The 72,089-nt window shown below is 35.7% G+C and overlaps 1 protein-coding gene across 1 annotated transcript; it reads left to right on the top strand.

The window, feature by feature from the left end:
• The first annotated feature begins 40,530 nt into the window (after positions 1–40,530).
• On the top strand, positions 40,531–42,598 carry LOC131034177 (expansin-like B1). Its single transcript, XM_057965568.2, has 5 exons — positions 40,531–40,767; positions 40,902–41,008; positions 41,570–41,748; positions 41,834–41,966; positions 42,185–42,598. The coding sequence occupies exons 1-5, from the start codon at positions 40,635–40,637 to the stop codon at positions 42,380–42,382; spliced, it is 750 nt and encodes a 249-aa protein (XP_057821551.2). The 5' UTR covers positions 40,531–40,634; the 3' UTR covers positions 42,383–42,598.
• Positions 42,599–72,089: the final 29,491 nt, after the last annotated feature.

The raw sequence follows: 72,089 nt of genomic DNA, 5'->3' as shown, positions 1-72,089 counted from the left end.
TGACAGTGCGCATTGGATGGATAAAAGAATTATTTTATGAAGGACAATGATGAGCTGGAGATGTATAAATGATTGGTATGTCATGCATGAAGTTTGTTAAGGATCTATGGCAAAGGAAAATCAGCAGGAAGATCTACAGCGCAGACTAAACCGCAATAACCTTGTGCAAGTTCCAAGATAGGAATGCAAGTCCTGAGGCAAGGTAAAATGTTTTCAAATCGGAAGGATACATTGAACTTGGTCAAGTTTGAAGATCTAATGGCTAAGATTGATCATGGGAAATGTGATCAAGGAGATTAAGCAGTTAGCAATTGTTTATAAATAAGGAATTGTTAATAAATAATGTATGCGGGCAAGTGTAAGCATAGGAATGCTACATAGTGATTACCGAGTACAGAAGCTTGAAGACCTATTTGAATAATAGAGTAGAGAGCCCAGCAGAGGGACAAGAAAATTCCTATGACTAGATTGTGTTGAGCAAATAAGAATCTGCTTTAGCATTTTAGATGTGAAGTTGCAGATAGATTTTTATTACTGTTATTATGTAAGTAACAGAAAATCTCTTAACCGAGTGGGTTTAACAGTCTTATTTGTAAACCCTCTAGCAAGGTAACATTCTAAATGAGTATTTGAAATCCTTTAACAAGGTCACTTCTAACAAAGTGAAGATCCTAATAGATCTGAGGGAAATCCCTTAACCAAGTCACATCTAGCAATGTGTTTGTAATCTTTAATAGGATTTTCTTTTAACCGAGCATACTCTAGAAGAGTATATTTCTTAGTGGGTCCAAAATCCCACAGTGGTTTTTCCCTATTTGGGTTTCCATGTTAAATCTAGTGCTATGAGTGTTATGATGATTATGTGTTTATGAGTTAACGTGTTTAGCAGTTTTTGGTTAAGTTGCTGAAGTAGAAGTTACCGAGGTTGAATCTGTTGATTTTATGGAAGTTTAAGTTTGTATGATTCACCCCCCCTCTCATCTTGTTAGCTATTGGCATATGTACTTTACAATTAGTATCAGAACTAATAATCGGTATCAGAGCTTTGGACTCCGAAAGAAAAAGTTTAAAGGTACTTGAGGCAAAGATCCGAAGATGTATAAAAGGGATGCACCAAAGCTGAACAAGTCAAGTTTCTCCACATGGAAGAAAAGGATAAAGCTGCATTTATCAGGAATAGGAGAATATGCAACATATTATCTGGAGAATGATTACATTGCACCAAGCACCAATCATATGACCTTGGAAGAGATAAAGGCAAAGCAAGAACATATTCAAGCTATGATTGAAATAACATCAACATTGACCAACTCAGAGTTTAATGATTTAGAAGGCTGTAAAGATGCAAAAGCAATGTGGACTAAGCTCATATCTGTGTATGGAGGTGATGAACATGTTCAAAGAGCTAAAGTAGATAGTCTAAGAGGACAACTTGAATCCATGAGAATGAATGAAGGTGAGAACATAACCCAATACAGTACAAGACTAAAGGAGATTGTCAATCAAATTAAAGGAGCGGGTGGAACTATTGAAGAAAAGGATATAACAAGTAAGTTGTTGAGAACCCTTCTACCAGCTTATGTTATTCAAGTCTCTGCAATCAATGAATTGAGGTCTGTACCTAACATGCCAGTTTCTTTGGATGCTACTATTGGTAAGCTACATGCATTTGAGTTAAGTAATTTTGATAACAGTGGGTCTTCGGTAAATAAAGTAGAATTTGCATTCAGTTCTTTTCATATTGGTGAATCTGATGATTACAATGATAGAATGAGTAAGTACTTTGAAGGGGATCATAGTGAAGCAAGTGAAAGATTTCGCAAGAACATGGAAAAAGTGCACAAACTGTATGAGGAAATCAAGAAGCAAGAAGAATTTGAAGCATTATTAGCCAAAAGGTTATCGAGAGGCAAAGGTAAGTATAAAGGAAAGATACCTTTAAAATGTTTCAATTGTGATAAAATAGGACATATGGCTTCTAACTACCCTGACAAAGAATCTAGTGAAAAGAGAGAATACCGAGATAACAGGCAAAAAGATAACCAATACAAAGGACAACGAGACTTCAGAAGGATAGATAGAAAGACATGTCTAGTAGCAGATGAGGAACCAACAATGACAAATCTGATGAAATTGATACAGAGGAAGTTGTTTATGTGGCTATTAAATATGGATCTGATGAAGAAAGGTATGAAGAAAAAGCCCTAATATCTCACATAAATAAAAATGACTCTTGGATCATAGACAATGGATGCTCACATCATATGACAGGTGATAAACACAAGTTTGTTAAATTAGAAGACTATGATGGAGGCTATATAAGATTTGGTAATGATGCACCATGTCCGATGAAAGGTAAATGATCTATAACACTTCTTGACAATGCTAAATGTGATGATGTATACTGGGTTGAAGGTTTGAAATACAATTTGTTGAGTGTAGCACAGCTAAACAATACAAGATACCAAATAGAATTTCAGAAAGGAATTGTAAAAGTTCATGACAAGCATGGAAAGTTAGCTGCTATCGGGACACAAACAAAAGGTAATACATTTCATCTTGACTCAACTCGGAACAAGTGTCTTTATGAAAAGATAGATGATACCTGGTGATGGCATAAAAGGGTTTTTCATGTAAATTTTGATAATCTAATAAAAATAAGTAAGAAGCACCGAGTAAGAGGTCTATCGAGTCTTGAAAAACCTGAGAATGCTATGTGTCGAGGATGCTAGATGGGTAAGATGATAAGATCAAGCTTTACAAATAAGTCCTACACTTCTAAAGGAATTTTAGATCTAGTACACACTGATCTTTGTGGTCCTATGAAAGTTCAAAGTTATTATGGTGATAAATATTTCATATTATTTGTAGATGATTACTCAAGGATGATGTCAGTCATTTTTTTAAAAGAAAAATCACAAGCTTTTCAAATGTTTAAATGGTACAAGGTGAGAGTTGAAAATGAAACAGGAAGACAGTTGAAATGTCTTAGATCTGATAGAGGAGGAGAATTCACTTCTAATGAATCTAACTTATTCTGCAATGATCATGGTATAAAGAAGCAAGTATCTGCACTGAGAACACCTCAGCAAAATGGGATAGTCGAGAGAAGAAACAAATCAATTTTGGATTGTGCAAGAACCCTGATGATAGAAAAGAGGGTACCTCAAACGTTTTGGAGAGAGGCAATCAGCACTGCAGTTTACACCCTGAACCGAGTACAACTGAAGAAAGGAACTATGAAGACACCATATGAGATCTGGTATGACAAGAAACCTAATGTAAGTTATTTTAAAATCTTTGGAAGTAGATGCTATGTTCACAAAGATGATAGAAATGGAAAATTTGATCAGAAAAGTGAAGAAGGAACATTTCTTGGTTATTCTTCTAGAAGTAAAGCATTTAAATGTCTGATCAAATCATCTAACAAAATAGTGGAAAGTGCAAATGTGAAAATTGATGAATTTGCAGAAAGAAATGATGAAGGAAATTCAAAAGAACTAGAAGATTATGAAGAATTTGTTTATGTTCAACCGAGAAGTCCTACTGAGAAAGTTGCTAACGAAAATGAAGATAATGTCTAGTTACCAAGTGATGAAGAAGATCATACAGAACCTACTGAGCCTATATTAGCCAAATATGTTAGAAGACATCATGCATCAAGTCAGATTATAGGAGATGAGGATGATCCAGTGATGACAAGGAACAAACTGAGACAAAACACATGTCTGATTTTTGAATTTGAACCAAGAATAGTAAAAGAGGCATTTAACAGTGAAGATTGGGTAAATGCTATGATAGAAGAGATTGATCAAATCAAGAAGAATGACACATGGACACTAATCCCAAGACCAAAGGACAAAAATGTAATCGGTACTAAGTGGATTTTCAAAAACAAGTTAAATGAAAAAGGTGAGGTTATTCGCAACAAAGCAAGACTAGTTTGCAAAGGTTATGCTCAAGAAGAAGGAATAGATTATGGTGAGACATTTGCACCTGTGGCTAGACTTGAGGGAGTAAGAACATTGTTGGCATATGCTGCTTTCAAAAATTTCAAGGTATATCAAATGGATGTTAAATCTGCATTTTTGAATGGTATACTAGAAGAAGATGTTTACATTGAACAACCTGAAGGATTTGTTGAAGACATGAGTAAAGTTCAGGTATGCAAACTGAACAAATCCTTATATGGTCTGAAACAAGAACCTAGAGCATGGTATGAAAGATTGCACTCTTATTTAATCAAGATTGGTTTTATAAGGACAAGTGAAAACAACAATATGTACATGAAGAAAGATGAGGACAATGGAATATTGATCTCAGCCATATTTGTTGATGACTTTATATTTTGTGGTAATGACTCCTTATGCAAGAACTTTGGAAATGAAATGTGCAAAGAATTTGAGATGTCACTAATCAGTGAGATAAAGTACTTTATAGGTTTACAGATACTACAAATGAAAGATGAGATTTTCACTACTCAATCCAAGTACATAAAGGAAATCTTGAAGAAATTTGGAATGGAGGATTCTAAAACAGTAAGTAATCCTATGACTACTAATTGTAAATTATCAAAGAATGATGAATCTGCATCTGTTGATGAGACACTTTACCGATCTATGATTGGAAAGTTGCAATATGTTGTGCATAGTAGACTGGATATAGCACATGCAGAAGGTATTGTAGCAAGATTCTCTACAGATCCCAAGGAAACCCATATGACAGTAATCAAGAGAATTTTCAGATACCTAAGAGGCACTGAAGATTATGGCTTAGTATATGAAAAGAAGAAGAATTCTGATTTAAAAGTTTATACTGATGTTGATTGGGCAGGCAACATAGATGACAGGAAAAGCACAAGTGGTGGAGCTTTCTTTTTGGGAGAAAGACTAGTAAGTTGGCTTAGCAAGAAACAAGGATGTATTTCACAGTCAATAGTAGAAGCTGAATATGTTGCTACAACATTGAATTGTACCAATATAGCATGGATCAAACATCTATTGGAAGGTATAAATGAGAAAGTTACCGAGCTAGTAACTATATTTTGTGATAATACTAGTGCCATTAACATTTCAATGAATCTAGTAATGCACTCTAAGACAAAGCATATATCTATAAAGTATCACTATCTCAAAGAAGAAGTTAAGGAGAAGAAATTTGTGCTGGAATATATTAGTTCAAAGGAGCAATTAGTAGACATCTTCACAAAGCCATTGCCAAGGGACACTTTTGAGTATCTCAGAAGCAAGTTAAGGGTCCTACCCCTATCTTCTACTCACTGACCGAGTTCGGTGAAAGAATCAATTTGATGAATCTACAAAATATTATGTGTGGATTGATGTTGACTTATGCACTTTAGAAGGTTTTCTAAAGGTGTGCAGGAAATAGTGAATAGAAACAAGTTGCTCTGACCAAGACTGAGATGATACACAACAAGGCAAATCACTTCACAGAGGAAGAAATCATGATTTAGTTCTTTTGCTTTTTGGCATTGTTGTCAAAGGGGGAGAAGACTAAATGGTTGGAAGGATAAATGGTTGACTGAATGGTAAAGCCCTGAATGATGAAAATAATAGAAGACTAATGACAGGTTGAGATTACTGTAACAGGGAGAAGACTAAATGCAAGACAATAGATCAAGGATAACAAGAGAAGTCTAACAACAATCTGAATCCAAATCAATTTGAATATCTTGTTGGTATTACCATTTAATTGTTGGTTTTGCCATCAATGCCAAAGGGGGAGATTGTTGGCATTTCAACAGTAAGAAAGATTGTTGATATTCAATAAGGATATTGAGAAGGTTGTTGAAGATTATTGATATAACTGAAGAAGGATGATAACTATCTTTATAACATTATTTTGTCATTGATGTCAAGAAATTGATTATCTGATTTAGTATGATGTTGCCATATCTTGAGAAGATTGATTAGAAGAGAATTAAGATGTCGGTAAAAGACACAGAAAGAATGTGATGAATAAGAGGAGGAATAAGTTATTAAATGGGCAGCTATTACCGAGTTAGACAATAATGAGATCATGTTGTTTAGATTGTTTTGATATCCTACATATGTTGTTGATTGTAAGGTTAATACTATACTATTTCACCGAGCAAAGAACCTAGTCGGTAAACCCTAAGGTTATCGATATCAGTTAATGAAGGCGAAATGTCTACCGAGTAAAGTTTAGTATTTACCGAGTTGCAACTGAGTTGTGACAGTGCGCATTGGATGGATAAAAGAATTATTTTATGAAGGACAATGATGAGCTGGAGATGTATAAATGATTGGTATGTCATGCATGAAGTTTGTTAAGGATCTATGGCAAAGGAAAATCAGCAGGAAGATCTACAACGCAGACTAAACCGCAATAACCTTGTGCAAGTTCCAAGATAGGAATGCAAGTCCTGAGGCAAGGTAAAATGTTTTCAAATCGGAAGGATACATTGAACCTGGTCAAGTTTGAAGATCTGATGGCCAAGATTGATCATGGGAAATGTGATCAAGGAGATTAAGCGGTTAGCAATTGTTTATAAATAAGGAATTGTTAATAAACAATGTATGCGGGCAAGTGTAAGCACAGGAATGCTACATAGTGATTACCGAGTATAGAAGCTTGAAGACCTATTTGAATAATAGAGTAGAGAGCCCAGCAGAGGGACAAGAAAAGTCCTATGACTAGATTGTGTTGAGCAAATAAGAATCTACTTTAGCATTTTAGATGTGAAGTTGCAGATAGATTTTTATTACTGTTATTGTGTAAGTAACAGAAAATCTCTTAATCGAGTGGACTTAACAGTCTTATTTGTAAACCCTCTAGCAAGGTAACATTCTAAATGAGTGTTTGAAATCCTTTGACAAGGTCACTTCTAACAAAGTGAAGACCCTAACAGATCTAAGGGAAATCCCTTAGCCGTGTCACATCTAGCAATGTGTTTGTAATGTTTAACAAGATTTTCTTTTAATCGAGCATACTCTAGAAGAGTATATTCTTAATGGGTCCGAAATCCCACAGTGGTTTTTCCCAATTTGGGTTTCCACGTTAAATCTGGTGTTATGAGCGTTATGATGATTATGTGTTTATGAGTTAACATGTTTAGCAGTTTTTGGTTAAGTTGCTGAAGTAGAAGTTACCGAGGTTGAATTTGTTGATTTTATGGAAGTTTAAGTTTGTATGATTCACCCCCCCCTTTCATCTTGTTAGCTATTGGCATCTGTACTTTACAATTAGTATCAGAACTAACAGTTTTATCAAATAATTGCAATACCAGTAAAGATTAATGCATGAAACAAAAAGACAAAGTCATCCATAACACATAACACCAATATTTGTACATGGAAACCCTGTAAGGGGAAAAACCACGGTGGGAAACCTTACCCACAATTAGATGATACTACTGCAGATAGTAAGTGTATACAAATGGGGTCTGCACATGCAGAAAGGCCAAGCGCCTAGAGCTCACTGCTCAATCACAAATGGGAGTCACACTTACTACAATTGGATGGTTAAATCCAATAAGAATTTATTGCTCAAAATAGCATCTTCATATGCTAGATTCAGTAATGGTGTAGTTCTGATATGCTTTCACAAAACCTAGCTTCACCTTCAAATGATATCTACATGTATAGCTCTACTTATTCTTGCATATACCTTCACACAATTCTTTTTTTGTAGTCCACACTTGATCTTATAATTAAGATCTTACATTTATACCATACCCTAAGACCAATTTTAGTAGGTCAGCTCTAAAGGATAATACAATAAAATCAGTTTACAAATAAAACAATATCCGATGCAATAACCAATTCAACATGTCGGCTTGATGCATTTACAACAATAATAAATCATCTCCATAGCATGTCGTGCTGATCTGGAAAAGATAAACCTACTGGTGCATAACCTAGACCTATTTGTTGGTAACAGCAAATATGCAAATACAAATATACCAATAAACAATTCTCCAAGACAAGATGTCCAAAAAATGTCTTCGACATTACCAAGTGTTTTCCATGCCATTCCAAGTGCCGGTGGTCATTATATCCTACCAATGTACCATATATCGGTGACTGTGCATAAGTCACTAGCTTGCCGGTGAATGTTGCTGAATCTCCAAAGTGCTAGAGTTTTAGTAGGTGTTGACATCAATGACAAAACCATACCAAAATACCAACAATCTCCCCCTTTGGCATTGATGGCAACACAAGATGGAAAAACCATCAAAGTGCCAAAACAGAAATGCCAAATACCAAAGTACCAACAATTACCAAGGTATAAGTAAACTCAATCTCAAAGTAACAATCTCTCCCCCTGAGAGTAACATGTGTTTCCTTGTGTTCCATGTTTTTCCATACCAATCTCTCCCCCTTTGACATCAAATGCCAAAGTTATTACAAAACCAAGTTCATATACAAAATACCAACCAATTTAGTATTCCAACTACTCCCCCTGAGAAGTAGCTTCCTCATCAAAGCCGGAGTAAAATATTTCTCTGTTAATTCTATCAGTTGATGACAAATATCAACTCTCTAAGTATCTACTAGTGGGGGTATGACCCCAAGCTGATCTCTGAGATATTCAAAAGTCTCCTTAGGCAGAGGTTTAGTGAAAATATCTGCAATCTACTCTTTAGTATTCACATAAACCAATTTTATCTCTTTTGCTTCAACATGTTCCCTTAGAAAATTTAATTTGATAGAAACATGTTTGGTTTTAGAATGTAATACCAGATTCTTAGATATATCAATTGTTGCAGTGTTATCACAATAGATAGTAATAGGTTCCTTGCATTTTACCTTTATTACTTTCAACATTTGTTTAAGCCATAGTACCTGTGTACAGTTAGTTGTTGCTGCAACATATTTTGATTCTATTGTTGATAAAGATGTACAACTCTATTTCTTACTTAACCAAGAAACTAGTTTGCTTCCAAGAAAAAATGCTCCACCGGTGGTGCTTTATCTATCATCCACATCTCTTGCCCAATTTGCATCTGTGTATGCACATAGTTCAAAGTTTTCATCTCTAGGATACCATAATCCAAGATTTGTAGTGCCTTGTAAGTACCGAAAAATCCTTTTTACTGCTAATTCATGATTTTCTCTAGGATTACTCTGAAATCTTGAAACAATACATACTGCATTCATAATATCAAGTCTGGTTTGTGTTAAATACAGTAAACCTCCTATCATAGATTTGTACCTTGTTGGATTTACAGGTGTAGATTCATCCCTTAGTGATAGTTTGTCATTTGTAGTCATAGGTGTGTTTACCAGTTTAGATTTCTCCATCCCAAATTTCTTTAATAATTCCTTTAAGTATTTGGATTGACTTAAGAATATACCTTTGTTAGTCTAAGAAATCTGCAATCCTAAAAAGAATTTTATTTCTCCAATCATAGACATTTCAAATTCTTGCTGCATTTCAATAGAAAAGTCTTTACATAATCCATCTTCTCCTCCAAAGATTATATCATCAACAAAAACTTCTATAACCAAGATGTCATCATTAGTCACTTTATAATATAAATTACTGCCTGCATTACCTTTAGAAAAACCAATCTTCAAAAGATACTTATCCAATCTTGCATACCAAGCTCTTGGAGATTGCTTTAATCCATACAAATCTTTCCTTAACCTGCAAACCATATCTTTGTCATCTGTCAAAGAAAATCCATCAGGCTGTTCAATGTAAACTTCCTCTTCAAGATCTCCATTCAAAAATGCACATTTGATATCCATTTGATATACTTTGTAGTTCTTCTGTGCCGCAAAAGACAAAAATAATCTGACTACCTCAATTCTAGCTACCGGTGCAAAAGTCACATTATAATCAATTCCTTCTTTCTGAGAATATCCCTTACACACTAGTCTTGCTTTATTTCTGATAACCTTTCCATCTTCATTAAGTTTGATTTTGAATACCCATTTGGTTCTAATTACATTTTTATCTTTAGGCCAGGGAACTAATGTCCAATTGTTATTCTTCTCATTTGTTCTAATTATTCTTCCATAGCTTTAGTCCAATATTTATCTTCACATGCCTCATTTACTAATGATGGTTCAATTTGAGAAATAAGACATACCTCTTTGTTTGTCAATTTTCCTCTTGTCATAACTCCTTTGTACTTGTTTCCAATTATCTGATCTTCAGAATGATTCAATCTTACATACCGGGGTGTCTTTGATTGCTATTGATCATTAGTCATAGTGGAATTTTCAGATGGTAACGGTGTAACTGGATCTTCATTCTGTACCGGTGGGTTCAGTGTAGGTTCATTTGTTAGAATTTCTATTGCCGGTTCAGAGTATATATATCTTGAAGTTCCTCTGAATTGTTCATCAATCTTCACATTTGTACTCTCAACAATTTTTTGCAATCTTTTGTTAAAACATCTATATGCTTTACTCTTAGATGAATAACCGAGAAATATTCCTTCATCACTTCTAGGATCAAATTTCCCAATATACTCATCTCTTCTAATATAACATTTACTTCCAAATATTCTGAAATATTTAAGAGTAGGAGTAATATCAAACTATAGTTCATGAGGGGTCTTACCGGTTTCACCTTTGATGTGAACTTTGTTGAATGTATAGACCACTATACTTACTGCCTCTCTCCAATATACATGTGGTATATTTGCTTCTGATAACATACTTCTAGCTACATCCAAGATAGTTTTGTTTTACCTTTCAACAACTCCATTCTGCTGTGATGTCCGAGGTGCTGATAGTTGTCTTTTGATTCCATTCACTTCACAGAATGCATTAAATTCCTTAGATGTAAATTCTCCTCCTTGATCTGATCTTAAACATTTGATTTTCTTACCAGTTTCATTTTCAACCATTGCTTTGAACAATTTAAACTTTCCAAGTGCTTCTGATTTTTCTCTAAGAAAAGTAACCCAACACATTCTAGAATAGTCATCAATGATTAGCATGAAATATCTATCACCTTGCAAGCTTTTAGTTCTAGCTGGACCATATAAATTAGTGTGAATTAAATCAAGAGCATTATTGGATTTTTCTGGAATACTTTTGAAACTAGCTCTAACTTGTTTTCCAAATTGACATTCCTTGCATACTGTATTGTGAGATTTGACAATTTTAGGTAAATCTCTAATTGCCTTAGTAGTACTAATTTTTACTATGCAATCAAAGTTTACATGACAGAGTTTCTTATGCCATAGCCAACTTTCGTCAATATGTGCAATCAAGCATGTCTTTTCATTGTTATTCAAATGAAAGATATTACCTCTAGTCTGATTACTGATTGCAATTTCTAAACCAGTTCTATTCATGATTTTGCATTTACCATTTTTGAATTGTAACTGAAATCCTTTCTCAACTAATTGACCAACACTCAAAAGATTATGCTTTAAACCTTCAACATAGTAGACATTGTCAGTATTATTCTTACCATCAAGAGATATTGTACCCTTACCTTTGATCAAACTAGCTTTATCATCTCCAAATCTTACAAGACCTCCATTATACTCCTGAAAAGTTAGGAATTTACTTTATCACCAGTTATATGATATGAGAAACTTGAGTCAATGATCCATTCATCCTTAACTTCAACTTTAGTTGCCAAGGCCTGTTCTACCGGTTGAGCAGTAGGTGTCGGTTGATCTTTTGTTATAGCAACAAAAACCCACCCATTGTCTGCCAGATCCTCATCAGAATCATCAGTCACTCCTTCATCAGCAATGTAACAAGATTTGTCTTTATTCTTCTTAAATATGTATCTTTGATATTTAGAGTTAGGCTTGTATGTCCTTCTAGCTTCTTCTCTTAGTCTAGCATGTCTATCAGGCCATCTTGAAGCCATATGACCAATCTTATTATAGTTAAAACATTTAAATGGTGTTTTACCTTCATACTTACTTCCAACTGGACCTTTAGGCATTTTCCTTGCAAATAGTGCTTCAAGTTCTTCATTTTCTTTCCTGCTTTCTTCAAGTTCTCTTGCATAAAAGGCTTTCCAATCAGATTTGTCAAATGATGATGCAGATGATGTTGATGCTTTAAAGGCTAAATATGTCTTTATAGTACCAACAGGACCAAATTCCTCAATTTCAAAGGTTGAAAGTTTTCCAATCAATGTATCCCTGGTTACTGATGTATTAGGCATTGTTCTTAACTCATTTATAGCAGTAACCTTCATTTTATATGCTGGTGGCAATCCTCTTAAAAATTTCGAAATAATTTCATCCTCACTTAAAGTTCCTCCACAACATTTAATACCCAAAACAATTTCATTTACTCTTTCCATAAAAGCATAAATCCTTTCATCTTCTTCCATTTTTAGATGTTCATACTTGACCCAGAAGCTTTCAAGTTTTGCAATCTTGACTATGGAATCTCCTTCATTCAGTGTTTCCAAATGATCCCAAATAGCTTTAGTAGTAGACCTATCTGATAATCCCATGATTTGTTGATCTGTTAATGCGCTCAAAAGTGCTTCTCTTGCTTTGCAATCATTTTCCTCATCTTTAGTCAAGTTAGGTGGATTAGGCTGACTGGAAGTGGGAGCAGTATAATCATTCTTTGTAACATCCCAGATGTCCTTTCCAATGCAATTTAAATGTGTCTCCATTCTGATCTTCCATATGCCATAGTTGGTTCCATCAAGTTTAGGACTGTCCTTCCTAAAATAGTTAGTAGACATTGGATCTCCTCAAGCTGTTAAACTTCTGCAAAAAGAGGACTAGGCTCTGATACCAATTGTTAAGTCCCAGAGACAACTGAGAGGGGGGGGGTGAATCAGTTGTCAAATGAATTTAAACCAAAAAAAACTTAATCAACTTTTTGCTTAATACTGATGGAATAGTCTGTTATACCGGTGGACAGTTTTATCAGATAATTGCAATACCAATAAAGATTAATACATGAAACAAAAAGACAAAGTCATCCATAACACATAACACCAATATTTGTATGTGGAAACCCTATAAGGGGAAAAACCACGGTGGGAAACCTTACCCACAATTAGATGATACTACTGTAGATAGTAAGTGTATACAAATGGGGTCTGCACATGCAGAAAGGCCAAGCGCCTAGAGCTCACTACTCAATCACAAATGGGAGTCACACTGACTACAATTGGATGGATAAATCCAATAAGAATGTACTGCTCAAAATAGCATCTTCATATGCTCGATTCAGTATCGGTGTAGTTTTGATATGCTATCACAAAAACCTAGCTTCACCTTTGAATGATGTTTGCGTGTATAGCTCTGCTTATTCTTGCATATACCCTCACACAATTATTTTTTTGCATTCCACACTTGATCTTACAAATAAGATCTTACATATATACCATACCCTAAGACCAATTTTAGTAGGTCAGCTCTAAAGGATAATACAATAAAATCAATTTACAAATAAAACAAGATGCAATAACTGATTCAACATGTCAGCTTGACGCATTTACAACAATAATTAATCATCTCCATAGCATGCCATGCTAATCTGGAAAAGATAAACCTGCTGGTGCATAACCTGGACCTATTTGCCACTAACAACAAATATGTAAATACGAATATACCAATAAACAATTCTCCAAGACAAGATGTCCAAAAAATGTCTTCAACATTACCAAGTGTTTTCCATGCCATTCCAAGTGCTAGTGGTCATTATATCCTACTCGTGTAACATATACCGGTGACTGTGCATAAGTCACTAGCTTATCGGTGAATGTTGCTGAATCTCCAAAGTACTAGACTTTTAGTAGGTGTTGACATCAATGACAAAACCATACCAAAATACCAACAATATATGTATATACACAATGTGTATATATATGTATACGTATACATATACATATATATGTGTACATGCATACATACATACATATAACTATTGTCCAAGTATAAATCTAATGTTTAGTTGTGTATTTTATCTAATGATCAATTTAGTAATTTATAAATTGTTGAGTTCACTTTTATTTATTTAAAAAAAATCATACAAATTCCGACGAACGTTTCATTGGAAATATTCTTCGAAAACTTTCATCGGAAATATTCGTCAGAAGCTTTCGTCAGAAATTTTTGTCAAAATTTCGATGAACGTCAAGCATAAATTTTAATTATCTGACGAAACATCTAATTATGCATCTTTCATCAAAAAATTTCATGAAATTTTGCAGTCAAATGAGTTAGTGCCTATACCCTATTCCTGAACTCTAGGCCCTAAAGCCTATGTGATAAACCCTCAACCCTAAGCCCTAAGGCCTACATAATAAACCCTCAACCATATATACTCAACCCTAAACCCTATCCATCAGCCCTAAAGCCTATAGGATGGACCCTCAACCCTATACAATAAATACCAAATGTAAGGCCCTCAACTCTATACCCTATGAAATTTACCCTCAACTCTAATCCCTACACTCAACCCTAAGACCTAAATCCTATACACTCAACCCTAAGCCATATACCTTCAAACCTCAACCATATGTAATCAAACCTAAACCTTATCTCTCAATCCTATAATCTCAACCCTAAATCCTCAACCTTGTATCATCAACTATAAACCCTATACTCTATGACCTAAGCCTTAAGACATAAATCTTATACCCTAATGCTAAACCCTAAAACTCAACATTAACAATTTTACACTAAAACCTAAATAATTAAATTTTATCCCTAAACCCTACTGCCCTTCATGATATTAAGGGTACTAGCTTCAAAGTAAGGAGACCATTTCTATTTTAAGTAAGAATTAATTCAAGGCTACAATCAAGGTTGAGCATACCCTTGATAATAGTGTTGTCAAGGATAGATTATTAGGGTACTAGGTACTAAAATATCTACTCCAACTAATACTCAAGTTCCTAAATTGAATTTGGTGGATTTTAAGGATCATATTGAGTAGGAGGATCTTAGTAGTGATTATGTTAATAGTGGTAATGTTAGATAATAATAGTTTGGAATCTACTAATGTTGGAGATATTTTGGTTCTTCTCCCTCTTTCAATGACACTAATACTAGTTTGTTTGAAAAAGGGAATGAGACTTCTGATTCTATGGATGCAAAAGAGGTCAAAAACATATAAGAATAAATAAATTAAGGATAATAAAGAGAGTGGAACTATGTACTCTTTCTCTCATGTATCGAAAACAAAAAAAATTACCACCATGCAAAAAAAAAGATGAATACATTGGAAGTTGAGATAAAAAAATTTCTCAATTTTAATACCAGGGTCGTGCACAAATTAGTGTAAAATATCATCATGCTTCAACAATTATATAAGGAATTCAAAAAAGGAGGTGTGAGGATAATTTAGATAATTTTACTAAAAGATATTTACTAAGAATAAAGAATTAAAAGACCATTTTAAATTCCTTTTTAAAGACCATGGAAGTGTCTCTTTTTCCCAAGACATGACATAACTTTTTATGTTGTTCATTAGTTGTTTGTATGGTATTTATTGGTACTCTTTTGTTGCTCATATTTATTTATCTAGTCCTATTTAGAACTTTTGTTTTTCTTATCCCATGGCTCACTTTATAGAAGGGTCGAGACCATAGTTTTTCATTTTATCTTATCAAGAATACTCTATGCACATATCAAAATATAAATTTAAGAGATATTTATACTAAAAACTCAAATGGAAGTTTCGTATGAAAGCTTTTTTATTGATAATACTTTTTTTTGGTGAAGTTAGACTACATTATCTAGTAAGCATCTTATAAATTTGTCTATATGAATTTATTTATCTTTAATGTTAAAATTGTTCATTAAATTCCTTTACACTAATGAAAGTTTATATCATTGAGTTTTGGAAAAACCATAGGTAAGCTGAAAACATAATATTTTTTCCACCTAGTTGTGATTATCTCAAAAAAATTAAAAAATAGATGAGCTCTCCTTAAATAAATTAGAAAATCTCAATGTTGGCTTGTTGTCATTGATGACATTGATACGATTTAGTTCTACATGTATGTCTTTGATTTGGTCCTGCAGTTTGCTTCAATATACGTTATTTCTTTATTATGCAATGTATGTATGCTTACTTCATGCAGTTTTGTGGTTCGATATCTATCTTACCATAAGGTATTTTGGGTCTGGTCCCATCCAGATGTGATGAAGGCATAATCTACAAGGTGTTTTTGGATCTGGTCCTATTAGGACATATTGGAGGCGTGTCTTACAAATTACCTTTTGATCAAGATTGAATTTGACATCTTATGAAGACATTTTTTCTATTGCATGTGAATATTTTGGTATCACAATATTTTGGGCTCACCCCTTTCCAGTTGAGTTGATTGATCAAGATATTTGGTGTGGATATATATAACCATCAGTTTTGCAAGTTAGAGATATGGTTGTTGAAAAACAACTATTGTGTACATATTTTATATGTGAAAGTTTTGTGGATGTGAATATTGTTATGTTGTGTATGTGCAATGGATGTAAAAACAAGTTTATGCACTTCAACAAAACTGTAGTTCATGCATATGTTAGATGGAACTCTAACAGTTCAATTTTTTGTACTCCATCATCTGACAGTGAGCCTTTTTTGTATTTAGGTAGTAAGCCCTCTAGGCATTGAGTCCCCATCAGTAGTGAGCCACCACTTTTGTATTGTGTAACTAGTTATATTGCATCATACTTGAGAGATCACTCTCTCCATGGTTTTTCCCATATTAGGTTTTCCACGAACAAATCTGATGTTATGTGTTTAGTGTTAATTTCCTTTACTACATTTAAATTATGTTATGTGATTGGTTAGTTAGAAGCTTAAATAAGCTCAAGGGAATACTAATTCACCCCTCCCCTCTCAGTATTTCAGATATTCAACAATTGGTATCAGAGCTAAGTCTTTTGGAAGAGTTTAACCACCCGAAGGAGATCTAGAAAATTGAACTTATGGATTTTATCAAAGATCTTAGGAATGCTCTTGAAGATCTTGAGGAAGTAGAAAATGAAAAATAAAGATCCAAAAGAAACTATCTAGTTGGGAAATGAATGTATTGAGAAGTTGAGAGAGAAAATCTAGAAGTTTAAAATAAGACAAAAAGAAGTCAGTGAAGAACTCAAGTGAGTAAACAACATTATTACAGATTTGAAAGTTAAAAATGAAGATAATGAAAATACCAAGGAGTATTTGAACAAAATGATGAAATGCAAATCAAAAGAGTGTGAAAAGATAAAACAAGAAGTAACATCTCTGAAAAACAGATCTAGAGAAAGCAAAGAAACAAAAGAGAAAACCCAGATTCGGTAACTCTGATAAGACCAAAGATGCAAAGAAAATATTGGAAACCAATAAGGATGCAAAAAATGAATCCGGTGAATATTTGAAATCCAATACAAATCACAAAGAGGATTTACCTCTGACAAAAGCAGTTGGTTCCAATGAATCCACCAAGGAAGATAAAGGTAAGTCACCGGTTGAGCAATAGGTAAGTAAGAGGAACACTATCTTTAATGGTTCTTGTTATAAATGTAATAAAATAGGTCATAAGGTAGTAGAATGTAGAAGTATCTTCAATCAAAATTCTAACCTATTCTCCAGTACATGTTATGCATCCAATAAATATGGTCATAAAGCTAATCAATGTAGAAATCCAGTTATAAATCAAAATAGATATAATCACTCTAAAGATAGATGTTATACATGCAATATTTTTGGACACAAAGCTGACTAGTGTAGGTCAAGACATGATTCGGTAAATATCAGGTGCTACAACTACAAAAAATCCAAACACTTGGCAAGGCAATATAGGAGTGAAGTTCAAGCCCCAAATAAACTAGTGAATAAGATCAATGTAGAAGATGTGAAAGCAGAGATGAAGAAGATCTAGAGAAAGAAAGAGTCTATAGATGTGCCTAGCTTTGGTGTAGGAACTTCATCTGAGAAATGAAGGATATGAGGCTTTGGCCCAAGGGCAATAATCATAGAGAAATCTTGTTTTCTCTTTCCAAAGAAAGTGAGGCCACAATACCGACATAGGAGAGTGTATGAAGGTCTGGCTAAGCATATCAAAGTCATAACTCATCATGAAGTCTGACATGTTATTGTGCACTTTGAGGAAATAAATGATAGCTCATATGCATTTAATAAAAAGTGATGGTTGAAAGGTTAAAAGGACAACTCAACAAATCTCATTACATCACGAATTGAAGAAGCATTCTGAGAGATGAAAGCAATCAAGGCAATTAGGGTTTCTCCTATGAATTAATCAGAATTTGTTGAATCTGCGATCATGACAACTCTTATCATTGTTGACGTTGTAACCAAGCCTTGTCCAATATTCAAAAGGACTATATAGAGCGATGGAAGTTGATCCTGTCAGAGCATTCTCGAACATATTCATTGGGGTCATTTTGGTTGAAGACATCTAGTCTTTCATTTATGTCAAGCTTGAGGAATTTAGCCATCATGGGAAGATGCTAGAACTATTGAAAAACAAAATAATTGATGAGAATGGTCAGTTAAGACCTGAGTTTGAAACCCTGGCTAAGAAAAGACTACATACATGGAATGATTTTCCCGACTTTTGCCATGATGAAAAATGGGTTAGACTGGCAATGAGAAGATTTCACAATGAATTTTTTATGGTTGGATAAAAATTAGCATATCACTAAATATATAATGAAAGGAATTACTGGTTTGAACGATTCCAAAGAAATTCCCACTCTGAAATCGACAAAGAACAAGGATATGTAGGCAAGCTTCTGGAAATGATTGTGTGCGATTTTTTTATCAACATTTTAGATCACACTCTGTGATCCATCATCGGGATGAATGAGAGAACATGAAGCAAAAAAATGAGTTTTAGCAAACTAAGATGCTAACACTCATTTTTTTGTTTCATGTGCTCTCCTTCATCCCGATGATGGATCACCAAGTGTGATCTGAAACGTTGATAAAATACTCACACATAATCATTTCTAGAAGCTTGTCTACATATTATCTACGGATTATGGAAATCTCATCTCTTCAAAGAACAAGGATGTTATGTATTTAACAAGAGCAACTTTTTATAAGCGTTCTTTGGCTATTACCTCCTTCAAGAATCAAATGGTAAAGTACTTGGTGATGATGATTGAAAATAAAATTTACTTCACAAATAGGGATAATTCCATTTCAACTACAATAGTAAACATGGCATATGAGGAAACTGAACTTAACAAATATTTTGATTACTGTGAAATATTAATGCAACAATTTCTTGAAAACCTAGCACAATGTAGAAAGAAGAAGCATCCATTCAAGTATGGAACCCTAGCTCTATGTATTCTATTGGTGCAATCAAGGTTAAGAGGGACCTCAATGAGATCAATTTAGATTGTGCAACAAGAGTAAAACACAATAGAAACAAGGTAAGATGATGGAGGCAATGCAGAACTAATTAAATTATATCACGAAAACCAATTACAATCTATCAACAACATGCGGGCTACAAGATTTGGGTCATAGGCATAATACATACATGCTCAATTAAAATGGTGGTCAACTCCAAACATCTTAATCTCAAGATAGATCTTCTATGACCTCCTTCTATTGTTTCAAATGCTCAATTACATTGATTTATATGATCAAGAAGGATCCATGTCAGTCCAAGATGAATCAAATACCAATGAACAAGATGAAACGTGTAAAACCACCAGGTCGGCCTCCGCCAAAGAGAATCCTTCAAAAAATACAAAGGATGAAGTGTGGACCAAAGGGAAGGTCAGCCACATGCAAGGAATGTTGGAAACAATGAACTAAATCTTTGCAAGCTATGGAAAGGATCCACAAGATTTGCTAATAGAAAAACAGGTCCAAGCATTTTTGTTGTTCTAAGCTAGGAAATTATCTTAGATTCTCGAACTGATAACTTGTCGAAAAAATATCCAAATATCTTGCAGACTTAGGGTAAGGAAGATAATCATGTCCACAAGAAAAATCTAGCTCTGCAAGATCCGATGAGCAAATGCAAGAAAATTCAAAACAGGAAACAAATTGAAAATAAGTTTTTGGTTGATGCAAGATTGCCAAGAACCAAGGATGCTCCTACATCAGACATCCGGGGTTGACAAAAAAGTGAGTCTTTTACTTTGTTGGGATCAAAGGGAAACCAAGGCAGTTTGCCTCTTCTTAAGAAATCCAAGATGAATCTTCAACTGGTTTGTCCTTCAATTTCACAAGATACTCTCTATAATGGTTGTTCCGGGTGCTACACCCAATCCTATTGTCCAAAATGTCTTCAATTTGATCTAGTTCCTTCCGAGGCATATGCTTCTCCAAGTATATAATACTATCTTTACTGAATTATGATTCATGATATTGATGTAGATCTGCAATGTTGAATATAGGTGAAATACCCTAACTATCCAGTAACTCCACTTCACATGCATTTTCAAAACTGAATTTCCTCAAGATCTTACCAGGTTCAAACATTCTCATTTGCAACTTGTTATAGGTTCTAATTGGAAATCTTTCTTTTCTCAGATGCACCATCACTTCATCACCAACTTCAAATTCCTTATGTCTTCTCTTCTCATATGCTTTCTCATTATACTTGTTGTTCATATCCTCCAATTGTTGTTTAACTTGAACATGTAAGGCCTTCATATGATCTACAAATTCTTCTACTTCTACACTCCTCTTGTCTTCGTTACTGATATCTCTCAATTCTGATATACCTCTAGGGTGTACACTGATAACAATCTCAAAGGTGATCTTCTGGTACTCCTATTCACTTAATTATTGTAGGCAAACTTGGCTTGTGCAAGAATCAAATCCCAAATTATGGTATTCTCTCCAACTAAGAATCTCAACAAATTTACCAAACTCTTGTTTACTACCTTTGTATGTCCATCAGTTTGTGGGTGAAAAGTAGAACTGAATTTCAAATCTATCTTCATCTTCTTCCAAAGCGTCCTCCAAAAATAACCAACAAACTTGGTGTCTTTGTCTAAAACTATGCTCTTAGGTAATCCATGCAATCTCACTACCTCCTTGAAAGATAAGTTAGCTACATGCACTGCATCTGATGTCTTCTTACAAGGTATGAAATGTGTCATCTTCGAGAATCTATCCACCACCATAAATATAGAATCATTCCCTCTCTACGTCTTAGGCAATACAAGTATGAAATCCATGCTTATATCCTCCCAAGGTCTCTCTAGAATTGTCAAAGACTTATACAATCCCACATTCTGACTACTACCTTTTGCAATCTGTCAAACTCTATAGCTCTACACAAATTTCCTAACATCCTTATGAATCTGAGGCCAAAAGTAATGTTCATTCACCAATGCAACTATTTTTTCAACACCTAAGTGTCTGACTAATCCTCCACTATGCTTATCCTTTATCAAATTTTCCCTCATAGAACTCTTAGGTATACACAACTGAACTCCTCTTAATAACATCTCATCCTGAATGAAATAATCCAACCACTTACTTCTATCCACCATAACCGGTTCTCTACATGCTTTCCAAGGTTCTGCAAAATCCGGGTCATCATTATACAAGGTCTTCAACTCCTCAAATCATAACACTGTGAATCTCATCTTTGTCAGCAAATTTCTCCTTCTACTCAGTGTATCGACAACTTTTTTTGACTTCCCACTTCTATGCTTCGACACAAAGGTGTAACTCTGTAATAACTCTACCCATCTCATATGTCTATGATTCAACTTACTCTAATTGTTCAAATATTACAAAGCTTGATGATCGGTATACAACACAAATTCCTTAGGCAATAAGGAATGTCTCCACTTCTTCAAGGCTTGAACAAAGCATAAAATTCCTGATCATACACTAAATATATCCTTCTTGCATAATTCAACTTTTCACTAAAATAAGCTATTGCTCTTCCCTCCTGACTTAACACTACTCCAATTGCATTTCCACTTGCACAATAGTCCACTTGAAATACTTTTCTAAAATATGGTAAAACTAACATAGGCTGCTCAATTACCTTCTGCTTCAATAATTCAAAACTCTTATTTTCTCTAGTTGTCCATTTGAAATCCTTCCTATCTCCTCTCATTGTTTGTCATGGGGCTATAACTAAATTTTTTAATAAACTTCTGGTAGAAGCTAGCCAATCCATGAAATGATCTAACCTCTCCAATGCTTTCCGATGTAGGCTATTCAACAATTTCTTTTACCTTCTCAAGATCCATCTTCAATCCATCCGCGGATATCATAAATCCCAAATTTACCAATTCTTCCTTCATGAAACTACACTTCTTAAGATTTCTCAACAACTTCTCTTCTATCAATCTCTGCAAAACTTGTCTTCAATGCAACAAATGCTCCTTTTTTATCTTACTGAAAATGAGAATGTCATCCAAATACACAATAACAAACTTACCCAAGAACTTCATCAATACCTCATTCATCAATATCATGAAAGTACTCGGTGCATTAGTCAACCCAAAAGGCATCACCAACCATTCATAAAATCTTTCATTTGTCTTGAATGTTGTCTTCCACTCATCTCCTTCTCTGATTTCAATTTGATGATATCCACTCTTCAAGTCTATCTCTATGTAGTATTTGGCTCCACTCAAACAATCCATTATGTCATCTATCCTAGGCAAAGGAAACTGATACTTCATTGTGATCTTTTTTATTTCTCTAGAATTTGTACACATCCTCCATTCTCCATTCTTCTTAGGTGCTAACATGGTCGGTACTGCACAAGGAATCAAACTTTCTCTGATCAAACCTTTCTTCAACAATTCCTGCACTTGTTTATTCAACTCTTCATTTTCTACTGGTGTCATTCAATGTGTTTCTTTGTTAGGAAAAATAGCTTCAAGAATCAGGTCCATGCAATGACTGATACTCCTCAAAGGTGGTAATCCATCTGGCGTATTATCTAAAATGATGTCTTAATACTCTATCAACAACTCCTTTATCTCCTTCGGTTGTTATCCATGCTTTGGGTTCTCAGTCTTCTTAGGAATTAAGGCAAAACACACATTCTCATGTCTGATTCCATCCAGGAATTTCCTTCCATCAACCAAATAAATTATTGCATTCATGCAGACTTCACTTTTCAAGGGATCCTCCAAGGGTAACAAGGTTTTTTTCATCCCATTTGCAACAATAGTGTATATGTTCTTTCTCCCATCATGTATTACCTGTCTATAAAATTTCCAAGGCCTTCCCAACAAGATGTGACAAATATCTCGATATAGGAGCATCCTTTGTTCTTGGCAATCTTGCATCACCCAAAAATATTTCCTTTCAATTTCTTTGTTCTTTTCAGCAATTTTGTTTCTAAGAGTTACCAGATACCTTGGTGTTGATCATTTCTCTTATAGAGCTGGATTTGAACCTCATTCGTGTTCATTTTTATTTCTCTAGATCCACGTTTCATTTGGATCTCTTTTCGACAAGTTATCGCTTCCGAATTGGCTGACAATTTTTTTTTGTTTTTCCGAATGCTTGAGCTTAATGACTAATTGGTGTTCCCAGAACTTGCAGAGTGATTCCTTGATTTGTGGAGCTGACTTATCATATGTGGGATGATCTTCAATGCCTGTTTGACCCTATTGTTGGTTTGCGCTTCGTGGTGATTATTTTCTAGAGGATTTTCATCTCATCTTTGGGCCGACCTATCTACACATTTCATTTTCCTTTCTTTGGGAAAATGTGATTTTTCCTGGCCGACCCAAATATTTCAGGATGCTATATAATGGTGTATTTGGCTGTAGTAGATTTAGTATTTAGGATATAGAATAATAGATTGTAAGTTGAATCCAATATTTGCTTCCCGATTGATGCATATGGATGTATTTTTGTAATAAGGTAGTTGCCTACATGTATGCCGAATGTTACTGACAGTTGCATTTGAATTAATGAATTGATCCATGCCTAAACTAGCATTCTCTCTCTCTCTCTCTCTCTCTCTCTCTCTCTCTCTCTCTCTCTCTCTCTCTCTCTCTCTCTCTAGTGTTGTATTGTCTTGCTACACAAAATGAACTTCCTCTTTGGGGATCCTCCTATCCATTTCTCCTCTGCAAGGGTTCTTCACCTCTCCACTATGAAACAAAGCTCTCCTCATCATCAACGGTTATCCATCTTCTGATTTGTTAGCTGATCCGGTAGGGTCTTCTTCTACCAATGATGTTGTTCCAATGTTCTCTACTTTCTTACATTCAAAAACAAGATTTCCTTCTCCTCCACACTTAAAGCAAGTTCCTCTAAACACTCTCTTATCTTGTCTTCTGTCATCTTTTCCATAACCCTCATTTCAGTAGCCATTAGGTTCTCTTCTCTGATAGAATTTTTTGTCATCCTTCTATTACAAACTACCATCCTTTATTACTTCCTTGTCCTTGTTTTGATCTATGTGGGTTACTCTTCCTCCGAAATATCCTCTTCCTCTTTGAAATTTTCCTTCGAAAAACCTTCCACCTCTACCTCTTAGTTTCTGCTCATGTCTTTTGTTCAACTTTTCTTTGGCCTTTAGGGCATATTGATAGGCTTCCTCAACACTCTGCAACTTGACTAAACTGAGTTCATATTGTATAGACATCTACAACCCATTCAAATACCTATCAACTTGTTCAATCTCATCATTAGTATGTTTAAATATGATATTCAACTTGTAGAACACTTCAGTATACTCCTTCACACTAGATTCCTTTTGCTTCAGGTTCTGTAATTTTTGGAATAGTTTCACTTGATAATTAGCTGGCATAAACTTTGATCTTGACATGGTAACCATTTGCTCCCATGATTTGATCTTATCTTTACCTCTTCTTTGTCTATCAGCCAAAAATGCTCCCACCAAAGAGATGCATGATCTTTCAACTTAGTGCAAGCATATCTCACCTTCCTATCTTTTGTGGTGCCTTGAAAATCAAAATACTTTTTAATCTTCGTGATCCAATCTAGAAATTCATCTAAATCCAACTTGTTGTCATAATCTGGTGGGGTAAAATGCAGTCTGGTATTTGCTCTAGATAATGCCCCTATAAACCTTTCTCCATATGGATCATTTGCCAATGGATTTGCTACTTATTCTTTTGCTACTTCTTCTTCTTCATCTTTACTCACATCTTCAACATGTCGACCTCTTCTCTGGGCTATTTCAACAACTTCTAACTGGGCTGCAATTCCTCTCAACATTTCCATCATAGCAGGGTCTGCATTTCCATGCGCTCCACCATTCCTATTTCCTCTTTGCACCATCTTCATGTCAATCCTCTACAGTTGCAAGTCAGATCCTCAATCCACCACCCTACAAAAAAATATTTAGGACAATGCAATCTCCGAAATGAAATCTTGCTCTGATACCACTTGGTACATTCACGGTTAAGAGGGACCTCAAGGAGATTAATCTGGACCATGCAACGTGAGTAAAAAACAATGGAAACAAGACATGATTATGAAGGAAATGCAGAACTGATTGAATTATATCATGAAAACCAATTACAATCTATTGGCAATATGTGGGCTACAAGATTCGGCTCATAAGCCTAATACATACATGCTCAATTACAATGGCAGTCAACTTCGGACATCTTAATCTCAAGATAGATCTTCTATGCTCTCCTTCTATTATTTCTAATGCTCAATTACATTGATTTATATGATCAAGAAGGATCTGTGGTGATGTAATGGGCACCCCTTGTTCGGCACTAAATTTATGTCCCTTTTACTTAATGTAATTTTGCCAAACAGTTAGCTTGCAAGCTGACTATTGGATTTCTTTGGTTCTTGTTTTGCAATAGGATAAATTGGATAAACTGATATATTATTGTAAAGCTTTCAAAGTTTATTCAATATAAAAACAACCAGACATATCAAATACCAAAAACAAGAAGATTAATGCTGATGGTATTTATTTAATTCCAACTTCAAGCATACAAATCAGATCTGAAGAACATTACAGACCATATGATAATAAACAAATTCAAACCTGAACTCCACAAGAATAGAACCTACTGAAACACTGTTCACACACTGTAGCTGCACTATTCACGGCACTGTAGCATTTTTACTATTCACGCGGCACTATAGAAAAACACTATTCACGCGGTACTGTAGCAAAACATTATTCACACGGTACTGTAGCAAAATCACTATTCACGCGGTACTGTAGCAAAAACACTATTCACGCGGTACTGTAGCAAAATCACTATCTTCAAATCTGCACTTTCAAACCCCTATAAAAACTTCATGCGAGAGCACCAGATGAAGCCCAATGTGTTTCCTGAATGAAAACACCATTAATCCTCCTGACTGTGTCTTTCAACAGCGAAGAGAATGCTAGCAAAGAGGGATTCCGTCCTCCAAGCCCAATAATCAGATCTCTACGAAATCCAACAGCATAACATTAATCTCATCCCAGCATCCCCAAAAGAGAGCTCTCAACCTCCATTTATATCTTCTTCCCAGATGCAAAACACTTCATTTCCTCAATGTGGGATAATACATTTTAGAATAAAATATTATTTCCCACAATGTACACATTAAAGGGAACTTTTAATATTTTAAACATTACTTTATATTCCCAACCTTATAATATAACGATAAAGTTAAATATTTAATTTAACTTTACACTTTATCGTTAAATATTAAAACATTGTTGATAATCTCTTTAAATCATTGTCACCTTCAAACATTTTTACTGATAATTATGCCAACCAGGGAAACACTAAAAATTTCAAGTCACTGCTTGGGGACTAACTTACTATAAATAGTAAGTGTCTAGAAACCCTGTCAGAGCAGCACCGATTGGCCTGAAACTGAAAACACCTAGGCCAAAACACCTCAGGATCCCACCAATGTCCTTGTTAGCCTTCGGGACCATGTCAGAATAGGCTAACGACACCCCATATCATGTTGCGCTAAAAAGGGGACATTACAGTCCGCCCCCCTTGAAATTGCTTGTCCTCAAGCAAATTCGGTCCTGAATGTTGCAATACCTGCTCATTCTCCCATGTAGCATCCTCATCTGGCAGGTCTCTCCATTTCACCAAGTATTCCTTAACGATTCTGTTCCTGAGTGTCCTTTCCCTGACATCCAGAATAGCTTCGGGTACTAACACAAGCTTCCCCTCCTCATCTAAAGGGGGTAAATCTGCAGAAGGCACTACACTCTGACCAATGGCTTTCTTAAGCCTAGACACATGAAACACATTGTGCACCCGACTGCCCTCTGGAAGCTCAAGCTCATAGGCGACTTCACCCACTCTGCGAATCACCCTGTAGGGACCATAAAATCTAGGCTTCAACTTTTCAGCTCCGCTCTTCTTGAGTGATGACTGTCTATATGGTTGTAGTCTCAAATACACCATGTCACCAACCTCAAAACTACGCTCCACCCTATGTTGATCGGCATACAACTTTTGCTGATTCTGTGCCTGCTGTATATTCTCCTTGAGCGCCCTCAAGATGTCCTGACTATCCTACAATGAGTCTTGGGCTTTGGGTACTCTGCTATCCCCCAAGACTATGTCAACAAAGCTCGGCGCCTCATAGCCATAAAGTGCCATGAAGGGTGTCATCCTGATAGACATATGATATGTCGTGTTGTAACAATATTCCCCCATGTGTAACCATCTCACCCAGGCCCTCTGTTGTGCAGTCACATAATTTTGCAGATAACCCTCAACCCACTTATTCACAATCTCTGTCTGACCATCCGTCTATGGATGATAACTAGTGCTGGGTGTGAGTTCCGTACCACACAACCGAAAGAGCTCCTGCCAAAAAGCACTCAAAAATCTGCTATCCTGATCACTCACTATAAACCTGGGCAACCCATGCAATCTGAATATCTCCTTGTAAAAGAGGTCTGCCACCTGCGCTGCTGTGTAAGTAGATGGTATAGCGAAGAAATGGGCAAACTTTGTCAAGCGGTCTACCACAACATATATACAATCTCGCCCTTGCACTTTAGGTAGTCCGGTGATGAAGTCCATGGATATGCTTTCCCACTTCCTATCTGGAATGGGCAAAGGCTGAAGCAACCCTACAGGAAAAGTGTGTTCTCCCTTATTCTGCTGACATACTGCACACTCCTTCACATATCTCTGCACATCATCCTTAAGTCCCCTCCAAGTAAACCTTTCACGGATCTGCCTGTAAGTTTTGAAGATCCCAGGATGTCCAGCTGTAGGCGCATCATGGAATGCCCTTAAAATTTCCCCCTTGAACAGTGATGTAGGAATCAAATAAATCCTATCCTGAAATCTGATCAACCCATCCAACACCATATACCTATCATCATGTATGGTACCTGCAACTATCCTAGAAGCCCAAGTATCCCCTACATACTCTGCCATAATCCGATCTCTCCAATCCCCTGAAATCTCAACTAGAGTGCAAACATGTGGTCTCCTGGATAAAGCATTGGCCACCACATTCTTCTTCCCTTTGACAAACTCTATGTCAAAATCATAAGCCTGCAATTTAGTGATCCATTTTTGCTGCCTGTCATTAAGATCACGCTGGCTCATGAAATATTTTATGCTATTGTGATCAGTTTTGATCACAAACCGTCCACCTACTAAGTATGATCAGAATTTGGCCAATGCATGCATTATGGCCAACATCTCCCTGTCATAGATAGAATAGCTCCTCTCAACACCTCGGAGCTTCCTACTCTCGAATGCAATGGGATGTTTCTCCTACATCAATACTGCCCCTATCCCATCACCTGAAGCATCACACTGAAGTTCAAATGGCTTCATGAAATCTGGTAGAGCTAAAACCGGACAAGATGACATCACTTGTTTGAAGTGGTCAAAACATCGCTGCGCTGCTTCTGTCCATATGAAGGCTCCCTTTTTAGTGAGGTCTGTCAAAGGTGTTGCAGTCTGTGAAAACCCCTTAACAAACCTCCTGTAAAACCCGCATAAACCAAAGAACCCCTTAAGTTGTGTGAGGTTCGTGGGAGTAGGCCAATCTACTATAGCTCTAATCTTTTCAGGGTCTACTCGAACTCCATCTGCACTAATAATATGCCCAAGGTATAGTAATTCTGTCATACCAAACTCACACTTAGACTCCTTGGCATATAAAGACTCTCTCTCTAGGATAGATAATACCTCCTCCAAATGCTGTGAATGTTCCTCCCAGGTCTTACTAAAGACCAAGATGTCATCAAAGAAGATCAAGACAAATCTCCTCAACTGCTCCCTGAATACCTGGTTCATACAACTCTGAAATGTAGCGGGTGCATTGGTTAGTCCAAATGGCATAACCATAAACTCAAAGTGGCCATAGTGACATCGGAAGGCTGTTTTCTCAATGTCCTCTGCTCTCATCCTGATCTGATGGTATCCGGATCGCAAATCAATTTTGGTGAAGAAGCATGCCCCATGCAACTCATCAATCAGCTCATCAATCCTAGGAATGGGATACCTGTTTTTAATTGTTTTCTTATTCAGTGCCCTATAATCGATGCACATGCGCATTGTCCCATCCTTCTTCTTTACCAAAACTATAGCTGAAGCAAAGGGGATTTTGCTAGGCCTGATGTGCCCCATTTCCAACAACTCCTTAATTGCCTTCTCTATCTCATCTTTATGTTTCTTAGGATGACGATAGGGAGTGATCATCACTGGTTTGGCTCCCTCCTCGAGCTCAATAACATGCTCTGCACCCCTGTCAGGAGGAACCCCGTGAGGAATATCACTAAATACCTTGGCATGCCTGTCAAGAATCTCCTGTATATCTGGTGGATGACTCTTCACCCGAGGCTCCGGTGAAGTTGGCATAACTAAGCACTCTGTTGCCCACTCTATGTCATTATGTCGAAAAAGTCTCTCCATTCTCTTCAAAGAGACTACCCTGCAACTCCCATCTGAAAGTCCCCTGAGAACAACAGTCCTACCCTCATGCTGAAACCTCATTTCCAACTTCGCTAGGTTGAAAGTGAACTCAACCAGTGATGCCATCCATGTCATACCGAGGATGACGTCGTAATCTCCCATGTCCACAACGTAGAAATCATCCTCCAACTCATAGCCATCTCCAAATCTAATGTGAAGATTTGACACCTTCTGAGTACATAATAGCTTTTGGCCATTAGCCACCATGACCCTAAAACCATCATTCTCCTCTGTCTGTAAACCTCTCCTGGCTACCAACTGTGTATCTATAAAGTTATGTGTAGCCCCAGTGTCAATGAGAGATATCACTTTTTGCCCCTGGATAGTACCCCTGACCTTAAATGTGATTGCCTTTTGGGCCCCTGTCAAGCGTGCCAACGATCTATCATCCTTAGGAATGCTGCTCTCCATTATCGTGTTACCCTCATCTGAATCGGAGTGCTGATCCTCCCCCTCTGACTCTGACTCCTCTGCTGAAAAATACTCCATTTGATTTGCCTTAGCCTTGAGAGGGCATTTATGAGATAAGTCCCAAGACTCTCCACACTAGAAGCACAGTTTCTTCTTTCGAAGTTCATTCAAGGTTTCACTGTCTAGTCCTTTTGATCCTTCTTTGGGTTTGTTATACTCTTTCTGAAATGGTTTTTTGTCTTTGTCCTTGCGGTAGGAAGAATCTATTGAATGGTATTTCCCTTTGTATACCGAAGGGGCTAAATCTCGTGCCTTTTTAGTTGCTTCTGCTAAGGTGAGTGGATCATGTCCCTTCACCCAACCACGTAATGGATTAGCAAGCCCATCACAAAATAACACCACCAATCTCCTAGGAGAGATATCAGTAACAAGTACAGACAAACGCTGAAACTCGGCGATGTAAGCATCCACTGAACCTGACTGTTTTAACTATGCTAGCTCTTTGAAATGTAACTCGGGATCCCTAGTGTCAAATCTCTCAATCAATCTTTCTGTGAATTCCTCATAGGATGTAATCTAATTATGCCCCAGAGTCACCATGCCATGATGCCACCATTCATGCGCAACGCCGTCCAAATGCATAGCCGCATACTTGATAGCCTCCTCCTCAGGCATAGGATTAAGCTGCAAGTATGTATCTACCTTCTGCACCCAAGCTCGTGCGGTCATCTTCCCTGAAGCATCATAATAAGGCAAGGAAAGTTTTCCAACTTTCTTTCTCAGCTCAAAATTCTGATTCCTCCCTCCTGCTCTAGGCATATGGCTCATCCTCAAGTCCTTATAATCTCTGAGGGAAATGTCTGCCTGAAACTCGGGTCCACTGGCATCCCAGTCCCTCCTGAACTGACCCTGTAACTCCGTAATCTGTGGTTCGTTCACTGGTTGAACCGGATCCCTAGGTGGGAAGGTGGGTAGAAGAGGTCTCGAGCTCGTTGTTCGAGATGGGCGTGCAACGTGTCTAAAGTTATCCGCCTCATTCCCATTGTTGCCGTCTCCATTATTACCATTAATATTATTCTCAGGGCCATTGTTGTTGCCTCGGCCTCCATTATTATCATTGCCCCTATTGTTATCGTTTCCCCCATTGTTATTGTTTCCATTGTTGGCATCACCTGGATTAATATTGACGCCCATCTGTCGAGCCATAAGCTGCAACATCATGTCCATTCGCCTATTCTGCTCCTGCTGCATATGCTGCCCTTGCTCTAATATACCCAGTAACTATTTGAACATTACCTCCCCCTGATCTGGAACGGTATTCCTATCATCTCGGTCACCCATACTGCTGTCCTGATCAAAGAATATTTCCTCTATGTCTGTATGACTAGATTCTATGTCCACCTGCACGGATGAACTAGACTGCTCGCTCTGTGAGTTCAAATTTCTGTTTGTCTTGCTTTGGTATGGCGGAAGTTATAAGGCCCCTGTTGCATGCTTAAACATGCATGCTAAGCATGTTTTTTAATTCATTAATTTCTGATTTTAGTGTGTTGATATTTTGTCAAACACTTTTCCCTCTATCCGGCTATTCCAAAGTCTCTGTAAGACATCCACAAGATGGCAGGACTTATAGCTCTGATACCACTGTAATGGGCACCCCTTGTTCGGCACTAAATTTATGTCCCTTTTACTTAGTGTAATTTTGCCAAACAGTTAGCTTGCAAGCTGACTATTGGATTTCTTTGGTTCTTGTTTTGCAATAGGATAAATTGGATAAACTGATATATTATTGTAAAGCTTTCAAAGTTTATTCAATATAAAAACAACCAGACATATCAAATACCAAAAACAAGAAGATTAATGCTGATGGTATTTATTTAATTCCAACTTCAAGCATACAAATCAGATCTGAAGAACATTACAGACCATATGATAATAAACAAATTCAAACCTGAACTCCACAAGAATAGAACCTGCTGAAACACTGTTCACACACTGTAGCTGCACTATTCACGGCACTGTAGCATTTTTACTATTCACGTGGCACTGTAGCAAAACACTATTCACGCGGTACTGTAGCAAAATCACTATTCATGCGGTGCTATAGCAAAAACACTATTCACGCGGTACTGTAGCAAAATCACTATCTTCAAATCTGCACTTTCAAACCCCTGTAAAAACTTCATGCGAGAGCACCAGATGAAGCCCAATGTGTTTCCTGAATGAAAACACCATTAATCCTCCTGACTGTGTCTTTCAACAGCGAAGAGAATGCTAGCAAAGAGGGATTCCGTCCTCCAAGCCCAATAATCAGATCTCTACGAAATCCAACAGCATAACATTAATCTCATCCCAGCATCCCCAAAAGAGAGCTCTCAACCTCCATTTATATCTTCTTCCCAGATGCAAAACACTTCATTTCCTCAATGTGGGATAATACATTTTAGAATAAAATATTATTTCCCACAATGTACACATTAAAGGGAACTTTTAATATTTTAAACATTACTTTATATTCCCAACCTTATAATATAACAATAAAGTTAAATATTTAATTTAACTTTACACTTTATCGTTAAATATTAAAACATTGTTGATAATCTCTTTAAATCATTGTCGCCTTCAAACATTTTTACTGATAATTATGCCAACCAGGGAAACACTAAAAATTTCAAGTCACTGCTTGGGGACTAACTTACTATAAATAGTAAGTGTCTAGAAACCCTGTCAGAGCAGCACCGATTGGCCTGAAACTGAAAACACCTAGGCCAAAACACCTCAGGATCCCACCAATGTCCTTGTTAGCCTTCGAGACCATGTCAGAATAGGCTAACGACACCCCATATCATGTTGCGCTAAAAAGGGGACATTACAGGTGACCCAAGATGAATCAAATACCGATGAACAAGATGAAACATGTATAAACACCGGGTCAACCTCCACCAAAGAGAATCCTCCGAAAAATCAAAAGGATGAAGTGTGGACTAAAAGGAAGGTCAGTCACATGCCAAGGAACGTTGGAAACACCAAACTAAAGCTCCACAAGCTATAGAAAGGATATGCAAGATTCACCAATATAAAAATAGGTCCAAGCAATTTGGGTGTTCTAAGCTAGAAAATTGTCTCAGATTTTGAAATCGATAACTTGTCAGAAAAAGATCCAAACATTTTGTAGACTTACGGTAAGGAAGATAATGGTGTCCACAAGAAAAATTCATCTCCACAAGATCCAGTGAGAAAATGCAAAAAGAAATGTTAAAACTGCAAAACAGGAAACAAGCTGAAAAGAAATGATTTTGGTTGATGCAAGATTGCCAAGAACCAGGGATGCTCTTGCATCATCTATTCTATTTTCTACAAGAGATTCCTAGTCAAGGAAAGGTTATTTGGTCAAAGAAAAGACTGATATCTCATCAAATTATAGATAGATTGAAGAGGTTCATCAGCTACACGACAAGAGAAGAGGCATTTATCGCTTATTTCTTCGTGTTGCAATTGAACATGCAAAGGAGGAAAAGAATATCGAAACAAATGGTTGATAAGTATAAAGATGACATCACATTTGTATTCACAACTGACAAGTGTTTCATGGAAGCAGTCATTCCTAGAAAAAAATAGATTTCACCATTTGGATATGAAGTCATAGAGGAGATTATTGAGGGAACAACTCGATTTCTACTAAATAGTCTAGTAGATGAAACACAAGAATGGTTTGGTATTGAAACTAAGAAACCCTTGAAGGTTCGCATGGAGCACTCAAAGAATACACAAGAGTATACTATAAAGAAATTTGTTCAAGAATCTATGGCTAAGGATAATTTGATTGAGGAAGAGCTTATTGAGTATAGGCATTTTGGAAGACTTGATAGCTCATCTGGAGCCTTTACAACCACTCTAAAGGAGCTTCCCTCATCTGGTTCCCTAAAGAAGCCAAAAGAAGAAAAGAGAAAGACAATAATACTTGAGTCTAAGGAAGAAGAAGAACCTGAGACATACTGGATACATGTCCAGAAGCCTAATGCCAAGAAGTCTAAGAAACCACTTGTTGTAGAGAACCTATTTAAATCACTGGTACAAGGAAAAAACAAAAAAAAGGTAGGCAATCTTTATGTTGAGGCCAATGATGAAGATAAAAGTTTTATAGTTAAATATTTTCTATTATATTGTGTCAAATTAGAGGATGTCATAGAGCAATTTAAGAATGATATTCTGGTTAAATTGTATGAATAATTGATTAGAATTAGGCAAAATGCTAGAGAGGAAGAGCAAGCTATTAAGGATCAGGTTTTTGAGTTTGTCGGTTCCGCCCTTTCTAAAGAAGATAAGACCAATCTCATAGAATCTTGTAAGACTGCATTAAGGACAAAGAGAGGTCTAGACAATCTTATGTTAGGAGAATTTGATGCCAAGGAGAAACTTAAGAATGAACTCATGAAAATAATAATGTCTATTGCAAATAATCGTGGTATGTTACCCTCTATTGACTTCGGTATTCCTATTGGTGAGTCTGAGAGTGTGGATAATAATCTTGTTGACAATCCTGTTAATAATCTTGATGAAAATCATGTTGATAATGTGTCTATTATGAACAATGCAATGTATATCCCTGGAACATTGGTAAATCCTGAATCTCAAAAAGGAAAAGAAATTGAAGATTCTAGTGATAAAGGTTAGGAAGAACAAATGACAACTGAGACTGAAAGGAATGAACCTGAGCCCAAGGATAATCTAGTCAAGGACTCAAATGTAAAAGTGTTTGAAACAATAACAATGATTGGTACCAACTCTGATACCAATGATGACTCCTGGAAGAGATTGTTTGTTGCACCATTGATCATTCAACCCATCACTTCATCCATGCAGTTAGTTCACTTCTCAAAAGTTGATCTGGTACAAAAAATCCAAATTGGAGAATCCTTTCTATCGTTTGATAAACAAGTTTTTAAAAGAAGGAAAAAATTATTGAGGAACCGCTGACAACACTTCGTACTATGATAGCTGAGTGTTAGATAGATCCAGATGCCCCCATTATTGACAAATGAAAAATATTAATTATATCATTGAAAGATCATGTAGATAAATTGAAGGAGAAATATGAGAAAGACAAATAAGAGGACATAGAGAAGCTATTGCAAGAACTCAAGGGAAAATGTGAGACTGTATGTCATCAAATCACTTAACTCATCTCTCAAGGATGGTCGTACTTGTCAAATGGTGATATACTCTTTTCATACAATCTTTAGTGGCCAGATGCCACAAAGAGCATTAAGGATGAAATGAATATCATTGAAGAAAAGATTTAGCAGGCCTATGCCAACTATAGGTTATCTCAGGAATTATCTAGTTCTGAAAGATCAATAATTAAAGAGATCAATAAGAAATACTTTGAGTTACAACAACAAAGGGATGATATCATTTTTCCCTTAGGTCAATTGTAGGATTTAAGCAATTAGAGAATATCAGTTATGAACTGAGCCCTTTCTAGAGGTATATAGTTCACATATTCTGCACTCGGTTCTATTCAAGAAGCAAAACAAATGCATGCATCCTTGCAGGTACAGATCAAGTTGCCAACAAAAGCTATCTCATATGGGGATAAACATAAGGACTCTTGTACTGCACACATTCAGAAGCTCAAGCATTTCTCTGGTTGACATTGATTTTCTCCCTTAGGGGAAGTTTGAGTTATGTTTATGCATAGTTTTTAGGTTTTGGCCCTTTGTCATTTCTATTAAAGGGGAAGCAATGTCATGTTTATTATGTCTATTATACAAAACCTTTCAGATAGTTAGTTAGTTGTTATTTCAATTATTTTCCTAAAGAAAACTTATGTTGTATTACTTTATGTTGCCATCAATGACAAAGGGGGAGATTGTTGACCTATTGTCATTCATGTCATTGATGTGATTTGGTCTGGTAGTTTTCTTTAGTATAAGTTATTTCTTTATTATGCAATGTATGCATGCTTACTTCATGCAGTTTTGAGATTCAATATCTATCTTACTAGAAGGTATTTTGGGTCCGGTCCCATCCAGATGTGATGAAGGCATAATCTACATGGCATTTTTGGATCCGATCGTATTAGGACATATTGGAGGCATGTCTTACAAAGTACCTTTGGATCAAGATTGAATTAGACATCTTATGAACATATTTTTGTTGTTGTTTGTGAATATTTCAGTCTCACCCATTTCCAGTTGAGCCAACTAATTAGGATATTTGGTGCAAATATATATAACCATTAGTTTTGCAAGTTAGAGATATGGTTGTTGAAATAAAACTACTGTGTACATGTTGTACATGTGAAAGTTTTGTGGAGGTGAATATTATTATGCGGTGTATGTACAATGGATATAAAAAGTAGTTTATGCACTTCAATGAAATTGTAATTCATGCATATGTTAGATGCAACTATAACGGTTCAAGTTTTGTATTCCATCATCCAACAATGAGCCTTTTTTTGTATTTGGGTAGTGATCCCTCTGGGAAGTGAACCCCAATTGACAATGAGCGACCCCTTTTGTATTGTGTAACCAATTACATATTGCATCATACTTGAGAGATCACTCTCTCCATGGTTTTTTCCATATTGATTTTTTCAGATACAAATATAGTGTTATGTGTTAATTTCCTTTACTGCATTTGAATCATGTTATGTGATTGGATAGTTAGAAGTTTCAATAAGTTCAAGGGAATACTGATTCACCCCTCCCCTCTCAATATTACAGATATTCAACACTTAGAGCTCGTAATGTTTATCATATATGTTCATATTTTGGACCATAATTGTGCTATTCTTTGAAACCCAATTGTACATGAACTATTACTATAGAGTCTATCTTATACGTTTAATATGTGCATACATTGTTATTGAGATATTTTGTTGGGTTTTATCCCTTGAACATGTATAGAATCATTAAAATGAATTATCCATTCAATTTCTACATACCATATTGCTAATAATCTATTTAAATTCCAATCAAACAATAATATATGCACATATTAAACCTTAAAATTATTATTTTTTGTTTGTTCATGTAGACATAGGCTTTAATGAGATAGTTATACCAAAATTTCTAAACTCAAGTTTTCACTTGAATGTTTTATATTAATAACACATTTGTGACAAAGTTAGAATATAATATTTGACAAGTGGCCTATACATTTTTTGCATGTGTTTTTTCTATGTAGCATTCAAATGCTAATTTTGGGAGAAAAGTAGGTAGGTTGATTATCTTAAATATATTCACAAAATAGATAAACACTTCTCAAAGAAACTAGAAATGCTCACATTTTGGATCATGATTCTATCACTCTATGAAACCCATTTGTTTATGATTTGCAACTATTATACTTTTAACCTATTTAGTGAGCTTAATATTTGCATAAATTCTTATTTCATTGAAAGTGAAAGACATTCTTACTTATACATGATATGTCATAAATTAATTTTTAAATTAAAATACCACTAAAACTTGTAATAATTGGAACAAGAGAGCTACTTGTAATTGGTTGTCAATCCCCTCAAGGTCTTCTAAATCTTCATTCAATATCATCCTCACCTTAACATTTTGGATTGAAATCCATTCTCCATATTACCAACAAAATTTTTGACTTGTTTTGTTCAAAATAAATTGACATATTTTCAAACATTAAATTGAAAAAATAACACAACATTAAACCCTATTATGATATGTAGAAATCATATGTAGCATTCATTTTAATGATGCAATGATATATTAGAGGGAAAACAACCCAACTCTAGACCTACACTATGCAATGAAATCAATAATGACTAGTGGTGAATGCAATTTGACATCTTTTATTCAACCTGGCCTAATGTAGGCTCACATGCATTTTTCCTTAAGAGAAAAATTAGGAAATGAGTAAAAGGTATTGTGACATAACATAAAACTAATAGGAGATGGTAAATGGTTTTTCAAACTCATTAAAACTCAAAATTATAAGCCAAGTTTTGTTTAAATTTTGAAGCTCATTATGCCCATACATGTAGATGAATAAAAACTATAAAACTCAACAATGGTGACCAAATGATGCGTACAAACCTCAATAGATGGTCAAGGACAAGTATAGACATCTCTACACGTTTTCCTCAAAATTTCTTGATATCTTTTGAAACCTTAAAAGATGGCATGATGTAGGTATGATAATTCTAGAGACATGGATGCCAATCATGTGAATATCTTAATACCAATAGTAATGCTACAATGTGTTATGTTGTTTATGAGGCTTATTCTATGATAAATGTGGCTTGTTGGTGTTGATTCATGATGAATGATATTCCTAGTATGGAGCTTTCATTTTAGTGATGTGATTGTGTGTTAAGACATGTAAAAATGGTATGCATGGAGTTCAGCTTTCACCCTTTTCAAAAAATCATCATTCATTATTTTAATGTTTTTTTGTTTTGTGTTTACTTGATATAGTAAATATTATGTATGTATGTATGTAGATGTATGTATGTATATGTATGTGTATATGTATGTATAGATATGTATGTGTATATATATGTGTGTGTATGTATATATATATATATGTGTGTGTGTGTGTGTGTGTGTGTGTGTGTGTGTGTATAAAAATTTATAATAATTTCATTTATGACATTAACGTATTTTAAATGTTAATTGTAGACACTTAAAATTATCCTTTAATTAATTAAATATTTATTATTTATTTAATTATTTTAGTCTAATGTCCTCTATTAATTAAATATTTATTCTTATTTATTTATTTAATTTATTAGCCTCTTTTTCTAATTCAAATAAATATTTATTATTTATTTAATTTATCTATCCCTTTCCTCTATTAATTAAATAAATACTTTTATTAAATTTAATTAATTCACTTACCTTTTTTCTCTTTTAATTCTAGCCCTCCAACTTGTTCACATGGATCATAATCTAAATTTGTAGGCATGTGATAAGTGTTAATTATCTCTTCATTCACTTTGTATTTTCTCTGAAGTCAACCTACCTCTTGATCTCATCCCTCCATTTCAAATTTGACCTCTTAATCTTATTCACTTTTATCTTCTTTCTTTTACCTCTTTTCCTCCTCCCTTCATCTCTACCTACTCTCTAATCCTATTGATTCACTTTCATCTATGGGATCTTGGCCATTCATGATATCACTAACATGTACAAGCAATCATACCTACATTCTACCAAAATCATTCTAGCATACATCATCACAAGCATACATCCATTCTTCTTTGAGTTCTTGTGCAAGTGCAACACAAATATGAGAGCAACATCATTAACACAAGATCATGGAGGATAGGAGAACAATGGAGACAAGTGTATCATAGATGTTAAGGTATAATCTTTGTTTGTTTTATGGTTTATTTACATTTCATGATAGTTCTCTATTGATTTATATTGTTGAATTAGTTTGCAGATGAAAGGTTAATGGTTGGTTCAATAAAATTAGATTTTTTAACATAATTATTGTATGCGGGAAAAGTGAGCTGATAAAACTCAATATGTGAAAATATTGCTAAATACTAGTCCACACACACACACAGGACTTCTTGATGCAAACTATGGAGTAATAACATATTACTCAGCTTTCCAAGGTGGGTCCCATGGTTCTCTATCTCACAATGTCCCTCTACAATTATTAAATTTTAAATTAAATTATTATTAAAAAAAAACATTTTTTACTCTTAAAAAACAAAACAAACTAGAGTAACATTCACTCAATGCAATTTAAGAAATTCCAACTTTGAAGGTTTAGGGTATCATAAAAGTTTGTATGATGATGAATTGGAAGTTTTATAAGTTTTGCTTTGATTGTACTTAAAGCAAATGTTTTTAAAATATACAATTTTTAGATGCTCCCTATTATTTTGAAAAACATTTTTAATGGGATGGTGCATTCATCTAGTCAAACCATAGTATAATTTAAGCATTTTCTGGATGAGGTATCATTACAAGCTTTCTTTGAGATAATAAACTTTCTGAACATATTACTCAACTCACATGATGGAGGGTTGGTTTCAAAGCCCTAGGCCCATTGAAACTTGTATAGCATAACAACAGCTTTATTTCCTCGATAAGATGAATGACTTCTGAAAAAAGCCTACAAACCAGGTGAGTGGAACGCTCGCTACAATCTGAACATATAAAAACAAACCAGTGAATAAATAAATAGTTAAAAACAAGCCAGCATGCTTTGTGCCCCAGAGGGAGATAAGAAAACGTTGGATGAGTGTTGAAGTTTAGAACAAGAATAAGATGGCCCAATTACAAATCAGTACAGAGATGTTTGTCTCAACACTTCAATTATAAATACCCACAAGCAATCCTTTTGAATTCACTCCATAGTTTCAAACCTTGGATTTCATGTTCTATTACAGATAGGATTGTTATTGTCTTTCTTGATTCTAAGGAAAATGGCTTCTTCTTCATGTTTCTCTGCTCTATTGTTTGTCTTGCCCATGCTGATACTTCTTTACAGGGGAGATTCTCAGTTAGTAAAATCTAGGGCAGCTTACTATGAGAGTCAAGATGGCTTAGGAACTTCAAGTAATACTATTCTTTTGATTGTTGAAAGACCACCCAATTTAGCTTTAGTTGTATTCATGCTTTTAGTTCTGACTTGTTTGTTTTTGTTTACATGAGATGAATTCAGTGTGATATTATTATGCTATAATCTATAGGGGGTGGCTGTGGATATGGAGAGTTTGGGAGAGAACTCAACTATGGAGATGTGGCAGCAGTTGGACGGTTATTCAGAGGCGGTGCAGGGTGTGGTGCTTGTTATCAAGTTAGTATGAATAATATATCATTCATGAGTTTGTTTCGCTATCTGATATTTTCTGATAATTCATTTCCTTTATGGAACATTTTATATCATCTGTGAGTTTGTTCTGGGATCTGATATTTGAGTATGAACTTATGTTGATACCTCTTTGGTTGAAAGTCAAGGATTGTCCATAAAATAATCCTAGCCTCATTCCTTATATCATGCCTCGGACAGTTTGAACCTTCCTGAATGGTGTAGTGACTTTCACCAATTGTATTCAACTAATTGAACTGGAGGCCTTTCATTCTACGATAACTTTAAAGTTGTAAAAATTTATTTTCTTGACAAGTAATTTGCTTCCAACCTAAGTTTGAAGCTTAAAATTTTGTAGTTCTACTCTGAAATTTAAGAAATGAAATGAATTGCTATCCAATTTGGGTCTTAAACATTATACTCCAAGTTCTAGACCCCATTAATTATACCTAAAGGTTTCAGTCTAACACAAGATTTGATTTCTATTGTTATTACTTTTATATGATTCTACTAAGGCAAATGGGTATTATTGTATTTGTGTCTGAACAGGTCAAGTGCAAGAATGAGGACTTATGCAGTGGTAAAGGAGTGAAAGTAGTTGCTACCGATCATGGAGAAGGTGATGGAACTGATTTCATCATGAGTCCCCATGCTTTCACAGCAATGGCCAAAAATGGCAAAGACAAGCACCTTCTAGCTTTAGGTGTCGTTGACATTAAGTACAAACGGTAATATGTTTCTTCCTGAAAGTCTTCTTCTCATTCATACTTTTCAAACTAAGTAAAATTTTGATCTAATCTGATCAATGACCAGAGTGCCATGCCAATATCCCGGATACAACATTATGTTCAAGATCAATGAAAGCAGTGATTATCCATATTATTTGTCTTTAGTATTTTGGTATACAGGAGGCCAAAAAGATATAATAGCAGTGGAACTTTCTCAGGTGTGTATTCATTCTGAAATGCCATTCTCCTTAATAGGTTTTAAATCAATACTATGATGATTTTGAAGTTCTTTCAGGCCAAAATGATGTAATACCTTATCAAATCTGTGTTTAGACTCTTTTCCAATTGTTTCTATAGATTTCTACACTCAGAACAATTTTCCTCAGCTTATGTTTGATTGTGTTGTTTCTTATGACTTTATATGGTTAAATTGTAGGACAAAATATTAGATTGGAAAGCAATGAGAAGAAGCTATGGAGGTGTATGGGACATTGCACCACCACCTTGTGAAAATATTGTTGTTCGTTTTCTGGTCAGCGATGACTATGATAGCCAATGGGTATCTGCTCCCAATGTTATACCTGCTAATTGGAAGGCTGGCTCTTTATATGACTCGGGCATTCAGATCAATTGAGGTTTCTAAAGAAAAACTCTATAAGAGTAGATAGTTGCAAATGGTGTGTTATTCAAAAGTTAGTTTTCTCAAGGTTCATTTTAAGCTAGGAGTTCTGCAAATGTAAGCTCAACTTAAATATGAATGGGGTTGATTATTATTATTAGTATTGTTGCATACAGTTTTCTAGCTCATTGTTATCTACCTCACTGTTAACTAGGAGACTCTTTATTAGTCCATGTTTGGGTACATAAAGAATAATATACACCATCTTCAGATGGCCTCTTAATTTTTTGGTTGGTGTACTGGTTGATTGTAATTTTTCTGTTTTTTATAATTTATTGTTTATTTGTTATTTTTTATTTTTTATGTGAATAAGGTGATAGATGAATTCGTTAATTATTATTTTTTAATATAGGAAGTCAATAGTTAAAATTTTAATTAAAAATATACTTGAAATAATGCGATATTTTTATCACTTGTTACTCTAATAAAATTGGTATACATATATTTTTCAAAAATCTATTTAAAATACGTCAAAAAATGTCTAGTTTAAAAGCCTAACCATAACTAAAACCTAGCCTTAAATCAAACCATTGTTAAATCCTAACTCTAACTCTAACTTTAATTAAAGCTTAACCCTAAACCTAATTGAATTCTAACCCCAACCCTAATGGCAACTCTAACTATTGGTGTGGATAAATTTTTATTTTTTATTTTTAAGATTTACAAGATAAGGTTTAATAAGTGATTTTTTCTTTGTCAAATGTTATCATATCAAATGGATGTATGATTTTTTCATTCTATTTTGGTTTCATCATCACTAGTGTAAATTCATGAATAGAAATAATAAGGTTCAAAATGGAAAGCAACATTCACAGATCTACCTTGTTGCAAAATTCACCCAAAGAACTATCTCTCCTCATAAACAAATGAAATTATATTTTATTGGTATGTCTATTCACATCACATGATTTATTATTTTTTAAATCTACAAAATATAGTTCATAAATTATGAATATTAATAACACGGGGGCTTCACTTAGTGTTCACCTGAGTTATATTAGGTGCGTTCATAGCATACTAAAGAATCCCCTTTTTTTCAAAAAATATTGTCCTAAACTCCTTTCTTGTCACCCTCTCCCAATGCACAATCCGAATTAAGAACCCCCCTATTTTCACTAGATATTATATGTATCAATTTTTTCTTTAATATTTTCCATATCCTTTTTTATTTCTATCTCATGTTATGATAAAGAGTTGGTTGGGTCTTAAGAAAAACTTTAGATTTGGTGGAAGGTGCTAATATTAATTGATGGGTTCTAAATTAATTGGAGCTGCTATTTAACTTGGCTTAGTTTAAAGTTGGAGCTCTAGATACATATTAACCATTGAATATTGGAGGAAATATTGTTATATCATTTCAATTGAAATTAACTAGTCATAGTGTTGGTGTTTTCAACTTGTTAGGAGTGTTTAAAATTTGGCAAGATTTGGCTTAGAAGTGATTGTCCTAATTTCCCCCTTTTTGCTTGTGCTAGGGTTGAATAAAAAGTTTTAACCTGTGTCAAAAAGTCACACTTGTTATAATCATGTGTTGACCTATAAAACCAGTTAACCAAGCCTTTAGTTATGACTTCGAGCCTATCACATCATTTGTTCATCGACCCCTTTGTGTTAGAAATTTGAAAATTCATCAGTCATAATAGCTCCATGGGCCTTTTGTTTGAAGTTGTTGTAATTTTTCCCAAGTCCTAGACAAAATGGTTCGATGACCCATTATTAAGTCATGAAAAATACTCCCATGCATAATTATTCACTTAAGTTCCCTGCACCCCTACATTTCTTGACTGTAGTCAGATTATAGGCTGCAAGCTAGCAGGGTCATACCCGACTACCCCACGAGGTGTATAACATCAATAAAAGGCAAGTCACGGGTTGGTAGGATAAGGTGAAAGCTAAAGGTAATGTTTCGCTACCACCCCACTGCTAAGAGATAGCAGTTAAACGTATGTCGTAGGCTAGTGAGATCAAAGAGGTAGAACATCTAACAGTCAAGGGCTAGTAATCCTTGCCACCCTACATTGTTAAAACAACATAGGTTTATACATCATGGGATGTCAGCCTATTATTGAATTCATACCCTGCTACCTTGCACCGATTGACCACAGATAAAAGAGAGTGTGTGACGGAGGGAAGATAAGTAAATGGTAAAATTCTCCTACAGCCTCGTGGGCCTTGACTTTAGTCAGAGGATGGACTATGGGCTAGAAGTGATAAACAAGGTAAAGGAAAATTTCCCCTATTGTCTCGTTGGAAGGAAATATATGGCACAATTGTGGTGTAGGCATGCAGGACACCATGCTTAAGAGGAAAGAAAGCATGCGATGAATGAACAAATGCCATGTCATCTGATCAATTACAGTCAAGACGAAGAGAAAACATTTGATCGAGGATCAACGGTGGAGTTTTAAAATTGATATCTACCACCTTTCAACACTCACATGAACTGAATTAATTGCAACCAAAGGATGCATGAAGACATACCATAAATTTTAGTTTTTGAAGAACATTTTCCCATCTTGCTTTCGACGATTTTATTGTAAGAACCTATGCTAAGTGATGAAGAGCATTCTGCACCAACAAAGTAGGGTTTCAAAGCGCAAAGAAATGAGTAATTTGATTCTACTACCTACTTTGTTTTCATCTAAATTTTTTAGTCTATGGGAATTAAGTAGAGTTCAATTTGAGTTCAATTTGTTAAAACCTTAGCGTAGTTCATTAGAATGACTCCAAAAAAAGTAGCTTGTTGTTGAGAAGACACCTGCTCAAGGTGAAATCTCGAAACCAAGTAGAAAGAAATTTGTTTCTTCTGAACAACTTGTAGTTTCACCTCCACTTTTTATAGAAAACCCTCCCCAATCTACTAATAAGCCTGCTCAATCCACCCAAACCCTAAAAACTGAGAAGAAAGCTAGGAGATATGTTAGGGAGTTGCATGTGTGACGTTCTACTAGGGTCTGGCATGGAAGAAAGCAAAATAAATCTTTTCATTGACCAATAATCAAGGTGTAGGGATGTAATTATAGACAACATAGGATAGGATATTTTTTGGTTTTTCTATGAGAACAGAGATAAGGATGTGCCAGTGTCAAATCCCTAGACATTGAATGTAGGAAAATTGGTGGTCCCTGATGTATTCATTGAACCAGACTTGATCAGACTTCTAGCTAGGAGATATCATGAAAAAACATGCACAATTAGGACAACAGAAGGACTGATCATGGAATACTTGAGTAGAGAGGCCATCATTGCTTGTTTTGGTTTAAATAGGGAAACTATGAAGAAAACTGACCTTAATAAGTTGGAATAAGAATACAAATAAAGAAGGATCATAAGAAGTGATGAAGTGCCAAGATATAGCAAGAAAATGTTCAAAGTGGGAAGGTATGATGTTTCATCTTTGGATCAAAACCCTTTGAGTTGGTGACCTTTGAACACTATTTTGTGAAAACCTACCATGCCCTATGCCAAATATCAGGAAAAGATGCACACAAATAAAGAATGCCTATCAACTTAATGATGATGGTAATGAAGATACAACACCCAAGTGTTAATAAAGAATATGACTTTGCCACATATATTCACAACTAGTTACATGAGGGGATCTTGAGGATATAGGGTGACCAAGTGATTGTGAACTTTAGGCATTTTATTTATTGTGTCATATCATTCCTTTTCAAAATAGAGTAGTTTGGAGTCCTAGCATGAAAATCACTATGTTTAATAAGTAGGTTGACTCATGGCTTGTTCAAAGGTGGACACAGATTTGGGACCGAAGGTCCATGTATTCTAATCATGTAACTTTTTGTGACCATTTTGTGATAAATATCCTAGGATGGTGTGGTCTAACATACCAAAGGTTCCCACCACTTGTCATGCAATTATTGAGGGCTAAAGATTTGAAATCCACTAATAAGCCTTTGTCAGAAGATGCTTAAACCCATAATTTTGGGGATTGTTTCTATTATGTTGAGTACACAATAATTAGAGTGTATGGTTGCCACCAAGCACCACATAGGTTTCCTAGAATTGTTCCTCCTAGATAGGCATTTATGGAGTTTATGTGGCAATTGATGTGGATGGAACATCAATGCGTAAAAGGAAAAAGAAAGAGAACACACTTGTCGCGATTCACAATGTTTTATGATTTTGTAATCGGTTGTGACATGTTAGAGAAGGTACAAGAATTCATGAAAGATATGTACCATTTGAAAAGTGGTAAGGTGAGGGATTATGACTCGAAAGCTTACATAAACTATATGAGAATAGTAAGAATAAAGAGGAAATCCTACTATCATCAAGTGTTGGTGAAGATTTGAATAGAAGAAATAAATTGAATATTTTGTTGAGGTTGGAAAATGAAAGAAGTTGGGACCCAAGATTTATAGGTTTTTATGCAAAAATAAGCAACAAGGTTCAAAGAATGGATCTAATGATCAACAACTTTGAGTCCCTCTATGGTCAGGCACTTGCCAATGCACCTCAGATGAAAGAGAGACCTAAGTCAACAGCAAGGGCAGCAAACATATTGACAAAGGGAAAATAATTACAGAGGAAGGTGGTCAAGTATCACAACCCCCACCTAAAAGGCCTAGAATTGGGTGTCAGTCTAATGTGATAATACAAGAAGTGAGTGAGGAGGAAGGAAGAGGAGGAGAAGAGATAATTAGTAATGTGTTGAGAACCAAATTTGAACAAGAACTTGACCCACCGCTGCCCCACTTCCAAAATGATGATAATGAGGAACAAGGAGAACAAGAAGAAGATAGGGTAGCATTGCCAAATGTTATTCCTATGGAGCAAGTGGAAGATGAGTGGATGATTGTAGCAACATAGTTCATTACTAATGATAATTTTATTAAGTCTCTAGAGTTCAAAAGCTTTTGGCTACAAATGAAATTAAAAGAATCTCTAGAGGAGGGATCCCAATTAATTCTTGATGATATTGATATAACCTTTGAGGAAGAAAGAAAGATGGTGAAAGAGAGTAGGATGCTTTTGGTTCCAAACTACTGATCTTAAGGAGATTTTCTTACAAGATCAAATTAGGAAGCAAGAGGATCCTATGTTCATTGCATAATTTAATAGTATGAGAGGAGTGAGGGGAACTAGATATAACCCCACACTCAAAGAATTGGTATAGTGGACAAAAGAACCAAGGACTAATAAGTTGAAGTTGCTTCATGGCATTGAAAAAATGGTGGGAAATGCAGTGGTAAGAACCTTGAAGGATACATCTCCATTAGAGGTTGTCATTGTATCACTACATGCTGCAATGTTTTCTCAGGCCATGAAAAAGGACCAACAAAAGAGAATGGATGATATGATGAAAATGAACATCAGTTTGAATGAGGCATACAATAAGGCTTATATGGAAAACATGAGATTGATAAAATAAGGCTTATAGGTTGTATCTGAGAAGGAAGCATTGGGAATTATTGACAAGCCTCTTGTTCTTGAGGGTACTATAGCGTTTTACCACCCTCCAAAAATGACTCAAGGTGAATCTTTTGTGGATGAAGTAAGTATATTGGATGAAGAATTGCACCATGCCAAGATCATTGCAAAGGAAAAGGCCATTGATGTCATGATAAACACTTTGAATCATATGTTTTGAAAGATATGTAAGGTAAGGTTGAAGAAGTGCACAAAGTATATCAGACCCTTCTACAAGTAGAAAATTTGTGTAAAGAAATGATAAAGGTACTAAAACCAGTTTTTGAAAGGTGGCAAACCAAAGTCAACATATTCAATACACTGGTTTTGGCCACACAGTACGCACCAACAACTCCTTCTCAGATACAACCTATTGATAAAATGATCAATATGTTAGTTGAGTAGTTGCCTTTTATTGAAACAAAAGATCAATTGATAAAGATAAAATTGGAATTCTTTTAGTCCTTGGCATACTGGTCTATCCCAGAGATACATAGTCATGATGAAAATTTAAAGGACCCTGGAGATTCGAGAAATGAATTTGAAATGTGTGTGTCGTATATTATTTCTATGATAGATGATGGGAACAATTTACATATGGGTGTCTTCAATGGTACCTTGGATAAAATCATAGAAATGAATGCATGATACAAAAAATTCATCAATAGTACTAGATCCATCCTTGATGATAGAACCATAGAAATACTTACCAAAGTACAACAACACCAAGAATTCCAGAGGCCTAATGAATTTGATAGCTATGAAGTGGCATAAACAATATTGTACACTCAAGGCATAAAGAGAAAAACACCATGCAAGGAGAAATAGACTATGTTTTAGATACAATTCAACTATATATATGGATGCCTTTCTAGATCATGTAGATCACAGGTACACGCAGATTTAAAGCAGTTGGTTGTCTCTAGAATATAGGTTATTTGGTCAAACAAATTTCAATGCCTTGGTTCCTTTACAAGGCTTATTTCAGATTGTTCTTTGTTTCTTTTATCTTAGTTTACGCTCTTTCTACATTAGCACCTACAATGTCATCAATGAAGCCGTTAGTAATCTCAACACATTGACATGCCATATCAGTAATCTCATGCAACAACATGCTACGCCAGTAATCTCATGCCCTCCAATGGTTGTAAATATTATTGTCATTTGTAAAAGCAAAGATGTTTCGATATATTTTTGGGTAAGAAAATAGAATTTTGACATGTGTACTATTTGATGTGAAGCTTGTTTGCTCTCGTAGTCATCTATAAATGGGAAATCAAGATCATTAGTACGAGGTTCTAAATTTTGATATTGTACTGGGTGATTAGTATTGGTGTTAGAATGTTAATAGAGATTAAATGAATATCATAGATTTTTCATCCCATGAAATTTATAACCTATTATGAGAATTAATGAAAAAGTTACTTTCATATTGTCTCCTATTTTGTGTTCTTAGAATTGTATGAATTGATGTGTTCACGACATGTTACTTACATATTTAAATGACTTATTATCATGTTTATTTTACCTCTGAAAAAATTGAACTTATCATCATTTTATCAGCTCTAATGATCTATCACTTTATGGTTTTTATCTTCCTACCTTAGCTACTCAATTTACTATCACCCTATCCTATTTGAGGTGCCTTGGCATTTGTGCTTTTTATAGTCAGCACAATCTCAAGGATAACACCTTACTTGGTACTTTGATTGGATTTCAAACTCCCTAATCCACCCTTATAAACAATCACACCATGTTCAAGATGTGCTAGCCATTCCCCTTTTACAATCAAGGGATAATTTTTAGTGCTAACAAGTACAACATATTTTATATATATGATTGGAATTCTTGTTTGAGAGAAAATGCTTTCGCTTTTATACTAGATTATATATGAAACAACTAGCTTAGATGGGAGAATAAAGTAAAGACAACAAATCCATGAGGAAGCTTCTATAATTTATCAAGTTGTTTATTATTTTGCAAAGTTAAAATATGATACAAATTAATGGTGCAATGGAGGGCTAGACAAACTCACATCTACCTTGAACAGTTAACACCAACAATCAACTTGTAATGGGATAATCTAATCCATCTCATTCATGTTCATAGAGGGCATTGCCCTAATTTTAAATATTGCAAATATAATGCCTCTAGAGTATGCACCATTGCCATTAGTGCAACATCATCAATAGTATTGAGAAAGGCAAGTTGTGGGCAGGTTGCCCATCTTCCATAGTGCCAAGTTGTTTGATTGTTGACCTTCTAGTTGTAGAGTCCCTCCCCGATTTATCTTTCCTTTTTGTGCATCGATAAATTATATTGATATAGATTATACTAATTTGTGATGTTTTTGATAGATGTTTATGGATTTTCCTATGATTTGGATGCTTTATCATTGATGATAGACATATCGTATTTGCGGTTGACATTATGGTTTCGTGTGGATGATGATATTTATGAATTATTATAATGATGGACTCTTATTTGATGATCTATATGTACTCATTTTATTTGCATGGTTTATATGTGTATATGGTGATTTGATAGTATCTTATGATGTACTAACCCTATTTCATGATTATATTAGGTACGGTGATGATTACGATAGTGCTTGGTTATCATGATTGTCTTCTACTATGTTTGTGAAAGGGACGATGGCATACCACTCATTATGAGCACAATATGAAATTGTGATTCCCCTTCACTTTTTTGTTTATTTCATGATATATGTTATTATATATGTATTGATGCAGGCAGGTTTGTAGGTACTAGACATTGACTCCACCTAGCTTCATAGCTCTAAGCGTGTCTTTATCCCAATGGCAAGTTGGTTGGAGATGGCATAAGTTCCTTCTACACACTCTAGGCTTAAGTTGTCATCCTTGTCAGTGTATGTGTCTTGGCTTGAGTCAGTGGTTAGAGTATTGTGTGGCGATGTTGACCCAATGTAGGGTTGCCTTGTGGTGTTGTGAGTATTTAGTTGATTTAATTGTTAATTAATTAACTGATTTATATGGTTTAATAATGTTAAATTAAATTAATGGATTTACATAGTTTATAAAAATAAATTAAATAAAAAGTTGACATTAATATTTAATATTAATGAGAGATTAATATTGGGATTTATTTTTAATAAATAATTTTATATTATCGATTATTTATTTATTGATTTAAGTGTTTATTGGATATTTATTATTTATTATTTAATTATTTTACTATTGGCTAAGATATTGGGGTAAGTTATTTAAATATCATTTTATATATTTTACCTTGGTTTTTGAGAGGGTTGGTATGAAATATATTTTTTTATGGAATTTTATGATTGGCTGACATGTTTTCTATAGTTTTTGAATAATTTTCTATATATTAGAATTCTAGTGGATAACCCAAGTTGGCTTCTGGGATACATTTTGCAATTTTTGAAGGATTCAAGATTTGGATTTGGTTTTGAGCTTGAATTGGATTTGTGTTGCGCTTCTTTAGATCTTCTTGGATTTCCATAACTTCTAAGATTTAGGTCGAAGGTTTTATCCCTTATTATTTGCATTTTGGTTTTATAGTATTGTCTGCTCTGTGCCTAGTAAAGATTGTCTTTGGGGTGGGAATTGTTATTGTAGAAAGTTTAACAATAGTGTTTGATAAATTATATATGGTGTTAAGGTTTTATTGTTGCATTCTGGATTGTTGTCGTGAAATTTTTTATGGTGTTGTGTTTTGGTTGTGAATTGCTATTGTGTATTGTTACTTATTCGCTGTGATGGTGTCGTGCCTATTCTTTAAGTTTTTTTTGCATTTTATTGGGTCCATTGGATTGCATTTATCATTGCATTCCTATTTGAGTTGTCTCTAGTGAGTTTGGTGGTCTTGTCGATTTATTAGACATAATCGTAACTTATATTTCCATTCTTTGCATTTTGAGTCATATGCGCTAAATCCATATAAATGTCATGAATGCGCTATTGTCTGTGGTGAATGTGCTACCCAATAGGGTGAATGCACTGGTCTGTGTGGTATAAGTGCTACAAGAAAGATTGCAGGCACTATTTGGTTTGTCAAAGGCATTGTTGTACCTGGTAAAAGTGCTATTGAATACATCATATGCTCTATCTCATAATACCTAAGCATTGTTTACAGTCTCAGAGGTGCTAAGATATAATTGGCATATGTGTTATACTATCTGACATAGGCACTGTTCTAACTATCAAATGCATTGCTTTGTGGCGTAAAAGCGCTATTCTGCATATTTTTTTATTTATGTGCCAGTTTTGGGTTTTCTTAATTAGATTTTTGGATTTTAGTTTGATCCTTTGTCTGTCCAGAGGTTGTGTCTGTTACCTTGAGTTCTTGAGATACTTTTGGGAATTTATTTATTGATTTATATTGATCTTTATATTTTTCGATTATGGATAATGGTTGTTATATGGTTGTATGATGTGGCAATGATATTTATTTACATTCATTATTGATTATCTTATTTTTGGAGACCTTAGTTAGTTGGGTTATGCTTTGAGAGTCCTTCTCCTTGTTTTATATGTTCTCCCTAAGGCCTAATACCATGATTAGGGAAAGTGGGCTTCCATGAGTCTGTCGAGGTCAAGAGGAATGGATTGCTAGGATTCCTTGTATTATGGAGCCGAGGTCTAGACCGTTGGGATAGCTCGTTGGAGATTTAGTTGTATAATCAAGTGATAACATAATAAATTAATCATAGGTAGGTTGGGTAGTAGTAACTCATCTTAATAAGATAAGAAATGTATATGTGTGGTACCCCATCTCATGGCTTAGAGTGCTAGTGCAAACTAGAGTGAGGTATGGGTAGATTTGGTAATCAAATAAACCAAACTCCCTTGATTTCCCCAAAGGTTGAGACGGTTCCACATGTGTACCATGGATGCAAAGACTAATTTCTAGGATACCCTTTGATAGTGATAGCATGTGATGACACTTTTTCCTACATGTTGATCCTAGTTCCTTATGCCTTATTTGGGCAGTCTCTGGAAGGTTTTGTGGTTTTGATTCAACCTTGTGATGTGGTGGGCTTGTTTTTTATGTGGGTGATTTTAAGTTGTGGCTTGTGTGTTGTTATCTCTTTGGTTGATAGGTGTCATCCTAGGTCTAGAGTGTGTGTGGGACCTTATGTCATCTCCAATCATGGGGGGTGGTTCCTTTGGTTCCAAATGGTTAGGTGGTTTGATGCCTTCTTCCATTGGGATTTTCTTCGTTGGATGCTCTTGTGCATGATGTGGACTCTTCTCTCTTCGGCTATGGATGGATACTTGTTACCCAAGCATGTGGAACCATAAGGAATCCACCCCATGTACTAGGAGATGACACAAAATCCCACACACATTTTAAATCTAGGCTAACACCTAACAACCAAAGGATTCAACCGAAACACCTCAAACAAAAAATCACAAGAACAAAAAACTCCAACACACCACATGGCTAAGTCAAGAGCTCAAGACAAAATTCTAGAGGAAACTCAACATCAAGACATAAGGGACTAGGATATACATGTAGGGAAGAGTATCATCACACCCTATCACCAACAATAAATGGATATCCTAGGTAAGGGGAGTAGGTGCTCCCCATTCCTGGCATCTATGATACACATGTGGAACTATCTCAATCTTTGAGGAAATCAAGGGAGTTTGTTTTATCTGATTACCAGATCTTCCCAAACCTCATCCTAAGTATATACAATACTCCAGGCCATGGGATGGTGGTGCAGGAGCACCCTTCAAAGGGCTCCCACCATTTGTTTTTGATTGTGTTCTTGCTTCTTTATGAAGCCATTGTATATAAACTAAAGAGCCATGTGCTCATTGGTCCTAGTTGAGGTCCTAGGGTCATAAGTCAAGTTTGAGATTTTTTTTTGGAAATACAGGGTATGTGTGCCTTTGAGGTGTTTAGGGGTCCTTCATAGCATGGTGGTGTCCTTAGATTAGCCCAATGTGGATCTAGGAGTCAAGAAAAGCAACATTGAGAAAGTTGCTCAAAAGTTGCATGACAACTTTTAAAAGTTGTCAAGCAACTTTTCCACCTAGAGGTCAAAATCTTTAGGTTAGCATGGACAACCCTAATATGGGCACATAGACCGAGGAGAGGGTAGTATAATTAGTTGCAAACCCTAAGTTAATGTGTTGGATGTCAGAAATTGTACAACCAAAGCAAAGTGACTTGACTGTGACTGCAATTTTGTTGCCAGTCGGCACAAACGGAGTAAAAGAAGAATGTTAATGGATTGATTTTCGAGCAAAATTATGTGGAGTGTCTTGAATGGTGTATATACTCTCATTGTGAGCAATTATTTTAGGTTTTGTTTTGTAGGTTGTGTGTGTTTGTAAATATTTTATGAATTTTCTTCTTATTGTCCAATTTTGGACTGGTTTGTGTCAATGGGCTCATAACTCCATTCCCCATTGTGGAACCACCATGAAACCATGGGGAATGAGAGTACAGACCCTGTACTATACTTCACAACAAGCAGGGCCCTTGAAAATGCAAGGAGGCCATCTAAAGACCCACTCCTAGGCGAGACTGGATAGTGCCCGGCTATGAAGGGTTAAGTTGCAGGGGTCTTGGAGAGCAAGGAAGGTTAGAGGAGGAGGCACCCTTTGGAGGAGTTGTAGAGGGGTGAGTGAAGCACCATTGGTGTGAAGGAGGAGATTTCACCAATCCAGACAAGGTGGCAAGAGCACCAAACCTACACTGAGACCCTGGCAAGCCTAAAAACCCTCTTAAAAACCCTTAAAAACCTTAAAATCCACCTAGGGCAGTGTACAGACACTTGGAGGCCTAAAATATGGAAAATCCTTGAGTCCTTGCCAAATGAATAGCAGGTATTTTAGGGATTTTCACAAGCAATTTCATCATTTGTAAGAAGGAGCCCTAAAGGACCGGGTAGGAGCCTAATTGGTCACAATCCTTGTAGCCCTATTTTGTAGGCAAAACACAAAATAGTGAAATTGGTAAGGGGTTGAAAGCTTGAAAAATCTTGGGGGCACATGAATAGGTGGAAAAACCTTGTATTAGACCTGACCTAACCTTGCTAAGACCTAGGAAGGTGTGGAGCAAGCCAAACCCTTATTAGCCTAAGTAAGGGTTCTTGAATCTCATGAGTAGGTGAGACCTTAGGAGTAGTTTTTTCAACTTGTTGGTGGGTGGATTGGGCAAGGTCAGGGGATTCCACAAGCAGGGGAAGTCCTAGAGACCCTAGGGTGTGGTTAGAACACCTGGTGATCCAAGGAAAGGATCCAAGAGCATAGACTAGGCTAGTCTATCCCAAACCCCATCCCATCAGATTGGTATCAGAGCAAGTTAAAGATTTGGTGGACCGTGTATGTCTCTATACTCTGGTGAATTAGTAGGGGAAAGCACAATGGTCAACAATGCAGAGCTGGCTAGGGAGGTAGAAGAGCAAGAGAAGAATAGACTCCTTGAAGAAGCTATGAGTGAGATAAGGGATAAGCTGTAGGAAGTGGTGGATCAGAGGATACAAGGACCTTGGGGTGAGGACACCAAGGATAAAGGCAAGAAAACTATAGACATAGATGACATTATACCTAAACCGGATCCCTTGTTCAATGAAGAACCATTTGTAAAGGCTATTAAGGCTTTGAACACCAAAGCTTTTGAAGGATTGCCACATTTTAGTGGAAGGATGGACATTGACACTGTCATGGAATGGATTGAGGGTTTGGAAAACCACTTTGAGTGTGAGGGAGTGACCGAGGCTCAAAAGTTTAAGGTTGCCAAATCAAGATTAAGGGGATCAGCTTTGACATGGTGGAAGTATCTACAGGAAGAGAGAGTTAGCATGGGAAAGCTACCTATTGCCAATTGGAAGGTCATGGTGAGTAAGATCAAGGAGAACTACTTACCAGAGGATTATGAAGTCCAACTTCATAAGAAGAGATAGGGATTGAAGCAAAAAGACCTTGATGTGACCTCCTACACCAAAGAATTTCAAAAACTTTGTCTTAGATCCAAAGTCCAAGAAGATGAATCTATCAAGGTGGCTAGGTATCTAAGCGGCCTAAAGTGGAACATTCAAGAGGAGATAAGCCTATGGACTCCTACTACTATTCAAAAATTTCATCAGCTTGCTGTCAAGGTGGAAGAGAGGAACAAAAGGAAAGGAGACTCCAATAATAGGGGTAGAGGCAGAGGTAGAGAACAAATGAATCACCGAGGTGGTTACCAAAGCAAGGCAAATGAGCAAAGGAACCAAGGAGAAGCCAAGTTGTCTAAACATGGTAGTGAACCCAATCTCAGAGGGGGCCATTCTAGAGCAAGAGGTGCACAAGGTGGTCCAAGTAGGGGTAGAGGTACCGGCAGGGGTAACTCCTACTTTGCAACTATGAAATGTTACAACTATGGACAATTGGGGCACCCGACATATAGATTCCCTGACAAGCCTACATCATCAAACAGTGGAAAGAGGGTTCCTTATGCACATAAAGACTCTTCAAGTAGCAAGACACCTGAGGTGGACCATATTAAATCAGAGATTGGAGAAAATCTAATGTTCAATAGGGTCTTGATAAGACAGCCAGTCAAGAATGAGCCTAAGCATAGGAGAGCATTGTTTAGGGTGAGATGCAAGATCCTTGGTAAGGTTTGCAAGGTGATAGTTGATTCAGGGTCAATTGATAACATAATATCAGAGGAGGCAACCAAGAAGTTGAAACTCACAAGGATACCCCACACTAACCCATATAAGGTGACATGGTTGAATCATGAGCAGAGTGTGTTAGTCAATGAACAGACTTGGGTAGAGTTTTCTATTGGAGGATACAAGGATAAGATCCTTTGTGATGTGTTACACATGGATACCTGACACCTATTGCTAGGTAGACCCTGGAAATTTGATAGGAAGGTGATCTATGATGGAGAGGAGAACTCCATTTCCTTTAAGAAGGATAGCAAGACCTTTAAGATTCATTCTTTGATAGAGAATCAAGAAGGAACTTCAAGAACACCTAGTGTCTTATTGGCTACTGGTAAAGAGTTCTTGCACTTGCTACATGAGGAGGAGATAGTGAAGTGTGCCATCTTTATGAAGCCAAAGGAGGAGGAAGATAAGTTGTAGACAGATGTACCCAAGGAGGTGAAGCAAATGTTGCAAGAGTATAAGGACATAATGAGTGATGGAGCACCTGCAACACTCCCACCAAGAAGGTCTATAAGCCATCAAATAGACTTTGTTCCCAGAGCATCCCTACCTAACAAAGCTGCATATAAGCTCACACCTAACCAAAACAAGGAGGTAGCAAGGCAAGTGCAGGAGTTATTGGAACAAGTACTGATTAAGAAGAGCGTCAGCCCATGTACAGTCCTGGTAGTGCTAGCATCAAAGAAGGGAGGCAAGTGGAGACTTTGCACTGATTCAAGGGCAATAAATAGGATCACCATAAGGTATAGGTTTCCTATTCCTAGAATAGAGGATTTGATGGACTGTTTAGGAGGTGCTATGTATTTCACTAAATTGGACCTTAAAAGTGGTTATCACCAGAATAGAATTAAGGAGGGAGATGAGTGGAAGACTGCTTTCAAGACCACAGAAGGATTGTATGAATGGCTTGTGATGCCATTTGGACTCACCAATGCCCCAAGCACCTTCATGAGGTTGATGAATGAGGTGTTAAAAGATTTCATAGGCAGATTTGTGGTAGTGTACCTAGATGACATTCTCATCTATAGCAGAACCAAAGAGGAGCACCTTGAGAATTTGAGGTTAGTCTTAGAGAGGTTGCATGAGGAGAAGTTATCAATCAACCTAGAGAAGTGTGACTTCTTGAAGCAAGAGCTGGTCTACTTAGGATTTGTGGTGTCTAAGGGAACCTTGAAGATGGATCCAAGCAAAGTGGAGGCAATCTTGAATTGGCCTACAACAGGGACTAAAGTTAGGAATTTCCATGGTTTAGCCCAATTCTATAGGAAGTTTGTGAGGAACTTCAGTGGCATATGTGCACCAGTCCTTAACACCATAAAAGGAGGCCTTAAAACTAGGTTTAAATGGATTGAGCAGGCTGACAAAGCATTTCAATTATTAAAGCAAGAAGTAGCCACAAAACCTATCCTACTCCTACCTACTTTTGACAAGCTATTCACATTGGAGTGTGATGCAAGTGGAATTGCAGTAGGGGGTGTATTGAGTCAAGAGGGAAGACCTGTGCCATTTTTCAGTGAGAAGCTTAATGAAGCAAAGAAGAAGTACTCAGCCTATGACCTAGAGTTGTATGCATTAGTGCAGTCTCTTAAAAAATGGAGGCATTACTTACTTCCTAAGGAATTTGTGGTGTTCACAGACAACCAGACTTTGAGTTATATTAATACTCAAGAGAATCTTAGCAATAGACATCTGAAATGGATTGAATACCTCCAATCCTTCACGTTCACCATCAAGCATAAGAAGGGGCAACTCAACGAGGTGGTAGATGCTTTAAGCAGGAAGTTGTTGACAATTCAAGAACTACAGTTGCAGAGCATAGGAATAGAAGGTTTTAGGGACCTCTATGAAGGAGATGAAGACTTCTCATCAGCTTATAAGGTTTGCAAGGAGTTTGAGAACCATTTCCATGGTGAGTTTGCAGATTACACTCTCCAAAATGGTCTCTTGTTCAAAGGTAATCAGTTGTGTGTGCCAAGAGGATCCATGAGGGAAAACCTCATCCAAGAGAAACACAATGGTAGTTTAAGTGGACACTTTGGAGTCAACAAAACCTTGGATCTAGTACAGAGGTACTACTATTGGCCAAAGTTGCCAAGAGATGTGAAGAGGTATGTGGAGCAATGTGGTGTGTGTCAAAGAGAAAAAGGAGGATCAAGCAATGCTGGTCTCTATCAACCATTACCGGTCCCAAATAGGCCTTGAGAATGTATAAGCATGGACTTTGTAGTAGGACTTCCCAAGACAAAGATAGGTATGGACAGCATCTATGTGGTAGTAGATAGATTTTCCAAGATGAGCCATTTCATTCCATGTAGAACTACACATGATGCTAGCTATGTTGCACATCTCTTCTTTAAGGAGATTGTTAGGATTCATGGACTCCCTTTAAGCATTATTTCAGATAGGGACAAGAAGTTCATGGGCCATTTTTGGCAAACATTATGGAAGAGACTTGGAACTAATCTCTCATTTAGCTCAGCTTACCATCCACAAACTGATGGTCAAACTGAAGTCATCAATAGGGTGTTAGGCAATTTGTTGAGGTGTTTAACTAAGGAGTATGGGTAGACATGGGATCTAATCATTCCTCAAGAAGACTATGCATATAATGACAGTGTAAATAGGACCACTGGAAGAAGTCCTTTTGAGGTTGTCTATGGTAGACATCCAAGAGGAGTGTGTGAACTCAGGGAACTTGGTTCCATGGAGATGAAGAGTGGACAAGAAGAGGACTTCACTCAAACCATCAAGGAAGTACAAGAGCAAGTCAAGAAAGCCATCCTTGAATCCACTCAAAAACTGAAGGCCAAAATGGATGAGAAAAGGAGAGAGGTTCAGTTCAAGGTGGGTGACTATGTGATGGTCCATTTGAGCAAAGCTAGGATGCAAAGTGGTAAGCCTACCAAACTGCAAATGAAGAGGGTAGGACCTTGTAGAATTCTAGCAAAATATGGTGAGAACGCCTACAAGGTTGATCTTCCTTCAAATTTAGCCATTTCACCAGTCTTCAATGTTGTTGATCTGATCATATACAAGGGTGAGATAGAAGGACAGACTGAGAACCAGGCCAAGGTGCTACAAGACATAGATGTGAATGTCTTACCTCAAGTGAAGCAGCCTATAGCAGAGGAGATTTTGGAGTCAAGGGAGAGGAAGTCTACTATACACTAGGTCTACATGGAGCACTTGGTGAAATGGGTAGGTCAACCTGTATCTGAAGCTACTTGGGTGGAGGAGAGCAAGTTCAAGAAGCTTAGCATTGATTCGGCTCTTCTCACTCCCCTAATTCCTTAGTGTGTTGCAGAGGGGGAGTATGGTGTAGGAGCACCCTTCAAAGGGCTCCCACCATTTGTTTTTGATTGTGTTCTTGCTTCTTTATGAAGCCATTGTATATAAAATAAAGAGCCATGTGCTCATTGGTCCTAGTTAGGGTCCTAGTTGAGGTCCTAGGGTCATAAGTCAAGATTGAGATTTTCTTTTTGGAAATAGAGGGTATGTGTTCCTTTGAGGTGTTTAGGGGTCCTTCATAGCATGGTGGTGTCCTTATATTATCCCAATGTGGATCTAGGAGTCAAGAAAGGCAACATTGAGAAAGTTGCTCAAAAGTTGCAAAAGTTGCATGACAACTTTTAAAAGTTGTCAAGCAACTTTTCCACCTAGAGGTCAAAATATTTAGGTTAGCGTGGACAACCCTAATATGGGAACACAGACCAAGGAGAGGGTAGTATAAGTAGTTGCAAACCCTAAGTTAATTTTTTGGATGTTAGAAATTGTACGGCCAAAGCAAAGTGACTTGACTGTGACTACAATTTTTTTGCCAATCGGCACAAATGGAGTAAAAGAAGAATGTTAATGGATTGATTTTCGAGCAAAAATGTGTGGAGTGTCTTGAATGGTTTATATACTCTAATTGTGAGCAATTATTTTAGGTTTTGTTTTGTAGGTTGTGTGTGTTTGTAAATATTTTGTGAATTTGCTTCTTACTGTCCAGTTTTGGACTGGTTTGTGTCAATGGGCTCATAACTCCATTCCCCATTGTGGAATCACCATGAAACCATGGGGAATGAGAGTACAGACCCTGTACTATACTTCACAACAAGCAGGGCCCTTGAAAATGCAAGGAGGCCATCTAAAGACCCACTCCTAGGCGAGACTGGAAAGTGCCCAGTTAGGAAGGGTTAAGTTGCAGGGGTCTTGGAGAGCAAGGAAGGTCAGAGGAGGAGGCACCCTTTGGAGGAGTTGTAGAGGGGTGAGTGAAGAACTAGTGGTGTGAAGGAGGATCTTCCACCAATCCAGAAAAGGTGGCAAGAGCACCAAACCTACACTGAGACCCTGGCAGGCCTAAAAACCCTTAAAAACCTTAAAATCCACCTAGGGCAGTGTACGGACACTTGGAGGCCTAAAACATGGAAAATCCTTGAGTCCTTGCCAAATGAATAGTAGATCTTTCAGGGAGTTTCACAAGAAAGTGCATCATTTTTAAGAGGGATCCCTAAAGGACCAGGTATGAGGCCTAATTCGTCACAATCCTTGTAGCCCTATTTTGTAGGCAAAACACAAAATAGTGAAATCGGTAAGGGGTTGAAAGATTGAAACCTCTTGGGGGCACATGAATGGGTGGATAAACCTTGTATTAGACCTGACCTAACCTTGATAAGACCTAGGAAGGTGTGGAGCAAGCCAAACCCTTATTAGCCTAAGTAAGGGTTCTTGAATCTCATGAGTAGGTGAGACCTTAGGAGTAGTTTTTTCAACTTGTTGGTGGGTGGACTGGGCAAGGTCAGGGGATTCCACAAGCAGGGGAAGTCCTAGAGACCCTAGGGTGTGGTTAGAACACCTGGTGATCCAAGGAAAGGATCTAAGAGCATAGACTAGGCTAGTCTATCCCAAACCCCATCCCATTAGATGGGGTACCAACATTACATTTCTTATTTTATTAAGATGAATTACTACTACCCATCCCACCTAAGATTAATTCACTATGCCATCACTTGATTTAAACAACAAAATTCCAATGAGCTATCCCAATGGTCTAGACCCTGACTCCTCACACAAGGATTCCTAGTGGTCTATTCCTCATGACCTTGACAAAATCATGGAAGCCTACTCTCCCTAATAATGCACCTAGACCTTAGGGTAATCCACATACTCAAATAAAAGAACAAGGGCTCACAGATACAACATAACCCAGATAGCTAAGGTTCCAACCATAATGAATATCAACAATATATTATAACAATGTCAATGCCACAATCATATAGGCAACATAAAGTCACAAGTATCCAATAGCCACAATATCAAAGAGCCCAATATAAAGAAAGGTATCAACATCTTGCTTAATCATATCAGAATACAAATAATCAATATATATATATATATATATATATATATATATATATATATATATATATATATATATATATATATATATATATATATATATATATATATATATATATATATATATATATATATATATATAATGTAGTCCTGGATCTCCTTAGGACACTCAAAAACATAGACAGCCTCTAGACAGTCAAAATGCCAAAACTAGAAGTCAAGAAATGGCTCAGAAAACCCAAAATAGCCAAGATACAAAAGCAAGGTAGAATAGCACATTTGTAAATCAATACAACACTTTTGCAAATAAGAATAACACATCCAAACACTAGTGCAGTGCCTCTATTAAGTAGTTCAATGCTTGTGATTAACAATATAATGCTTTTGAAACCCTAAACTGAGCATATGTGTAGACACCCAAAATTGTCATGTCTAATTAAATAAATATTTTATTTATTTAATTATTTTAGCCTAATTCTTCTATTAATTAAATGAATCTTTATTTATTTGATTAATTCATTAACCTTTTCTACCCATGACACATGTCATTCATCTCTTAATTCCTACACTACCTACCCCTTTCATTATTTTATTATTTCTTTTACCTACCCTCTAATCATAGTCGACCTCCTTTTACACCTCTCAATCTTATCCCTCCATTTCTTATAGTGTTTTCTATATAAGGAGATGCTTCCTTCATTATCAAACCCTAATCAATCATTCTAATCAATCATCCTAATGACCTAACTACTTGATCAATTGACTACTTGGCATATACGATCCTACTTGCAACCACATTCCGTTCTTTGTTGAGCTCTTGTGCACACATAAAATCTGAGAGCAAGTATATCAAGCAAGATCAATGGAGATAGGAAGAATGGAGATCAAAACCCTATTGGGCATGTGATGGTATAATCTTTGTGATTTCGTTTGATTTGCATTGTCTTAGGTAATCTTCATATGTTATGGTGGATCTTTGTTGTTGTTAGGCTAGGGTTTTGTGGTTGAATTCATTTAGCCTTTCAATATTGTTATTATTGTTATCCATTTTCACCATATACATTTTGGCATGCCCTGTGGGACATGGATTTTTGCAGATTTTTCTAACCCTATATTGTTGTTTTGTAAAACAATTTGGAGAATAATCTTGTGCAGCTAGGGTTTTGGACACAAAATCAAGATCTTGGAGAGATTCGATCATATCTCACAAAAGGCTCAGAAATTTTGCACCAAATTTTTTTTTCAGGTTGAAGAAAGTATCAGGAGCTCTCAATCCAAAATTCAAAATTTTTGAAGCAAATTTTCATTTTCTATGAATTTTTTATGATTTTTCATAAAAAATTAATTTTGAGAAGAAATGAGAGAATTTTTTGGATTTTCTTACATTTTTGGAAATCACTCAGAATTATACATAGGATCTGTTCTTTGTGATTTTAATTTTGATGCAAAATATTTCCCTAAAATTCGGATCTTTAAAAATTAGGGTTTTTCCTTATTTTGATTAGATCTCACAAACGGCTACGAATTTTGGCATCAAATTTTTTGTGCATGTCAGGAAAAGTATCAGAAGGATCCAATAAAAATTTCAGATTTTTTGGATCATTTTGTCAATTTATATGAATTTTTTATGATGTTTCATAAAAAATTAATTTTGAGAGCAAATTAGCGAATGTTTCATAAATTCGCATTTCATGTAGTTGCACCTGCATTACCACATATAAGCATTTCATACATACATATAGATATCACAATTGCATCGCATCTTGCACACAACACATGTTAGAACATTTTACATTCTCATCATATAAATAGTCATTTGCATTATCATATTCATCTGCATTTCATACATTCACATTTGTATTTGCATAACATTTAAAAACATAAAAGAACAAAAATATTGCATTTCCTCATGTACATATTTGCATCGATATCATAAAATACTGCATAGAGGCATACATCATGAAACATACATCACATAGGTACACATGCATATAGCTGTCGCAAAGATGAATCATCTCATATATATATAAAGTGTCATGATACAATGATGTCAAAATCATATGGCTACAATCACTCGAAGGTGTCTACATCATCATACAAAATGGTACAAAACTGATATAGAGGAACCCACTGATAACTCTTGCCAACACTGTTGGTAGTGCTAATCCTGTCCATGTCATGGTATCCCATGCCACATGTTCCACCCTCATCTCCAGTCCCGGATCCTAGAACACTCATCTAAGGGCATCCCTGTCTCTGTCTCGATTGTACAGAATCAAATCCCCATCGATCGGTATCCACAGAATCCTATATACATCCTCTAGGGTGACTGTCATCTCCCCCATCGACAAATGAAAAGTGCAAGTCTCTGAGTGCCATCTCTCAGCTAAAGCAGTCAGCAATCCCATGTTCACCCAAAACTCAGGCACATATAGAATATGTCTCAATCCCATAGCCTCAATCGCAGCTCGGTCTTCGGCTATCAACTCAGGTCACAACCTTTGACTTGATGGGAATCTCTCTCGTGACTCCAGCATAGGCAAATACTCCTGCAGTCACACAAATCAATCATCTCAGTCCTAGTGACACTCACTGTTCATCACAAAGTGTTGCTTCTATCCTAGTGGTACTCCCTGTTCATTACAAAGTACTATGTGTTTTGCACTCCTTGTTCATCACAAAGTGCTGCTCACATTTGCACTCCCTGTTCATCACAAAGTGCTGCTCATATTTTAGTACTCCCTATTCATCACAAAGTACTCTATCTTGGTACTCACTGTTCATCACAAAGTGCCTTGATCTATCCTAGTCTTCCCTAGAGGACCTGCTTGAGTGTATCCTCTCAGCATCTTATCCAATCGATAGCGTATGTTCATCACAGAACTGCCGATTTGACCAAGAAGACAAAAATTCACATTTTTGGACACAAACACACTTTCTTGACATAAACGCTCTTTTAGACTGCATAAATGCGCCTGGCACCAACGCAGATGCGCCTACACATTTTTGACATTTTTTGGACCCTATTCTAAGCGCATTTATAACATTACCTAGCATGCATTAATGACAACAATAAATGCATCAAAGTACAAGGAGGTTTTGTGGTACTTATCGGCTCTCCTGCCTCTGCTAGCCTCTGAAATCAGTGAACATGATCGAATCTGTGAGCCATTGCCATCGCTGCTGACTGTTGCTGCTCTATCTCGCTCTGCACTCTGATCTCTTGGATGTGTAGATGACAATGAAGATGCATTTCCCTCATGGTCTATCTTATAGACTGCCCTAGCCCTCGTTTCTCGAGTCAGTCTTCATTATCCCATGACTCTGTCACTTTATCTGCTCAGTCCATTCTATCCCATCTTTCTTATCGAGAGATTGTCTGCGATCTTTTTAGACATTTTTTTCATCCAATCTCTCAAGGGGGCATATCATTCCCATCTTGGGGCAACTCTGTATCAGTTCATATTATCTTCTTTGAAACAACGCGACAAGCCGCATTGTCTCAAAGAGGGGCAAAATGTAGACACCCAAAATTGTCATGTCTAATTAAATAAATATTTTATTTATTTAATTATTTTAGCCTAATTCTTCTATTAATTAAATGAATCTTTATTTATTTAATTAATTCATTAACCTTTTCTACCCATGACACATGTCATTCATCTCTTAATTCCTACACTACCTACCCCTTTCATTATTTTATTATTTCTTTTACCTACCCTCTAATCATAGCCGACCTCCTTTTACACCTCTCAATCTTATCCCTCCATTTCTTATAGTGTTTTCTATATAAGGAGATGCTTCCTTCATTATCAAACCCTAATCAATCATTCTAATCAATCATCCTAATGACCTAACTACTTGATCAATTGACTACTTGGCATATACGATCCTACTTGCAACCACATTCCGTTCTTTGTTGAGCTCTTGTGCACACATAAAATCTGAGAGCAAGTCTATCAAGCAAGATCAATGGAGATAGGAAGAATGGACATCAAAACCCTATTGGGCATGTGATGGTATAATCTTTGTGATTTCGTTTGATTTGCATTGTCTTAGGTAATCTTCATATGTTATGGTGGATCTTTGTTGTTGTTAGGCAGGGTTTTGTGGTTGAATTCATTTAGCCTTTCAATATTGTTATTATTGTTATCCATTTTCACCATATACAATATGAATAATAAAATAGCGCATATGATGCATTCAACTATGCATTTGCAAAGTCCTACATCGCTAACAAACCCAGAACAACACTTTCGTACCCCAAACTAGCGTACTCACCTGAATAGATAATGCTTATACTCTACTAAAAATTGCATATTCCCTTTGGTATAACGCATACATATTTTTAACGCTTCTATCTAAGGACTTAGATAAATTGACAGGTAAACTCAAAAATGGTGGAAAGATAGATTACTATTAGGTCACAAATGCCACAAGTTCATTAATACACCACCCAATCAAACTAAATGGACTCAATATAAATAACAAAATCCAATTCTATGCAATGACAAGAAATCAAATGCAAGGCAAGCTACAGAAACAATTCCTGGTAAGAATGGATGCAAGGCCAATACAACAACCAAACAAGAAGGCTCTCGGCAAGGAAATAAGTACAAAACTCAAAACACACAAATCTCCACTACCAGGGAGAAGAGACCAAAAAATCTCAGAGCATTCACAATCAATATACAAATCTCATGGTATCCACAAGAACATTTTTGAGAAAACCATTCACAGCAATATCTCAGATAACAACCATAGAAACATTGTATCCCGACCATAGTATTTATTAATCCATACTATTATTAATGTTACTACAATAGTGTTTTTTCGGCCCCACAAACAACCTTTACAAGTCACAGCGAAAACATTCTTTCAAAAATAAAAATGCAAGAGGGATTAAAATCTTCCGACTTGAAATATCGAAGCTATGGCAAGACAATAAATTTGAAGAAGTGCAATTGCAATCCCAATCCAAGCTCCAAAACCGAATCCAAAATCTTCAGCAATGAAAATTCTTTAGAAGGCCAACCCTCGATAATACTCAGGAAACTCAATAAATAGAATACATTCAAAAACCATATAATATGTCGGGCAATCCAAATAATTAGAAATATTATATGTCATACCAAACCTATTCAAAAATCAAGGTAAGAAATATAAAATAATATTTAATTAACTTACCTTAATATTCTCACCCAATAGTAAAATGGCGTAGGTGGGTTTAATAATATTTAAATAACCAAAAGAGGTAAAAAGAGATTTAAATAATAAGAATAGCCCCAAATAGTTAAATAAACCAAATGGGCAATGATATAATTACCTAATCAAATATAAAACCACAAGCTCAATAATAATTATGCAATAAAAAATAATTAAACCAAAAGGCCCAATTAAATATTAAATCACAATAAATAAATATAAGGGCTCACAATAAACAATCAAATAATATAAAGCCACCACTTAAATATAGATAAATACACAAACAAACATTCAAACTGAATAGTAATAATCACACATAACTATTTAAATATTATTATCATCTAATAAATTAATTTGACATTAATAAACTTATTTATTCAACCAATAATCACAACTCCTCAAGCACTCGACATAAGGTAATATATAATACCATGAGACCACTCTAACCATAATACCACAACTGACAGGATACTAACTTAAAGCTAGAGTGTAGAATGGGATCTCATGTCACATCCGATCTACTTGCCATTGGGATGAAGATGCATTCAGACCTATGAAGTCAGGTGGAGTTGATGTTCGATACCTACAAACCTATCACCACCAATACATATACGATAACATATACAATAACATATATTATAAAAGAACAGGATAGTGAAGAGAATCACAACATCATATCATGCTTGCAATGAGTAATATGGCATCATCTCTATCATGAATACACTAGTAAAATAGTCATGACATTCATAGAATAAAGTCATGAAATATAATCATGAAATGGGGTTAGCACATAGTATGAAACCATCATATCCCATAAGAAAATATGAACCTCGCATATGCATATAGATCATCAAATAAGAATCCATCATCATAATAATCCATGAATATCATCATCCAAATAAAACCATAATATTGACTACAAATATGACATGTCTATCATCAACCATAGGGCATCCAAATCATAGGTAAATCCATAAACATCTATCAAAAGCATCATAAGATAGTCTAATATATATAAATATAGTCTATCGATGCACAAAAAGCAAAGATGAACCAAGGTAGGGCACTACAAAGGAGACTAATTTGAAGCATAGAGCTATAATTTTCAATTGTATAAGTGATTCAGTGTTTGGAAGCGTAAAAGGATTGAAGGAAGAAAAAGTTATATGGAAAAAGTTGTGTTTGGCATATGAAGGAAATCCAAAGACAAAGTAGGCTAGACTAATAAATTTGAAGTAGAAGTATGAGTATCTGAGAGTGTTGGAAGATGAAAGTTTTGAGAACTATATTCATAGAGTGACTGATCTTTCTGATGGCATTAGAGTTGTTGGTGGATATTTGGAAGAATGTGTTACAAGTGTGGTTTTCATTGCACCAAAAGATCTGTTGGCAATTTGGAGGAATTGATTATGTGTTACAATGATGTTTTTCATTGATGTCAACACTATGCTTGGGTTATTTACCGGTATATGGTTGGTCTCGGTAGGATGATTGGTTTCCAGTTGGTAAGATCATGTTTATCCGGTATGCTTTGGTATGCTTTGGTCCGTGGAATTGGTTTGGATTGGTTATTCATGTGTTCCTGATGTGTATCACATTCAGTTGGTTTGGGATTTGATGATTCAGAAGCTATCACTTAGTCTAGTAAGCCTTTTGGTTACCAGTGAGAGTTTCAATGGCAAAGCTTTGTTCAAGATATTTTGATATTATGCATAAGTGGTGTTGGTATGGCTTCTAGGAGGGATTCAAGATGTTGATGGTTATCATGTTCGCAATCTAGTTGTTCGTGGTGTTTCATTTGGCTTATGGAGACCTATTATAGGTCTGGTGGTTATTTTGCTAGGTTATGGACCATTTTATGTAATGTGTGGGTTGATGCTCCTGATGCATTACCAGTTGGACTCATTGATTGGATTAAATTATTTTGGTCTTAGGCCGACTTGGTTGATCATTAGATTGCGCGTTTAAGTTATGAATGTATTGTATTATCTTTTAGGTGGCCGACCTAATTGGTTAGGTCCCGAGTTGGTATAAATGTATGTAAGATCTCATTGTAAAAAGATGTAATGGTATGCAAGTGAATAATGTAATAATCATTCATGCAGAGGATTTGGTCGATCTTAGGTGATAGAATTGGGTTTGTGGAAGAGGTTTAAGTCCTCTGGCATTGAGCTTAACTGGAACTGTACTTAGGCATGGGAGATGCTATACTTGTAGTTCAATCTTCATTCGGGATTATTGTTTGATGTTTTATGTAGTTAGTGAGACTCCTTTTGTGATGAGCAGTGTGCTCTAGGTTATTGGCCTTCCTACATGTGCAAGCCCCTTATTGTAATATTTATTCATTTGATCAGTGGATAGATATTGTGGGTCTCCAATCCCACCATGGTTTTTCCTCTTTGAGGTTTTCCACGTATAAATATGTGGTGTTATGGTTTTCATCTTTGTGATTGAATTGTTGCTTATTGTTATATGCTTTTATGTTAACTGGTTGCTGAGTTATTGTATTAATAATGTTAAATTTGTCCATTCCGGTAGAACACTGATTCACCCCCCCCCCCCCCCCTCTTAGTGTTCTTGGATCCCAACAATTGGTATCAGAGCTTGGTGCCTTGGAGTAAGTCTAATAGCGTGAGGAAGATCCTGTATCCGAAATATAGGGAGATAAGTTTGAGGAAAGAACTTCAAGTAGCACTTGAAGAAAATGATGTTGAAAGATTGAGGAACATGAAGATGCAAGATGAGTTGAGATCTATGAAGGAATTCATTTTTACTCTGTAAGAGAGGCTATCATCTGCCCAAGCTAAAAGGAAGGAACTTTAATACAATTAGGATGATGAAGAGAAGGATGCCTTTAAAGAAAAATGTCAGAAGCTAAGTTAGGAGAATATTGTCATGAAGAATGAAATGTAAGCCCTAACTATGAGAATGCCCAAGGATATTGAAGACTGGAAGAAGAATGAAGAAAATCTTGCTATATCTCTGAAAGATAGATCTAAGGAATGCATCTGGTTGGTTCATGAGAATGATGTGTTGAGAACTGAATTGGTGCAATCACATAACAATGAGCAAGAATTGGAAAGAATGGTAACAATCCTAAGAGATGATTTGACTATTGCAAATGGATACAAAGATAAGTTCAAGGTTAGTTATACTAAGCTTGATGAATTATTGAAGGATCAAAGGGACACTTGATACATTAGAGGTCTTGGATTTGAGCATGGAGAAAGCTTCAACTATTGCAAATGAAGATCAGAAGGTCAACCAGGATTAGAGGTCACCAGTAAGGCAACCCAATGCACATAAATTTAATGGTAGATGCTTTGTTTGCAATAAATTTGGTCATATGGAAAGACATTGTAGAAATAGAGCAAATCAGAATAATAATGCAGTTCTCGATCAATGTTCAAATTGTAAGAAGTATGGTCATAGGACAAAAGATTGTAGAATGAATGTGAAATGTCATGCATGTAGAAAGTTTGGACATATGACTAATCAATGCAGGTCAAGAAATGGTCAAGGTTAAAGTAAAGCAATTCAAAAGAACAATGTCACTTGTTATGCATGGAACGAAGTAGGAAATATTGCTAAATTTTGCAAAAGGGTACCTGCAAGAAGTTGTGTCCACTTTTTGGCCAAAAAGTGGAAGTTTTTTCCCATTTTTTTCAATTTCATCTTGTTTGACCTAAATATTTGAGGCACTTAAAGAATGAATCTTGAAAAAATTCAGTAATAGAAAATGTAGTGCTCGAAGTCTACTTTTCAAATATGTAATTTATTTTAATACCCAGATCTTAAAAATGAAGTTTGAATAGGCATTACTAAAACCTATAGTTTAAAAGTCACTTTTCAAGACCATACCATGCTCGTGTACAACAAGCATAATTTGACATAAATGAAATTATTTTTATAAATCATTTTGGGAAAAGATCTATAACTCACTCATCTTTGATGAGAATATTTTTTTGTAATTTTTTTCTGCATATTTTTTTTTGTTAATTTTTAATTGGGCATAATCATTGTTTTGAAAAATTCTTGTGTACGGCAAGCATAATTTGACCTAAACTAACATTTTTTTAAAAAAAATTGTATAGAATTGTCTCTAGTTTGATGCCATATAGTTTTTTTTTCAAAAAACTTAGAGACAAAAAAGTTATTAAAAAACTAAAAAACCATGTTATTTCGAGTTTATAGACCTCTTTCATTAGTAATTTTTTTTAAAATAAAAATATTGATCCATTTTTTTTAAAAATTACATATTTCGAATCTAGATAGTCTTTACTATAATGGGTTTTCATTGTTTAAAAAAATTCTAAAAGTTTGGTGTTCAGATATATTTTTGAAGTCATTATTTTATATGAAGATTGATTTGGCCTTCAAGTTGCAAGTCAAACCAGGTCCAAGCCAAAGGGTCGGCTCTCCAAGACATTTCCCAAGCCAAAACTGAAGCTACAACTGAACCAAAGTTTGAAATTTTTAGAAACGGGATCCTGTTTCGTTTTTTAAAATAATTAAAAATACATTTAGCAAATGGGATCCCATTTTTACATTTTTTTCAATTTAAAAAAAAAACTATATATACATGAAATATAACACTTAAGCTTAATTCACATTTCCCTTTGTCTTTTTCCTTTCTTATACTTATTTCATGTATATATTGGCAGGATGTTTGAGAGTGGTTTCAAATCTCTAGGAGTTATAATACAGATTCAAGATTTTAGAAGATCTTATAAATTGTGACGTAATAGGACCTATAATGTCATAATAAAACCTATTATGTAATAATAAGTCCCATTGTGACATGATAGGTCCTATTGTGTCATAATAGGTCCTATTGTGACATAATATGACCTATTAAGTCATAATAGGTCCTATTATGTCATAAGACCCCTAAAAAAGACCTATTATGACATTATACCTCTTAATAGGACCTATTATGACTTAAGACCCCTTAGTAGGACCTATTATGACATAATAGGATCGATTATCACATAATAGGACCTATTA

Source organism: Cryptomeria japonica, chromosome 1 (genome assembly GCF_030272615.1).
Source record: "Cryptomeria japonica chromosome 1, Sugi_1.0, whole genome shotgun sequence".
In the NCBI taxonomy this organism is placed as follows: Eukaryota; Viridiplantae; Streptophyta; class Pinopsida; order Cupressales; family Cupressaceae; genus Cryptomeria; species Cryptomeria japonica.
The sequence above is the reverse complement of the archived record's forward strand: the minus strand, read 5'-3'. Positions and strand labels throughout refer to the sequence as shown.

What these genes read in the sequence shown, in the direction of transcription:
- LOC131034177 (XM_057965568.2), top strand. Translation starts at nt 40,635, where the DNA reads ATGGCTTCTTCTTCATGTTTCTCTGCTCTATTGTTTGTCTTGCCCATG. An exon ending in GTTGACATTAAGTACAAACG is followed by an intron (nt 41,749 to 41,833) that starts GTAATATGTTTC and finishes ATCAATGACCAG; the next exon opens with AGTGCCATGCCAATATCCCG. An exon ending in TAGCAGTGGAACTTTCTCAG is followed by an intron (nt 41,967 to 42,184) that starts GTGTGTATTCAT and finishes GTTAAATTGTAG; the next exon opens with GACAAAATATTAGATTGGAA.